The sequence below is a fragment of the Sorex fumeus genome, unplaced genomic scaffold (assembly GCF_029834395.1).
Source record: "Sorex fumeus unplaced genomic scaffold, SorFum_2.1 ptg000077l, whole genome shotgun sequence".
Taxonomy (NCBI): Eukaryota; Metazoa; Chordata; class Mammalia; order Eulipotyphla; family Soricidae; genus Sorex; species Sorex fumeus.
In genome coordinates this window covers 3,400,570-3,472,658 of record NW_026606134.1, presented here as the reverse complement: position 1 = coordinate 3,472,658, position 72,089 = coordinate 3,400,570, and positions in this window count along the sequence as shown.

The window sequence follows — 72,089 nt, the reverse complement described above, 5'->3', positions numbered from 1 at the left end:
CTGAATGGCTAAAAGGTACATGAGAAAATGCTCTCCATCACTAATCATCAGGGAGATGCAGATCAAAACAACAATGAGATATCATCTCACAACACAGAGACTGGCCCACATTCTAAAGAACAAAAGCAACCGGTGTTGACGCAGATGTGGCGAGAAAGGGACCCTCCTCCACTGCTGGTGGGAATGCTGACTGGTTCAGCCCTTTTGGAAAACAGTATGGACAATTCTGTTTAAACAATTAGAAATAGAGCTCCCATTTGACCCAGCAATACCACACTGGGAATATATCCTGGAGAGGGAAAAAAGTATTGCAAAATGACATCTGCACTTCTATGTTCATTGCTGCACTGTTCACAATAGCCAAAATCTGGGAAAAAACTGAGTGCCCGAGGACAGATAACTGGTTAAAGAAACTTTGGTATATCTACACAATGGAGTACTATGCAGCTATTAGACAAGATGAAGTCATGAATTTTACATACAAGTGGTACTACATGGAAAGTTTCATGCTAAGTGAAATGAGTCAAAAAGAGAGGGACAAATGTATGAAGATTTCATTCATCTGTGGAATATAAAGTAACAAATTAGGAGACTAACACCCAAGAATAGTCGAGATAAGTATCAGGAGTTTGCTCTATGGCCTGGAGACCAGCTACACATGCTGGGGGGAAAAGGCAGCTTAGATAGAGAAGGGAGCACCAATTACAGGGTGTTCGGATGATCCTCTCAGGATGGGAGATACATGCTGAAAGTACACTATAGACCGAACATGACTGCCACTCAATGCCTCTTTTGCAAGGTATAGCATCCAATAGGAGAGAGAGAACAAAAGGGAATGGCCTGCCACAGATGCGGGGAGGGATGGGGGGTTTGGGGGGCTTGGAGGGATACTGGGATCATTGGTGGTGGAGAATGGGCACTGGTGGAGGGATGGATACTTGATCATTGTATAACTGAAACCCATTCACAAAAATTTGTATGTCTATAACTGTACTTCATGGTGTTTCACTAATAAAAATTTAAAAGAGATCAAATTTCTCTTGCAAAATATAAAATAAAATATATATGGGGCCTTAAAATATATTAATAATCTCCTCAGACCATTACATATAATTAGTCTTTTTTTGTTTCTTTATCTTATTCAACAGTTGACTCTCTCTCTCTCTCTCTCTCTCTGTGTCTCTTTGTATCTGTCTCTTTGTCTCTCTTTCTATCTCTGTCTCTTCTCTGTCTGTCATTGTCTCTGTCTCTTTCTCTGTGTTTTTTGGTCATACCTGACTGTTCTCAAGACTTATTCCCAATTCTGTGCTCAGGGTGACTCCTGCCTGTGCCCAAGGGGGACATATGTGTTGGGACTGAATCTGCTAAAAGGGAAGTGCCTTATCCTCTGTACTATCTCTTGAGCCCCAACAAATTGTATCTTCTTTTAAGGTATTTGGGGGTTGCATCCAGCAATGCTAGAGATTACTCTTGGTTCTGTGCTTAGTGGTCACTCCAGGAAGGGCTCAGGGAATGTTATGGAGTACCAGGATTTGAGCCAGGTCTCGGTGTGCAAAGCAAGTACCCTATGTGCTGTACAATTGCTTTGGTATAAAGTGTTAATTTTCTTAGAGTAGTTTCAAAAGAGCATCTGAACCCATATTAATAAGTAATTTATGTTTATTTATATTTAAAATAGCATCTATCTTTAATGAATCTTTATACCTTGCATGATTTTAAAACAGTTTATGTGCTCATTTATAAAATATAAGTTCACTGGCAAACTGTCCATAGTAGTTATAACTTTTGCAGAGTTTCATTTTTTAAAATTTGAATGTTCTTATTTATTTTCTGTTTTTTTTGTTTCAGTTGTATAATATTCCAGCGTCTGTCCCTTTAGCAATGTATATTTCCCACCACCAATGTCCCATTTTCCTCCCTCCATCCCCCCAATAGAGATAATGAAAAGTTATCATGTATACCCCTTATAAGAATGTTATTTCTATTGTCAACAACTAATGCATGAGAAAAACATTTCTGCTGTTTATATCACTCCATCTATGATAGCCTGTCGCTATGAATTTGACGATTTAGATACTGTAACTGGAATTGTGCAGTGTCTATAATTTTTTCCTTTGACTTATTTCAGTTAATATAATGTTTTTCAAGTTTATCCAGGTTGCCACATATAACATAATTTTCTCTTTTTTGAAGTATGCTTAAAATTTCTTCATATCTAGATGCCTTATTTTGGCTAATCGTATTTTTAACTAGAATTTTTAAGAATAAAATTGTTTTCACTCTTCTTAACTTTGAAGATTTTGGGGGATTCATAACAGTCTCCAGGATGTTTTTATTAAGAACTGTCCCACTAAAATAATATTAAAATATTATAAGTATGTTTACTCTGCAAGTATGGAACATCATGTGCAACTAACTCCTATACTTGTTTTCAACAGACTGTTCCTTAAACTTTCATGACAATCTGATAATTTTAAGTATAATTATTTTGCTTTATTCCCATTTTACAGATTTAATGCACCATATTTAGGGTATGTAACACCATATTATGTAATGCAAAAGTAGCCTTGTGGGCTATGTGCAGAACTAAGAGAAATTTATCCATCTCTCCTGAACTAGACATCCCAGAGGAGAAAACTGAAGAAATAACTTACACATTCTTCTTATACTGTGGTTTTCAAATGAGTAGCCTGGCTTCCAGCTGTTTTACTTTATTATTAATATTTACAAAATAAATATTAATATGTTTTTTATGTATCTTATATGCCATCTGAGGTCCTAAGTAATGTTAGGAAAAATTGTGGGGAGCCTTAGCGTTCTGTATTTAGTTGTGAGATGAATGTGAACACTTCCATATCAACTCTATCTAGAAAACAAAGTAAACGTGTAAGACAATTAATAAATATTTGAAGCAAATTTTTATAAAGATTGAGCAGCTTAAAAATCATTGTGTTATATATTTCTAAAAAGTCTTGTCCTCACAGGAGCTCCTGTATGAACATAGTCAATTTGTTAAAAATGAAATTTCTAGGTTTTAATTTGTACTAAGACAGATTGAATATATAGGAGTTGGAGGTCATAAACTAATATATTTCAAAGTCTTTCTATATTATTCTTAGGAATAATATAATTTCTGATTGCAACAGTACTATAAGATATGATGACATAATATAAGAAATTTTCCATAATTTGTTATGGAGAAAACATTAAAATAAAGACTGAGAATGCAACCGTTTTATATGTATGACTATTACAATTATCCTCACTGGGAGGTTGGGAAAATTGAGGTAGTGCACTAACTTATCAATTAAAGCAAAAATCTTTGGTTGAGGGAGACAATTATAATCAGTTATGAAAATTCAAAGACAGATAAAACTTGATTATGCCCAGAGGTCCTGCTTATATTACAATAAGCAGGTGGTCATGACAAGATTACTCTGAAAGCAATTTAAATATAGAAACAGACCTTTCTTAATCTAGTAGAGATTTATTTATTCCTAGCTTGCTATGGGCTTTTATGCTTTTTCAAATAATAAAACAGTATTTCATTTATATTGAATGCTCCATGGCTATTCAGGTATTTCCCCCTACATTTATAAATATTTTATTATAATTTTCATTTGTGAATGCAGATACTGAAGCATTACCTACAGTATACTGTTTTCTAACATAAATTCAATGTTACATTTTTGGATAAAACATACCTTTCTACTTTTCTGGACCTCTTCATATTTTTCTTTAAATTTTTAAAATTCTTCTCTCCTCATTCTTGCTAAATTGTGTACTTATACTGTTTATTTTATAATAATTTTAAAATGTTTTAGCATGAGATTATCTATACTATAAATTTTAAATATAAATAGTTTTTAAAAAATTTAGAAGATTATCAACTTATCATTGATTTACACGTTTGTGGAATTTCAGGAATTTAGATTTTATTCAGCTATCTGTGTTAGGAGTCAACACCTCCATAATTAAAAGTAAAAAAGTTCTCTCTCATATGTGAGACACAAAGAAACATAATAAGGAACCAATAAATGATCCAAAGCATTAGAGCTGGAAGACTCAGTTATGGACTGGGTCCTACTTGGGGGCAAAAGGAGTCTGGGAGGTACCCTTGGGAAACAAGCACTCTGGTGATGGATGCATTATTGAATAGATGGCATTGGAACCATGTATGCATGAAACATATAACAGTATTATAAATCACAGAACTTAAATAAAAAAGGTAAAGAAAAAATAAAGGACTGCAGGGGGTATGGTGCCGCCAGCAGGTCAATCTGTACCTGTGAGGCGAGTATATCAGCAGCCTCATGTTGCCTTCAGACTTCCAGATACCCCAAAATTGCTGCTGTGCCTTTGGCCAGACCCCAAAAACTTGGGGCAAAGTTTACCAAGAAAGTAAACGGCCAAAAGGTAGGTATGTGGGAAACACACCCACAAACCACCTCCGGCTCAGCTATATAATTGGAGGCAAGGCCTCTTTGGTTCCTGATTGAACTGCTTAATGGACATGATCCCAGAGACTCAGAAACGAATCTTGGAAACCAGCAGCTTTAGGTAGAAATGCGTCTGGTTCCTGGAGTAGGTTACCGGTGCTGGGCCAACCCAGGTGGGAATAGGTTTCGTGCCTTGGCCTGTTCCCCCTGGTGGCCCAGTGGCCGCCATCCTTCAGAGGCCACTGGGCAGTCAGGTTTGAGCCCCCAGTGACGAGACACACAGGGCCTCACGGGTTGGGGGTGGAGCCGGGCTTGTCCTCCCCACCCTAACGAGACCCCAAGTCATCGCCCACAAACGGCCTCTCTGGCTCCTCATCAAGCTGCTTAATGGCTATGATCCCAGAGACTCAGAAACAAATCTCAAAATCCAGTGCTTTTGGCAGAAATGCATCCAGACTCCACAGTACGTTACTGTCACTGGGCTACCCCAGGGAGGAAAGGGTGTTGTCCCTCCACCTGCTCCCTCTTGGCGACTTGGTGGCTGTCATCCTCCAGAGGCCATTGGACAGTCAGGCTTGGGCCCGCAGTGACAAAACTTGTTGGGCCTCACGGGATGGGGGGGGGGGGGGTGGAGCCGGGCCTGTCCTCCCCACCCCAACAAGACCCCAAGTCATCGCCCACAAACGGCCTCTCTGGCTCCTCATCAAGCTGCTCAACGGCCTTGATCCCAGAGACTCAGAAACAAATCTCGAAACCCAGCGGCTTTTGGCAGAAATGTGTCCGGACCCCGCAGTACGTTACTGTCGCCAGACCACCCCAGGGAGGAAAGGGTGTTGTCCCTCCACCTGCTCCCTCTTGGCGACTTGGTGGCTGTCATCCTCCAGAGGCCATTGGACAGTCAGGCTTGGGCCCGCAGTGACAAAACTTGTTGGGCCTCACGGGATGGGGGGGGGGGGGGGTGGAGCCGGGCCTGTCCTCCCCACCCCAACAAGACCCCAAGTCATCGCCCACAAACGGCCTCTCTGGCTCCTCATCAAGCTGCTCAACGGCCTTGATCCCAGAGACTCAGAAACAAATCTCGAAACCCAGCGGCTTTTGGCAGAAATGTGTCCGGACCCCGCAGTACGTTACTGTCGCCAGACCACCCCAGGGGGGAATGGGTGCTGTCCCTCCGCCTGCTCCCTCTTGGCGACTTGGTGGCTGTCATCCTCCAGAGGCCATTGGACAGTCAGGCTTGGGCCTGCAGTGACGAAACTTGTTGGGCTTCACGGGATGGGCGGGGGGAGCAGGGCCTGTACTCCCCACCCCAATGAGACCCCAAGTCATCGCCCACGAACGGTCTCTCTGGCTCCTCATCAAACTGCTCAATGGCCATGATCCCAGAGACTCAGGAGCAGATCTCTAAACCCAATGGCTTTTGGCAGAAATCCCTCCAGATTTAATAGTTAAAATTTTGGAATTTCAAAAACCACATGGTCCTACTGCAGACACACGACATCATATGTTATTCATAACCAGCAATAGAACACAAATTGTCTACTGCTGCCTTTTCAGCAGATCTGAGTGTTGGGATAAAATCTCAAATAATAATGGTGGGTCTGGTGTCGAAATATTGAATGCGATCAAAGTAGAGAGAGAGTAATGTGGAAATCATCTGCCCCACAGGTAGAGGGAGGGTGTGGGATGGGGGTATACTGGAGTTTTTGGTGGTGGAGAATGGGCACTGGTGAAGGTACGGGTGTTTCATTGTATGACTGAGACTTAGACCCAAAAGCTTTGTAACTGCTCTCACGGTGATTCAATAAATAAAATTGTAAAAAATGGAAAAAAAAAGTAAGGTGGAGTTCATGCACAATTAAATCAGCTAATCAGTGGCTGAATAAATAGCAGTACTCCAACAAAAAAAAAAATAAAGATAATTACCCAAGAAAAAAAATAAAATAAATAAAAAAAAATGAAGGACTGAGTTTAGCCACTTTGGGATGCCTTGTGTACCAACACCCATGCTCCTTAAAGCCTCCTGATTTTGGCAAAATCTTCCAGGATCTTTCACTGAAGCTGATGCTACAAAATATTGTCTTAATCCAAGCATTACATCCCAAAGTGCAATTCTCCAAGCCTTATCTGTCATTTTATTTATTTATTTTACAAAGTTGCTCATGATGATTTGTTCTAGACATTCAATATTCCAGCACCAATTCCACCACCACTGCACCTTCCCACCACCATTATTTTCAATTTTCCCAAACACCCCTTAAACCTTCCACATACCAGACCCTCAATAATTTATTTTACATTGCTTGTATAAATGGGCTAAAGCGATAGCACAGCTGTAGGTCTGTGTTACACATGCACGGTCAGCCTGGCCGACCAGGGTTTGATTCTTTCGCCCCTCTCAGAGAGCCTGGCAAGCTACTGAGAGTAACTTGCCCGCACGGCAAAGCCGGGCAAGCTACCTGTGACACATTCTATATATGCTAAACACAGTAACAACAAGTCTCACAATGGAGTCGTTACTGGGCCCGTATGAACAACAGGAGGACAGTGCTACAATGCTACAGTGCTTGTATAAGTAATTTGCTAAAAGAGTGATCAAAAATGTTTTCTTAGAAGAAAGTTAGTGAAAGTTGTTGTATCTCACCATGGAACCTTTAAGTCCTTGTATAAGAGATTACTAAAATGTTACTAAAAAAATACTAAAAGCCTTCTGTGTTTATATTTTGTAAAGAGATTGGTTGGCTTCTGTAAAACATCTCACCCAATCTGGTGTGCTACTCATGGTATATCCAAATTGCAGAGTTTGACATGTTGCTCCAGGAAGACCAAAATTTTTAACTGGGTGATAGAGTTAGCATTAAATTTTAAACTCTGTGGAAGCTTTGGGGCATGTGCATAACTGCCAATATTTCCAGAAGTAGAGGGAGATGGGGGAGGTAGCCCATCCCCGATTCTGTGAAAACCTGGAGATTTTAGTCACAAAACCCACATACTTGAGTCTTTTGACAGATTAAATTCTGGATGAGGGACCTCCCGGGCAATGGAGTCTGGCCAGGAATATGGTGGTAATTGTGAATTGTAGGGGTTTTCTGCTGTAAGGACTCTGTTTGGGTGGGCTCCAGGCTCTTGGGGGCCCAGATGACTCAGCCTCCAAACTTTGTCTTTATGACTCATATTGTTGTTCTCTTTAACTTACAATTGAGTTTTATATTGTCAGCAGACAGTACGTTTATTTTATTTTATATAAGAATATTATCTGCATACTTAAAATTTTGTATTGAAGATGTTCACAAATAATCATATTGTGATTGTGTGACACTTATGCATAAACCTATCCATAGAGGTGTGTGAAAACACTTTTAAAATTTAACCCTCCTATTACAGAGAAGTAGCAAAATGAGATGAATCTAGCCAAACTACCTCCATATGCTCATAGTACATATAGTTTCTATATCTAATTTGTTATCAATGGATAATATTTGGATATTATTAATAGATTATAACAAAGCACAGAAATGCATTCTGTTGCATTTCTTGCATTTATACACCATTTATATTTTAAAATTGCATTTTTTTTTGCTTTTTGGGTCACACCCAGCAATGCACAGGGGTTACTCCTGGCTTTTCTCTCAGGAACTACTCCTGGCAGTACTCGGGGGACCTTATGGGATGCTGGGAATCGAAGTCGGGTCAGCTGCGTGCAAGGCAAATGCCCTACCTGCTGTGCTATCACTCCAGCCCCTTTAAATCGCATTTTTTATTGTCACTTAGTAACATAGAGTTAGAATACTGCTAATATTTATGGTCTTGATGTCTACATTTTCTTCCAGTGTATTTAAAAAAAATGTCTATAAGGGTATCTGAATTGAATTCAGGCACTTCATAAAATGATCTGAATTAATGATACACCTACAATTGTATAAGATCTCTGTAATATACAGAATATTGGCTCTGGGAGGTTTTACTAACAGAGGGAAAATATCCCAAGAGTCATGACCCATCATGTGGGAAAGGTAATTGCACAAATATCAGTAGAAAATTTGGCCACCTATGACCTGGAAGAGCCCGGAGGGAGACAGTAATCATGGCTATGATGAACCTTTCCACCTCTATAGTCATTCTGGTAGAGATACATGAAATGCATCCATCCCAGATCAGTTCTTAATAATGGACCCGTGGTGATTTTGCTGGGAAAGGTTACATGACCTTTACTAAGTAGAAGCATGTTAAAATGTTGAAATGCTCTGAAGGATTTGAGCTAAAGGTAAAAGAGAAAATGAGACACATGTCAAATAGTAATAATTACTATTATACTCAAGGTACTGATTTGTAAATATATGAGATCACTATAATTATTGTCAGTCTCTTCCTGGCTCTTTTCAGATCTCTGATGAGAACTTTGATTCTGCTCAAATAATAGTCAGATCAGAGGGAGTTCAAAGAAGCTGTTATTGTAGGTGCCTCTCTACTATTCTCTAATCTTCATTTAAATAAGTTATAGTAGAAGACACTGAGTATGGGGTAAAGTCCCACACAGACCCTTTGTAACCTCTCCACAATTAGGAAACCAACAGAAGTCAACAATTCTGCTCAATAATTTAAAATATCCGTATAGCCACATTTTTTATAACTAAAAATAATGATGACAGTGGCATGTACACCAACACCATGCAATCTAAGGTAAGTTTACCACTTCTAGAATCTGGGTGCCTTAGTTTATAACCAGTATCTTCTATTGACTAAATATTTGGACTTAAGAAGTCACTTAACCTGTCTGGGTTTCAGTTTCCACATCTGAAAAGATCTAGATAATAAGATTGTTCATCTCTTCATAAGGTTGTGGTGAGAGTCAAATTAATTGATACTTGCAAAGTTCTAAAATGGTACTTGCCATGTAACAATGCTTATGTATTATTATAACGTCTCTACAAAGGACAAAGATTTCAAACTGATGCTACAGGATACATGAAAGCAAGAGAGAGAAGCAGTTACTAGAGAACTCAACTGTAACACTCTCCACACAATACCTTGGTACAAAAATGCAAGCACTTGCCCATTTGTGTATCTCAAAGATGCTGTGATAATTAAATCAAATAATTCTTAGGAAGAATTTAAACAATTGATGGTGAGTGATGCTTACAGAATTGATCAGTATATTAAAATTTATTCAGAAGAAGCCTCAAAGTAAGTAGATCTTTTTTGTTTGTTTGTTTTGGGGACACACACAGCTATGCTCAGGGTTGATTCCTGACTCTGTGCTTGGGCATCTCCTGTTACGCTGAGGTGGAGGTAGGGCGGGGTGGGGAACATTTGGAGTGCTGGAGATCAAACTCATGTTCATCAGCGAGCAAATCAAGTACACTGTCCACTGTATTATTGCTCCAGCCCAAAAGTAAGTGAATCTTAATGGGAGCAAGGTAAAGAATTTTCTTTTGCAAGTAGATATACCCAATCATGTAGCCTGTAGCATCAGTTTGAAATCTTTATCCTTTGTAGAGATGTTATAATAATGAAACATAAGCATTGTTACATGTCAAATACCATTTTAGAGCTTTACATATACCAATTAATTTAATTCTCACTACAACCTTATGAGGTAAACAAGTTTATGTCTGTGGAAGACGGACATTCACCTTTTCATCATAATTTACTTTTTAATGGAGAAACAGAGAGAACACAAAGATGAAAAAGGCAGAGGGGAAGGAGGGGAAGAGAGAGAGAGAAAGAGAGAGAGAGAGAGATATTCAACTATGAAGTGAAAATTGATTTCTCTTATTCTGGTGCCAGCAACTAGGATATGAAACTGTCATCTGCTAGATTACTGAGCCACCAATCAAATCCCTTAGGATGGTGGTACCTTGTTCTTCATTTCATTAGTGGCTCTGAGTGTTGTAGTATAATATGTCATCTTTACAATAATCTAGTCAACATGTTCTCCCTTCCTTCCCCTCCTGAAATATCTCAAATCCCAAAAGAAAATACTTTGATGTAAGTAGACATGGAGCATAGATATTTTCATCCATATCACATGATCATCATTATTATGTTTTTGTTTGAAACATAATTTTCATAGTTTCTTTTGGTGTTATATTTTATTTCCCATACATATACTTTATGCACCTGGGTTGGTGTTTTTTTTGGTGTGTGTGTGCCGCCCCATTTCTTTTTTGTTAATTTTTTGCCTTTCCATCCTTAATGAAAAGCATTATTAGTGCTATCTTGTACCTCAGAATTCAATAACAGACATAAGGAATTACTATGAAAGCCTGAGTTGAGAGGATTTAAATTTTTTTTATAACTTCCTTTGTGCTGATTTATCTTCACAGGAATTAGATCCATTGTGTGTAGTAAGTTCTGTAGTGATCTCAAAGTTCTCTTGACTCTTTGAGAAGAACTTTCGGAATGCTATACAGATGCATGCTGCTCTCTGTTCTATAGTCAATTTCTAAATCAAGTCACAGAGAGAGAAACAGAGAGAGAAACAAAGAATCAGAGAGAGAAAGACAGACAGAGAGACAGAGAGGGAAAGAGGCTGATTTTTGAAGCTTTTAACAACTAGGCAGGGAGTCAACTTTTCCTAGAGAAGGAACTATTCCACAGATGAGGCCGGATCCCCAGGAGGTGAAATCTGTTGATGAATAGACTGTGTTCTGGAAGTTTTAGACAGCTGACTTGAGACGCAGAAACATGTTCTTTAGCTTGAAGCCCTCTCTCTGTCTTTGTTCTCACTAACCATGGGTTTCCCAATCTTGAACCGCAGTAATAAAGGAGACTGACATCCCAGAGAGGTTCTGAGGTTCACTGAGGAAATGGATGTCAAAATTTCTTCTAAATTCCAAAATTGCTTGAAAGCAAACTTGACTTTCCCGGGTAAAAAAAGGCATCAGAAAACCAAACTGCACTGCCTGTACTGGTGGTAGGAAATTGTGTGTGGCAAGTCTCACGTGGTGAGGAACCAGATGTCCACAGAGGTTAAACTCTCCATCACCGGCAATATGAAAGATGCAGTTCCAACACAATGGGGGCTCAAGTTTATGCCGAAGTCTCCTGTAAGAACCTCTTGCTGATTTTAAAATACCTTACCTTTGGGTGTTTGTATATTTTCTCACTTTGGTCTAGGATGATTTTTTACCCTATCATATCTGCTCCTTAAGGAAATATATAAAGTTGAAAAATATATGCTTTGCCAACGTTTTATTGGCTTTATTCTGATGGTCACTGAGGGCATATAAACTATTCGAAATTGAGTTTGTCATGTAACTCAGAATTCAATAACAGGCACATGCTTATAGAGATCTATAAAAATTTGCATATATATTATTTCAAATAATAGTATTTTACTATTCAGACTTATAATCAGCTTTACCAAATGTCAAACATGTTTAAGAAAATATTCTTTCCTTTCATGTGCTATTATAGTTTCAATCACAATCTATGCCCCTTTCTGTGTTTGCTTCAATCCTTATATTTAACATCCTTAAGCCTGAAATGTCTCTTTAAACCCTGAAACATTGCGTTATATATTTTACTCTATAATATTCTCAGGAAGACTGAATAAAGTCTGGCAGAGTGCATAAAGTGAGGAGAAAAAATTCAGAATGATCTTGTGACATTCAATTAAAGTCTCTTTAATATTCTAGCTTGTGTAAGTTATTTTTCTAAATATGTGAATAACTATAAGATGTGTGTCTTTGCCTTTATGCATATTTTATCCAAATTTTATTACATTTCCTCTAAATATTTGATACTAAGGTGAATGGAAGATTAAATATATTTGATATATAAAATAAGTTAGTGTAAAAATAAAATTAAAACAATTAGGTACTCTGCTTTACATAGACAAAGTGAGTGCCCATTTGTCAGCATGAAGAAGTTATAAAAAGCAGACTTTCGCCATATGACCTTTTAAGGTGTAAGAGGCAAAATCTCTAGGTAAGGAAACGTTGTAGGCAGATAAGTAAAGGGATCCTGGCAACACATTGGGAAATATTAAAACTTAGGAGATTTATGGACTTTGAAATAGTCCCAAGACATGAAGATCACATCGTTTTACACATGCAAATTCCAAGCTCTTTGGAGAAACTGAGGTATCACCCAGACACAGAAGTCTAGGACCCACCCAGAGAAAAGTAGACCCTAAGAAAAGGAGAAGCTCCAGAAGAATCTGTGAGATTTTGAGAAGACCATCAACAGTAGAAGGCTGTCCTGTGACAATGCCTAGATTAATTCTTATATATGCAAGACTACAGAAAAACCCATTTGGAAGAGCAGTATAAAAGCTCCTTCTGCAAGTCATCTGTGGCTTGCTCTTCAAGTTCTTGTTCTCCCTTGAACACTTTTGTTTGTTACTTGTTTCAATGATGCCATGCTTGCATCCTTCCACTCAGGAGAAGTCAGTGTTCCCTCTTGAACATGTACTTCTTTCTCTGTCGCCCCTTATATTCATATCTTTCTAAATAAATTTCAATAAAAACTTTCTTGCTTTACACTCACACAAATACACATGCACACACATACACACACAATGGTGTCCCCAAATGCTTAAAATAAATATAAAAAAAACTTTAGAGATGGACATTAGAATAATACACCAATAATACCAGATTGGTGTATTAAAGGGTAGATTACCCTTCAAGTCAATGGCGAACAGAATACCATGGTGGGTCATTAAAATCACATTTGTCTCATCTATCTCCCTTCCTTTTAAGTAATTTACATAGAAAACCACACACACATTGTTAATGAAGAAAGAATCTGAAGTCCATTTGCTCTCTGTCTCCTGATGAAATGAATAAGCACGAAATGACACTTTACCATGCCAGGAATTAGCACGTGTGTTGTTGTCAATGTGGCTCTTTGAAACTCATTTTGCCACTGGGAGGATGCATTGGCTGCTGCTGATGACAAAAGTGATTTCCAATAAATGAGATGCCTGTTGTAGGAGGAATTGATATCATGGACAGGTGGGTTCTTAAGGTCTCCGAGGGGAAGCTGTTAGCTGACTTCCAAAATTACTTCTGCATTTTACAGTTATTCAACAAATCTCTTCTCACAATAAATAGATCCCCTGGGCCGCTTAACAATGCCACGCAGTCACTTCATTCCATTTCATGGCCGAGGAGCAGCTTGTTGATTAGATGTAAAAGAAGTTAGCCTTGCAATAGCTTTTTACCCTCCATTTATAAGGTGATGGGAAATTTCACAGTAATGATCTCCTTGTGCGTTTTTCCTGATAGTACATCTAAAGTCTACTGAGAAGCTACTTTGTTCCCTTGTTCCCCCCCTTAAGGAATTTAATTTGGAGTGGTTTACTTTATATCAATTTGGAGGGGGTTGTTTACTATACATCAAATATGTTTTGTTTGAAATTTACTACAAATGAGATCTCACTAATTTATTTTCTTTTCTCTCTTTTTTCTTTTCCTATTATTATTATTATTATTATTATTATTATTATTGTCATTAACATTATGGTGCCTTTGGTGGTTTGCCTACATTAAGTGCTTTCAACTCCCTAATGTACTTTTAGTTCTAATTAATTACCATTGGAGCTCTCTGTTATCCTGAAACTATCAGGAAAACCCCAACAAGAAAATTTTCTTTTATCTATCTTCTCGTAGTCTCTAGAGCCATGTATTTGCATGCCTGTGAGAGTTGGGGAGAGAAAAGAAGGTAATGGGCATGTGTGGAGGGGATGGGAACTTTAACCCCATTTTGAAAAGAAATTCAAGGTCATGCTTCAGAGAAAATCCTTGATGCGTATGTGTGGTTTAGAGAGAAAACAGTCTGCATCTCAAGAACAGTTTACCCCCAGATAAAGATGCTGTCTTGTCATCCCATAGCTCTTAAAGATGCTGTCTTGTCATCCCATGGCTAAGCACTCATGGCTGTGCTCAGGTCAGCCGAGAACACTGACCTTACATCAATAGTTCACTTGATACGGCTCATTCCTTAGCTGACCTGATGTGACTGTTAATAGTAGCCTAACACATCTATGATGTCACAGATTCAACCAGGATAATGGGGGGTGGGGGAGGCGGAACCTAACACTTCTTATCTCTTCATGTAAGGATATCAGGAATGGAATTGGATGAAATTTCCTAAAACTATCCAACTTTTTTAAAAAACACACATTTAACCTGTATACCTGGTACTTTTCTACACATAAGAACAATCCTCTTCACATTGGTTCTTATAAAAGTTCTTGCACTATCAACATATTTCTTCTTTACATTCTATACAACACATTAAGTTTAATGCAAAGAAAAGAGTGAATGCATTTTAAGCACAAGAAATTGACTTTGCCATCTTTTCCTTTTGATAGGACATTTATACCCACCCCTCATATAAGTGAAGCCTATTTTATATACAACATAGCATTGCTATTTATTAAAAAATATGCTAATGGACTTAAAAATTATGAAGATAAATCACATTTACACATTTTTTATAAATTCTTGGAAGTTCCTACAAGTAATTATATTTGGGTTGATAAAAATTACCGACCAATAGAAATTGATATTCTATAGTATAGCTTTACATGCTGTACTTAATTTTTTTAAATTTTTATTAGTGAAACACCTTGAGGTACAGTTGTAGACTTACAAATTTTTGTGCTTGTGTTTCTGTTATACAATGATCAAATACCCATCTCTCCATCAGTCCTGTTCTTCACTACCAATGATCCCAGTATCCCTCCCACCCACCATCCCCCCCATCCCACCCTACCTCTGTGGCAGGGTATTCACTTTTGTTATCTCTCTTATTTTGGGTGCTGTAGTTTGCAAAAGAGGCATTGAGTGGCAATCATGTTTGGTCTATAGTCTACTTTCAGCATGTGTCTCCCAACCTGGGAGGATCCTCCCAACACCCTTTATTTGGTGCTCCCTCCTCTACCTGAGCTGCCTTTTCCCCTAGCGTGTGCGGCTGGCCTCCAAGCCATGGAGTAAACTTCCTGGTACTTATCTCAGCTATTCTTGGGTGTTAGTCTCCTATTTTGTTACTTTATGTTCCCCAGATGAATGCAATCTTTCTATGTCTGTTCCTCTCTTTCTGACTCATTTTGCTTAGCATGATACTTTCCATGTAGTACCACTTGTATTGAAAGAATCCATATTAGGGCATCAAATTTTTGTGTACTTCAGCTAACTTGCAACATTGCTTTCTGTAAAACTGCTTGACTGCTTTGCACCTGGGGGAGAGGGGACTTGGAAAGTGAACAGGGCATAACTTCTTTCTAAACCAAGTGTGACAGGATTCAGGTGTATTTACTGTTCCTGAAATGTATTGTCTCAGTAAAGCACCCTGCAGATTTGGGTAAAGGATAACTCAGGATGCGGGTGGTTGGGGGAAATTGCCCTTTCCTGGAATGTATTGTCTCACTAAAGCACCCTGCAGACTTGGGTAACTCAAAATGTGGATGGTCAAGGGAGATTACCTAAGGCTTAATGATTCCAGCTATAACCTTGCTTGTGCTGACAATGGATGTACGTAAATGCTGATCTTTGAGTCTATAGGCTAAGGAGTGAGGTACTTTTAAATGGATTGGTTAAGAAAGTATATGTTGTTACAAATCTATTGGCTATGAAATGTGCGGGCCATGGGGTAACGGCCAGTGAAGGCCTATATAAGATCCCCTTTGAAGAGGCTCGGGGCTCTCAGCCACTGCCCGTTTTGGGGGTATGTTGCGGAGCCCCAGCATGCTGGTCTAAATAAACCCCGTTTTTACTCCTGCAGGAATTGTGTCTATCTGGTCTCTCCGCGCCTCCCAGGGCTAGAGAACTCCCGATCCCAACAGTATGTAAATTTCATGACTTCATTTTTTTTTAACAGCTACCTAGTACTCCATTGTGTAGATGTACCAGAGTTTCTTTAATCAGTCATCTGTTCTCGGGCACTCAGTTTTTTTCCATATTCTAGCTATTGTAAACAGTGCTGCAATGAACAAACAAGTGCAGATGTCACTTTGGCTATACTTTTTTTTTGCCTCTCTGGGATATATTCCCAGGAGTGGTATTGCTGGATCAAAGGGAAGCTCAATTTCTAATTTTTTGAGAATCGTCCATACTGTTTTCCAAAAGGGCTGAACCAGTCGGCATTCCCACCAGCAATACCTTCCTTCATGTACCTTCCTTTTGACCACAACTTTCTAGTCAAGGTACAATGTTGTCTTCCCTTAGAATCTGTTACTTTGGATTGGTCCTGTAAGCACAGACTAACACCAATGGAATAGTAAGTAGCTGTTTTTATTTATAATTCTACATTTTGGGGAAAGATGCTTTGAGATATTGTAATCATAAATTTTCAAACTTTACTTTATGAATTTCTTTGCATGTTCACAGTAACTGTTGAAAACCCAATGGGAAATTATAAAGTTTTTGGTTAAATTATCAATAGAAACTCATTTGTTTTCAACTTCTCCCTCACTAATAGGCCTGCTGCTGCCATGGTTACTTGGAGGAAAGCTGCTTCCAAACCTCCTGGCTTTTTCCTTGCAAAGGAAACTTCAAATACAAATCCCTCCTCTCAAATAATTTTAATTAGTAGACTATGCGGTGCATCTTGAAATGCCTATTTTGGTCCCTGCCAGGAAGATTCCATCAACTTCTATCTGTGTCACTTACCCTCCCTCCTCTGTTGACTTAGCATTTCCTGAAATACAGACTTCACTGACCTACTACTCCAGGAAACACCAATTTAGCATGGTAAATTACCGTTTTCACTGCTTTGTCAGCATTTCCGCATTTCCAGCAGTGGAGGCTATTTTCCCCTCTTAGTTCCTTTGTCAGAAAGCTATGGTTTCGAGGTGCATTTGGAAGTTGAGGACTATTACAGAACATAATGACAGGATGCCCTCAAGTGGTGATGTTTTCTCTCCCTAGAAAGCTCTAAATAGTTTACAACGTGCACCTAAAGACCAGCCTGGGGCCCTCTGGAGCAGAGATGAAGACCACTCAATAAATGGGGTAGCAGACAAAATCTGGAAGAAACAGAGAAGGTATGAAATAAACGTCATGATAAGAGAGATAGTAATGCAAGTAAGTCCTGCCTGGCATACAATTGTATCAGGTTCAATGATCCGTACCCCATGTGGTTCACCAGCTGACAGGAGTAATCCCTGAGCACAAAGTCAGGAGTAAGCTTTGAGTACTTTCAGGTGTGAGCCAGCAGTGTTTTTAATTAATTTTCAAAGAGATAATATGTATTTAAAAAACATATATGCAGCTCACAATCATCATCACTAAAAGTATTGAAATTCTTCCAATCTAGTACTGGAAATGAATATCAAATGGATTATGGGCATTATTTTGATTTATTTACTAGGATTAATGACTTAAACGATGATGCGTTTCATAAAGACTTAGGTTATACTACTTATTCTAAATGATCTTTTTACTTATGCATAAAATGATGATATAATTGATGTGCCAGGTTAAAATAATCGGATGAATACAATGAAGAATGGTTTCTGACATAAAGGACTCAAGAAAGTAACACTTAAGTCCTGTTTCACTTTCCAAATTTTTCTCTGTCAATGATAACAAAAGAAGAGTAGCTCAGAATTGAGATACAATAATGCACATTTGGAAAGGGCCACTGAGCCTGGAATGATGGACTGATACTGACGTGATGACATGTGTAAATCCCTTAGAACCTCAGGCGAAACATTTTCCAAACTCAACAGGTTGCTTGTTTTTGGATTCCAAAATCTTCCTTTTATAGTGAAATCTGTATTTTACTTTGCTAAGTAGAACTATTTTATTTAAAACATTCAGTTACTAGAGTTTGCAATTTCTGAGACATCCTCAATGATTTTTCTGTTTTCTTTTCTTTTTTTTCCCCCCCTTTAGAGGGAGGTCCATAACGGAGGATACTCGGGTATGACTTTTGGCTCTGCTTAGGGATCACTCCCAGAGGTGCTCAGGGAAGAACAGAAGGTGGCTGAGATTAAACCCAGGTTTACCACATGCAATGCAAGTGTCCTGTCTTCTGGACTATCTCTCTGGTCCCCGTCTGTTTTATTTCTACTCCATTTTTTGTTTTTCTGAATACTTCTTTAACAATTAACCTTCCTTTTACTGCCATTATGTCACTCTTCTTTCATTTGGGGTGAACAGTGGAATCTGGCCACACCCAACAGCTCTCAGAGGCTATTCTGTCTCTGTGATTACAAGTGACTACCAGAGCTTCTTGAAGGATCACATGCAATGTCAGGGATTAAAGTAGGGCTGGATCCACACATGCTAGGGGAAAAGGCAGCTCAGATAGAGAAGAGAGCACCAAATAAAGGGTGTTGGCAGGATCCTCCCAGGATGGGAGAAGCATGCTGAAAGTAGACTATAGACCAAACATGATTGCCACTCAGTGCCTCTTTTGCAAATCACAACACCCAAAAGGAGAGAGAGAACAGAGGGGAATGCCCTGTCACAGAGGCAGGGTAGGATGGAGGGGGATGGGGGCTGAGAGGGATACTGGGATCCGTGGTGGTGGGAAATGAGCACTGGTGGAGGGATGGGTATTTGATCATTGTATAATTGAAACCCAAGCACAAAATTTGTAAGTGTACAACTGTGCCTAATGGTGTCTCACTAATAAAAATTTTTAAAAAATCTTCACAACTGAAAAGAAAACTGTAGCATTTTACATTAAAAAAAGAAAGAAAGAGAGAGAGTAAGAAAGAAAGAAAGAAAGAAAGAAAGAAAGAAAGAAAGAAAGAAAGAAAGAAAGAAAGAAAGAAGGGCTGGATGCTTGCGGGGCAAGAGCCTTCGTTCTACTCCAGTACTGTGTCTCTCGGTAGCTCTAGGCCTAATCCTTTGGTTCTTGTTCCCAGAGTTTTTCAGCTATTTGTTCTTTCTAGCACCAGCCTCTTTGTTGTTGTTGTTGTCCTTGTTTTTCTGCGAATGCTATAATCATTTTTCAAATTAAAAATATGGTAATTTTCTCTGGCTATAATTAGTCAATATGTTTTTATTTCTAGCAAAAAAAAAAAAGTACATTCCTGGGGGCTGGAGCAATAGCACAGCAGGTAGGGAATTTGCCTTGCACACAGCCGACCCAGGTTCGATTCCCAGCATCCCATATGGTCCCCTGAGCACTGCCATGGGTAATTCCTGAGTGGAGAGCCAGGAGTAAACCCTGTTGCCGGGTGTGACCAAAAAACAAGCAAGCAAGCAAACAAACAAACAAAAAAGTACATTCCTTTGATTCTCAAGTTTGAAATAGATTCTCCACTTGGCTTTTTATGTTTGCTTGTTTTGTTTTTTTTCTCATTTTCCATCTTTTATAGCTTGTAAATCTTTTTTATCTCTATGTTCCTTGAGTAAATTGTTTACCCTTTATATATCCACCAACTCCAATTTAGCCACTTCTAAACCTTATGCATTTTGGGGGTAGTGCTCAGGGCTAACTTCTGACTCTGTATTCAGGAATCACGTCCAGTGGACTCAGGGGACCATATGAGTTAATGGGGATCAAACCCAGCACAATTCTATACAATGCAAACACCCTATCTACTGTGCTATCTTCTGGGCCCTCATAAGCCTTATGGATTTTTTCACTATCTCATTCCAAGTCTGCGCCAATATTTAAATGAACATTTCTCCAGTTATGTTTCTTTCTTTCTTTCTATTTCCTATTCCCACAATGTTTGTAGTTTCAATGAACCTTGCAATTCTTAGGGTTAAGCATTCAACATCAAGATGTTACCAGAGTCCTACTCACTCAGGAGGACCTAGCAAGACCATGGACAGCATATTCCTGACCTTCATGACTATAATTAGTGAATCTAGAATGAGTATATAAAAATTTCTATACTAGTTTTTAAATTATATAAAATAATAGGAGACAGAATATTAAACAGAATTAGGTGATAAAAATATTGTCACAATATCTCCTTGGGAATTCCTGCCACAGTGAGTGAGATTTGACTTATCCTAGTATAAAAGAGTTACCAAGTGTCACAGTCCTCATGTTTCCGACTTCAGCATTCCCATCCTTCTAGTCATAACCAATTCTGTCTTTTCTAAGCAATTTTAACCCTCTTGTCTCAAGAACACCCATTCTGACCAAAAATTTTATAAGAACTAAATAGGTCTTTGGGAACTTACTACAATCTGTGTGCATGAGTTCAGTTGTAAAACAGTCTAGAAACATAATTCTTCTCATGTTCTTTTATTCTGTATGAGTGAAAAGCTATCTTGATTTATTCATCTATAAAAATAAAACAGGCCAGAAAGATTGTACAGGAGGTAAGTGTTTGGTCTGGCACACAGCCAGCTCTGGTTTGATCCCTGGCATTATCTATGACTCCCTGAGCACTGCTATGGGTCACACCTGAGCACATAGCCAGGAATAGACCACAGATAGCACCAGATATGAACCCCAAACAAAAATAAATTAACTAAGTAAATAAACAAGGGACTCTGACCTATAAGACTCATCTTTATAACTAAAGAAATCTACCTACTTATTTCTATACTCATTTCCTATGCTAACTAGCCACTCATATGAACTGACTACTTCTAAGACTATTTTGGTCTGAATTTTCAATACACCAAATATTTTACTAAACTATACAAAACCAGAGTTGGTCAATTAATGTTGGACTACACTATTTTTGTTGTTTTCATTAAATGGGATTTCTCTCATTGTTATATGCCACTAGCCTAATGTTTTTTCTGAAGATGGCCCCATAACATGAAATACCTTCAGTTAATTTCAGGTCAACTGCTTACTCTCATTCCATGTGTCTCATAAACCCACATGAACTTTCAGAAATCTATTCAGGGTAAAGCAGTGCATAACAAATATATAGTGTTTACCAAACTTTGTTTTTAGTGAGTGATACTCTGTGGGCACATATAAAGTTTGGGGGTATGGGAACTAAATAAATATGAAGAGTAAGGTACCATACATTAAACAAGTATAAGAGGTGGCACACATTAAGGCTTCTTTAATGTGTTTTAATGGACTATAGAATTATAGCAATGATCAGAAACCTAATGTCTCCTCAAATGTTAAATCACATCTGTTGACAGTGACTGCTGACAGAGTTGTAATGGGAGATATTTTGTGCCTCTCATGGACTTGGTTAAATAGAATCATTCATAAGATCTTTCAGAATGTCAAAGATTTGGTCACAAAAATACCGCATTTTTTAACTTCCTACTTCTGCTTTCAGTCTTTGCACAGAAATAAGAGTAGGTTGTCTTTAATGAAAGTATCTTCAAAACACAGACTGTAAGGTACCAATCCTATGTCATCTCTGTCTCTTTTTAATTGCTGAAAGAAAAGGTATCAGGATTATTAGGGTTTTTTAATCTAGGCCAAACACTATGCTTAAGACATCAGTAACCTGAGGCCAGTGACAGGACAGCAGTTAAGAAATTTCATTTGCTTTCAGTCAACCTGGTTTGATCCATGGCAAAGCATAAAGTTCCCCAAGCCTGTCCTCCTGTTGTTCATCGATTTGTTTGATGTGGGCCCAGTAATGTCTCCATTGTGAGACTTCTTGTTACTGTGTTTGGCATATTGAATACTATCGGCAGCTTGCCCGACTCTCCAAGAGGGGCGGAGGAATCGAACCCAGCTCGGCTGGGCTGGCTGCGTGCAAGGCAAATGGCCTACTGCTGTGCTATTTCTCCAGCCTAGCTAGGAGTAATTGCTGAACCTAGAGTCAGGAAGAAACCCTGAGGATAGCCAGCTATGGTCTAAATACCTCCTCCAAAAATTATAATAATAAGGAAGGACCTATTCTAGGTTTTCCTGTTAGCTTCTCTTTGCCTTATGGCTTGTGACAATCAACAGGATATTCTTCTTTGATATATTTCTTTGCCACAATGTCCCAAGTCTTATTGATAAAGTCGAATTTGAGTCCCATGTCTGTGATCCTGAATATAGATTCAGGAGAAAGCCCTGCATTTTCGGGAGTGTCCCATCAAACAAACAAAAATGATGTTAATAAACTTCAATGTACATTTTTACAAAGTCCTTTGAATTAATGATTAGACCAACATTATAGGAGAGGATTAAAAAAAGTTAGACATGTTAAATTCTTTTCCTTTAGTCTTCAACTAATTAACAAAGGAAATTGACCCTATATGAAAAAGAACCAGCCTGCACTTTACCATGGTCCTGTGATGGTTTGCATACATGAGTAGATTTTGAGTAAAGAGTCTTCACAATATGTCTGTGTCTGATCGTATGAGTTAAACAAGACCTAACTAGAACAAAAGGATGACTTCCTTTGGGCAAGAGGGAATTCTGCCAGTAGACAGTCTTTGCATATTCTCTGCAGGATAAGCTCTTATTGTTTTGCCAGCAACTGTCTTTGAACTGAACTACAACTCTGCCCTGAGTCTCCAGCCTATCAGCTTCCTGTATTAGATTAATCAGCAAGCTCATACGTTTATGGAAGCCAAGTACTAGAATAAATTTTACACACCTGTGCATGTGAGCATGCATGCACACACATCCCACTGGTTTTGCATCTCTAGAAAATCCTCATATCCTTAATACAGGTGGGCATTTTCTGGTAATTGAATAATTAAATGACTCTTTAACTCTGTTCTCATTTCAGACACTTCGTGTAATCACAGATCATTAAATTTGCGATCCTATGAGAAATGAAAGAAAACAAACAAGAGACACACTTGTTCTACTATATCTATTTCTGTGTAACAACACATTAGTGACTTAAGACAACAGTCATTATTAGATTATCTTTCATTTCTGTCTTGTAATTTGGGACTCAGGAGATGGGGTAAAACTCAGCTCTGCTTATCTGTTTGAATTCTCTCTTGCAATTTCATTCAAAATAGACTGGAGCTGGAAAAGTTGTGGATACCTGAAAATGTGTATGCATGTGTATATGCATATGTTTATGTATGTGTGTATGTTTAATCTGTGTATGTATGAACACATGTGTGAATGTGTTTGTGTGTGCATGTATGTGTATGTGTGTGGTCTCCCTAGGTCTCCCCAAGGGGTTACTTTTTGCTTCCTCACAGTACGACAGCCCTAAAAGCTGTCTAGATGTTCCCATAGCACCTAAAGTTTTCAAGAGTTGAGTATTTCAATTACCAATGCTAAAGCAACATCACATTTTATAATCTAACTTCACAAGTCATATAACATCATTTCCTGTTGAACTCTATTCATCAAAACAGTCAGATAAGTTACCAAAAAAAAAAAAAAGAACCCAATTTCTAGGAGAGGATCCCTAGATCCCTACCTCAATGAGAGAAGTGTCAGAAAGTTTGAAAGAGGTATTATCAGCTTCATGCTGCTCCGTACACCATTTACTTCATTCTTGTCATTAAATATGTAACCAAGGCCTACTCTCAAGCTACTAACAAAAGCACAATCCCTTGCCCAGTAAGCCATAATTACTTCATTAGCATGTAGTAGTTATAGTATGATCCAGTCAGGAGATGAAAGTTCTTTCAGTCAGAGAAATAGTACATGGTACAGCATGCAGCCAACTAAGATCCGATCTTGCACATCTCATACTGTCCCCAAGCCCCACTAGGAGTGATCTCTGAGCACAGAACCAAGTGGAAACAATTACTACTTCTGGGTGTGACATTTAAGCCAACATAAAAAAAAAAAGCTGTTTCAGCACTGTCTAAGTTACATAGATGAAAAGAATGGGAAAACAGCAAAAGTTACTTTCTCGGGGGTCTCAAAACTTACCGTTTATTTTTTTTTAAATATCACCTGTATTCCTGGATCCTCAGATAGTTTTGAAATAATTCATAGGCCTAGGTAGCCTGTGGTTAATGGGATACTATGTTCCTGATTCTATACTGAATTCATTTCCCGAAACAGAACCCCCCAAATTTCTGTCTATAGTTTTAGTGATCTATCTTAAATGTTAAAGACTGAGCTGACGTTAACCCTGAAACATATAACAATTACTGGACTTTCTACTCAATGAATGACATTGCCTAGAAGTAAATTTAGCAAAATTAAAATTCAATCACACAACTGAATGGCAAAAAATACTCTGAGTATTTAGTTTTATTTTTACAGTAATTTCAGCTCAAATAAGCTATACTTGTTTGCAGTGGGGTATGAAAAATAAATTATGCAATGATTAAAAACATTAAATTATCTTTGTCTCTAATAAAAAAGGAAGTTGTCTTCTACTCAGCTGCTAAAATCAGTGAATTTACACATTTTCCTTCTTCTGGTTTCCATAAACTAGAAATTATCAAATGTAGTCACCAATGTCACTAATGTATTAAAGACTGTTTATATCCTTTTAGGAATAATTTGGCTGGGAAAAAGTAGTTCATAACTTGAACTACTTAAAATAGTTTCAATAGATTATAGATTCATCAGTAATTAAAATATTAATTATTTTAATTATTGATAAATTTTATTTATATTTCTTCTGCTTTTTATCAGGCATTGGGCTGGAGCGATAGCACAGCGGATAGGGCATTTGCCTTGCATGCAGCCAACATGGCCGACCCGAGTTCGATTCCTCCGCCCCTCTCGGAGAGCCCAGCAAGCTCCCCGTGACGTATTCGATATGCCAGACACAGTAACAACAAAGTCTCCAACGGAGACGTTACTGGGCCCGCTCGAGCAAATCGATGATCAACGGGAGGGCCTTTACCTTTACCTTTACCTTTTATCAGGCATTATGATTAAATTCATTTAAAAAAACTTATTAATCTTTAGAGATCACTAGATCATTGGGAAGTGCCAATCCCCCATAAATAGGAATATAGAATTTATAAAAGTAAATCTCCTTCAGTCTAATTGAGTAGAGTTGAACAAGGCACATTTAAGAAGCACAATTATTTCCTCGAAGGGCAAATTCATGTATTGTGAAATGTGAACCTATTTTCCAGAGGTGCCTCCATAACAAATTCCCTCATCCCCCAATGAAAATATATTGTAACTGGGTTTTAGACTGAGTACTTTCAAATCAGAGCAGCAGAAAGGGTCCTGCGATGGTAACACATTAGAATGTCTCTTTATGCAGCTCTGCCCAGTGCATTGCTTGAAGGAGCATATAGTAAAACCCCCTCAGTGTTCCTATAAGAAAAGCTGAAAATATAATGAGAAGGTTGGGGACTCCAGAGGATCACAGCGAAAGTGAGGGAGACCCCAACAAAAGCTGCCGATTTTACAAACCTTTGAGAAAATTCTAGACTATCGATGAAGACTCTGAAAGGATAAAGAATGAAACAGTGAGGTACAGTTTTAGGAGTGCTCCAAGCCCACTTAACTGCCCCACAGTTCTCAATGTCCAGAGTCTAGAAAGATTACCTAATGTCTGCCAGATGGAGGGATCAAACATTCTTCACGGACTTCTGAAAATTAAAGAACAGCCTTCACTGGAGTCATATTTGTCTGGATAAAGGTTTGTTCTCAGTCTAGGCCCTGTTGGTCTTCCTCTATCACCAAAGAGAAAAATGTTTCATAAATAACACCAGGACAATCACCCAGCAGTCTTAGACACAAGCCAATTAGAGGATTCAACTTAATCTTATGATTACAGAATGCATCTCCTCCCCTGGCACCTTCCCAATATGGAGAGACTCCAGTAATGGTGGGTTGCAAGTGAATAGGCTTCAGGCTTCTATTTAAGAAGTTTTTAGCAAAAACTTCAAGGGGAAAAAAATGAAAATTGGCCTGGAAAGAGAGTACAAAAAATAACAAATTTACCTTCCATGCAGCCAACACTGGTTTAATCTTTGGCATCACATATGTTCCTCTGAGCACTGCCAGAAGTGATCCCTGAGCACAGAGCCAAGAGTAAGCCTTGAGCACAGCCAGGTGTGGCACCAAATAGAAAGAATAATGATCAATCAAGGAGAAGAAACTAAAGCATTTGGTTCCTATAGGACCGACATCCCTTAAACACCATTCAACTTCCACCAAATAAACATACTTCCCCCTCATTTCTATTTATTCACCTCACTTTCTATAACCATTATGTCATATAAGCTTTCAACACAGGGTCTGGGGAATGATCTGTGGCAAAAATGGCCTGTCTTAAAAACAAAAATATTTGATCCCCAGTACCATCCATATGTACTAAACATAGTCCCAGCTGCTCTTCTATTTGTGAACCCTAGCAACTCAAGATGTGTGGGCATGAAGGCCCAGAGTGAGAGCCCCCGAGCAAACACATCTGTGGAAACTACAATGACCCAAATGGAGAACAGGCTAGTGCTCAACTCCCAGCAAAACTAAATGTTAGCACTGCAGCTAAGTGTGTCTCCTGCAGAGAAATACAGCCACTGAGCGATACATCAAGGGTGTCATATACTCCCCTGCACCACAACCAAGTGTGTACATGATCCCTCGTCACTGAAAACAGCAAAGGGAAGGAAAAGAGAAGAGAACACTTAAAAATTAAGTGATGAAAATACCCAACTTTCACCAAACTGCTGCTCCCAGATCCTCCCTTACTCTTAAGAGACAAAGCGTAATCACTCAATCTGAGAAGGACATTATTGTTTATCAGATAAGGAACATAAAAGACATGTAATTCATATACAAGGACCCCAATAACAAAACACTGCAAGAACAGGTGTGTGTTTCTAGGCAAAAGAAAGATAGACGGAACGAATCAAACAGAACTAAAGGAGACTCAAAGGATCAGCACAAACAAAAGTCTCGGGGGGCTCATAGAGAGATGGCATGAGGGAAGAGCAAGTATTTTTAAAGCAGGTAAATTCAATCTTATGGATTGAAATCAGAAAAAAATGAGAATGAAAGACATCTATGAATCACGGGACCATCTCACATGGTGGGAGATAGGTATCAATGAAATAGCACAGAGAGGGAATGGAATAGGAGAAATAATGGAAGCAATAATGATCAATGAAATCCTGTGTCCTCCCGTTGTTCATCGATTTGCTCAAGCGGGCCCAGTAACATCTCCATTGGAGACTTTGTTGTTAGTGTGTTTGGCATATTGAATATATCACGGGTAGCTTGCCAGGCTCTGCCGTGCGGGCTCAATACTCTTGGTAGCTTGCCGGACTCTCCGAGAGGGGCGGAGGAATCGAACTCGGGTTGGCCATGTTGACTGCGTGCAAGGTAAATGCCCTACCGCTGTGCTATCGCTCCAGCTAAAACCAATAACCAATATTAAAACAATATCCCATAGTCTCAGAGAACAGCAGAAGAAATACCACCATCTTCTATCACGCATAATTAAACAATAACAAAAATTTTCGTTGTGTGTGTGTGTGTGTGTGTGTGTGTGCAAGCATGCACACTCAACCAGCAAAAAACTGAAAAGCAAAGGCAGAAAACACATGGAAATTAATCAGAGAGGAGGTAGCAAATTACCTAGAGCCCAGGGTGCCTCCTGGACCACTTTGGAAAAGCTGCTATCAGCCAACAATGGTAAGAATTACAGTAGGCTTCTCAGGAAGCATGCAAATCAGATAGCAACACAAAGGATGTAAGGACATGCAAGGAAGAAAACAGTACTTTGACTTTTACAAACATATAAATTGTCTCTCTAAAACCCAGGAGAAATAAAAACACCTTTTGTTTGTTAGTTTGTTGGTTTTGGTGCCACACCTGGTGATGCTTGGCTCTGCATTCAGGAAGTACTCCAGGAGGGGTTGGGGGGCCATTTGGAATGTGGCTGATCAAACCTGGGGCAGGTGTGTGCAAAGCAAGCGCCTTGCCTGCTGTACTATCATTCATGGTGACAAAGACACGCCTTGACAAACAAAAACAGAGGCTTTATTAAACATGCTACCAGCAGACCTGTTCTGAAGAGAATGTTAACAGAAGCTCATCACACAGGGAAAAAAAAATGTCCCAAACTTGGATTTACAAAAGACAAGGAAGGTCAAGGATGCAGGAATTAATGGAAGGAATATAAAAACTTGTTTAAAATTTGATAACCACTTAAAGTAAGGATAAAAACCTGTATTTTATTATGGTATCACCTGAAGAAATGATGCAAATTATAGGGATGTTATAAGGTACAAGAGGGAAGAATGATATATACTCTGTCCTAAGGTTCCTGAATTACCCGTGAAGTGCTATAGTATTATGCAATATTATTGCAATTAGTTAAAATGCCTATCTGTATCCCGTGGACTGTATTTATATAATTTGGCTATACTGAGCTTGCAGTGCTTAGATGTTATCATGACTTAGTACTCAGAAATCACTCTCCACAATGCTCAGGGGAATATACAGTACCAGAGATCAGAGTCATGCTTCCCACAGACAAAGCATATGTTCTGGCCATTGAGCTATCTCTCTGGCCCTCACTATTTAATTAGGTTTTGTCATCTTGGCTCTGTGCTCAGGGATTAGCCCTTGCTCTCTTAGGGGTATCATATGCATTGCTCGGAACCAAACCTTGATGGCCCATGCAAAGCAAGCCCTTTAACTCTTGTACTATTTCTTCAATCTCTCTTGTATTTTTTAAAGAAATGTGGTAAGAGAATTGATGTATATATAGGAATCATTCAAATTCATAACAAAGCGAAAGACAAGGGGAACGTATCCCTTTAGATATTATTCCAGTTTGTTCCCTCCTGTTAGTTTGAACATAATTCATTTTGAACACAGTGATACTGCTTCATTTACACATTGCCTACTGAAAATGCCAACTGGGATGATTGTAGCAGAAGTCACATGGTCTGTACAATCTAAAATATTTGCTTTCTTTCCAGGTCTACCTAGTAAAAGATGGTTGGCCTCAGATAAAGTACTATATTTTATATTCAGATGCACTAACTTCCCTAATAAAATTCTTGATGAGTATTTATACCAAGATTCAATGCAGAACCTTTCACTGATTTAGTTTTCATATTCTTAAGCCTCCTCTAATATTCTTCTTAATCTTGACAGTTTTTAACAGTAAACCAGGCACTTTGTACAATTCCCTTCAATTTGAGTTCAAATTCCTGCATGCATTTGGGGGGAAATATCAAAAGTGATAAATCCTTCTCAGCTCATCTCATATGCTTTTGGCTTTTCCAATATTGTAGATTTCAAGTTTTCTACTATAAAGCTACTTTTCTATCTAATTAGATAATTTATAAAATCCTGATATTATTTAATATCTTTTAATTTATCAGACATTTACCCATAAGTTTTAGCATTCGGTAATAACTTACTAATCTTGCCTTAAAAATAAGTATATGCTACTTTAAGTGAAAACTTTGCTCTCTCCTTGGTGATTGATATAGATATAGACCTAAATCTTTCTATTTTATTCAGTGACAGGATATATTTTTGTGATTATTTATCTTACATCTCAGTTTTTCTGTTTAAATTCAGGTTTCCATAAGCTGGGTTCTTTTCAGGGTATTTCATTATTCCTTAAAGCACTTTCTTAATTCATTCTCTTTTACTGCTCAAGATATCTTGCTCCAATTTTAAATTTAGTTTTTTCCTCAATTTTTTACAATCCCAGTTAGTTGAAGGTATTTGAACTTAGATGTGAAGTCAGTTAAACTAAGATGTGACCCATACACTTTGTACTTTGTTAATGAGCTGTCATTGGCTTGCGTGCTCAATATATCAAGGTGGGTAACACAAATGCAAGCATATGAATATAGGCACATATAGAAGGACCCTTGACTATTTTGCTGTATAAATACCCGGTGCATTTCTATTTGTATATGTAAAGACATATATGTGTATATTCATAGGTATAGTTACATACGTAGGATGTATATGTGTTTACAAAATATGAGTATTCATCTGAGAAGTTCAATTCCATAGTTTTAACTTTCTTTTATATAGAAAACTTCTTTAACAAAGTGCAATAATCTTTGGTTTTGGATTTGGGGCTGTACCCAGTGGTACCCAGATTTCCCCCTGGCTCTGAACTCTGGGTTCATTACAGACAAGGCTTGGGAGACCTTCTGGGTTGACCATGTGCAAGACAAGTAGCCTCCCTACTGTACTATCTCTCCAATACTTCCTTTAGCATTGGTTTATTTACTCATATCAAGTAAAAACACATAACAGTTACCAAACTGACTTCTATCCTTGTAAAAAGAAGATATACTATCTAGTGTTCAAAATGTTTTTATAGTTGTTTATATGAGGAAGTTTAATTTGTATATAAAACTTACCAATATTATAGTCTTTATATGTTAATGTGATATGTACAAATACTCAGTGCACCATTAGAAAAGTATTTATATATATATTTAATACATATACATATATATATATATCGGTCACAGTCACGATCCTCCCGTTGTTCGTCGATTTGCTCAAGCGGGCCAGTAACATCTCCATTGGAGACTTTGTTGTTACTGTGTTTGGCATATCGAATACATCACGGGTAGCTTGCCAGGCTCTGCCGTGTGGGCAAGATATTCTCAGTATCTTGCCAGGCTCTGGGAGAGGGGCGGAGGAATCGAACTCGGGTTGGCCATGTTGGCTGCGTGCAAGGCAAATGCCTTACCGCTGTGCTATTGCTCCAGCCCCATATATTATATATATATATATATATATATATATATATATATACACACACATATAGGGGCCAGTGAATCCTATGTCACATAATAGGTCATTTCCATCTCCCAAAGCAGATACTTTGCAGTAACAACCCCTCCAAGCATATTTCTACTCTTTTTCTTTCAATCCTAGACTTTCTGGTATTAGAATTCTATACAAATTTAAATATTCAAGATTTATGGGAGCATGTGTCAGTAGTTTACATTTGACTACTCAATATATGTTTTCAGTGGCGAGGGCAGGCAGCATACCCAGTGGTACTCCAAGGTTACTCCTGGCTTTGTGCTCAGGGGTCACTCCTGGTAGTGCTGGGAGGTGGGGGGGGGGCATATTTAGTACTGACAATCTAATTGTCAATCTAATCTAACATGTGCAAGACAATTTTATTAAGCCCTGTACAGACTCTGGTTCTTCCCCATATTCTATTAAATATAAGTGCTAAAAGCTATATGTTCTCCTTGGAATAAGAAGTGAGTGGCTGCCATTACAAGTTTGTTATCTGAGCACACTCAAAGAGTAGACTCAATTTCTTTACTACTTGGCCTGCTTTTTTTTTCTTGGACCATCCAAGAGTGTATGAACAAGGGACAAGGAAAATATATTTTGGTCACCTCTGTATTTCATTCTTATTTTGTAGCACCTGTTACTGACTTCCTGTCTTTTCTAGTCTAAACCCCGTTATCAGCCCAGAAAAGATTGCTAACACACACTGAAAAAAATGGATGTTTCCAGAAAAAGCAATTTGTTGTTCATAAAAATCACAGGAACTCACTTAGCTCAGCACTGGATTAAATCTTTGAACATTCTCTTCTAAGCATGCCTTGTCAACATTGTTGCTTTTCAACTTGTAGGGAGAATAAACACCATCTCTTGCAAGAAGGTTTAACATTGTGTTAAATAATGGTAAACAGGTTAAAGCTATTTACATTTTCAATGCACAGTTTGTCTAGAATTTTTGTGTGCTGATGAATTATGAATTATGAATCTCTATGGAGGACTGTGGCAAGTTTCCACAGCACTATCAAAGCTTATTTAAATATAAAACTATATTTATTATAAACAGGAGAAAGATGCGTTGTTTTCCTAAGACAATCTTATGCTCAAGCCTGTTGTTTCATATCTTCCTTCATTCAAGAATTGTTATTGGTTAATTATCCTTATCCCTTTGCGACAAAGATTACTTTCTGATTTTGCCCGGGCTAATGTTCACCTGGTCCCTATTCTTTTCTTTACTTAGATAGGGGTCAGGCATCACTAAGTCAGCTGGCATCAAATTCTGAAATTAACTCGTTGAAATTATCTCTTCACTGATGTCATAGCCAGAGATGATCATCTGCTGATTTAGTCAAATATCCCTATCATCAGTTCTTACAATTTTCCACTCTACCCCAATCCCAGTCTTCATAGTTTCTTTGTTCTTTTTCCTTTCAATGTCTTTTTTACTGAGACTCCCTCTTGTTCACTACGTGGCAATTCAGATGTCCATTGAAGTTATTTTACTTTTAGAATTTTAAATAAAATTATATTGTGACATCACCCCAGGAAATGTGGAAAATCTGATTTTCTTCCCCAAGATTTCTTTGAATGTCTAGTGACTGAATTTCCTGTTTCTGCTCTGTTCCAGATCTTACTTCTGCTTCACTTTTTAAATCTCTGGTCTGTTCATAAAGACAGAAATATGTATCAGATGCTTTCCTTTGGTTTGTCTAAGGTATAGTTTATATTCTTTGGGCTCCAACACTTTCCAATTCAGTGAGTTTATTAGACACTAATGATTAAGACAATGATTTAATGACTCATTACTGACTTAAGATTTGTCTACATTTTTACGTTTACCACTTATCTTCTACATTTGAATGTAAAATTTAAAAATATGTCATAGAAATTCAGATTTATGGCAATTCATGTTCAAAAATTCAAGTTCAATTGTGTTAAATACATGGTTTTCCACACACTATTACTATGATGATATAACTGCTTCTTCTAAAGTATTAACATACAAACTTTCTTTCAATTTTATTTATGAACCAGAGATGAAGTATATTTAATTTATGCTATTATAATTAAATAGTATTATGCATAATTAGAATAAATACGATAAGGGATTATTAAAATTAGAATGATAAATACCATTCAAATAACTGTTTTTCTCAGTGACATTAACAAGAAGAAAAATAACAATTTCAAATAGTATTCCCTTTTATAACATCTATTTGCTTCATGCATTTTCTTTGTGGCCTAAAATTGAAGCATGAAGCAGTCATTTAATAGAGTATCATGGTTAAATTATGATTTAGAAAGGCTCTTACTCACACAGTGGTTTTTATGAGTATCTTAATTGTGGAGCTAATGCAAGCTATAGATTTATGCTGATTAAATCCAGATGGCTCACTCTCTTGCTTCTTAAAAATCCAAATTGTCAGTTACTGCTTCTCCTTTCCTACTGTGTATTCTTAGTAACAATATCTCTCTTTCTTATTTTGAAAAAATATTACACTCTGCATCACATTTGCTCTAAATTTTCTGCATGTTAATATTTAAGTTAATGATTTTTTAAGACTCATACAGAAAGCAGAGTTGGATATTTTAAATATCCTATATCACCCTGAATACCAAATGTTCTTATATTTTCAGAAAGTAAGATTGATTCCTTTTGTTATGGTTCAAATTCTTTAATTTGAACAATAAGAAGATCAACTTGACAACAATCCAACTTTCTCTGTCTTCATGTTGACACTAAATAAAATTGTCTGACATTATTTTCACAACGTATACTCTCACAGTCCGTTTGATTTTGAAAGATATGTGTGTTAGAAAAGACTCTCTTGTTCCTGGCCATGAAGAAACAAAAGAAAAGAATAGAATAGAAAAGAAAAATTAGAAAACCAGTAGTCAGAAATGGACTTTGTGGCTGTAACTGCTAAGCTATTATTCAGCTAAGTTATTATTGAATAGCACCACCATGGTGATATGTTGAACTCTGAGAAAGACAATGATGAGAGGTCAGATTTACAATGTTTCTCTAGTCACTAGTAAAATCTCTATAGTCAGTATGTCATTGTCATTGTCCTCCCATTGTTCATTGATTTGCTCCAGAAATAAAATAAAATAAAATGTGGCACTCTATTGTCAGCTTAGCTTATATAAAAATGGAAAAATATTAAATACTGAATAGCATGAAATTTTGGAGAAAATAAATGTTACCTTCTTCAGTTTGAATACCCATTGGAGACATGTACTTAATGATAGTTAAGAATGTTCACTTGATCACTTAACATCCTGTTACTCATTGATTTGCTCGAGCAGGTGCCAGTAACATCTCCATTCATCCCTGTCTTGTGCTAGAAGCCCAATGGCGTCTACTTGCTCCAGGAACACAAAGAGGCTCAAACCTTCAGGGTCTTGATGAAGAAGTTGACCATCTCATAGGTGGGAGACCACGCGATCTTTTGACGTCCTGTGAATCCAGTCAGTAATGACTCTAGTCCAGTGGTTGTCTCCAAATGGCATTATACGTGTCCAGCCCATCTGATTTTTGACGCCTTGACAAACGAGACAGCATCCCTGATTCTCGATCGTCGATGGAGGTCGGAATTCCAGATTCTTTCTCTCATTTGAGTGAAGCATGATACTCCAAGCATAGGTCATTCAGTTCCTCTTTGGGAGACCCAAATAGCATACTCATACTGTTTTCTTATGCCCCAGGTCTCTGAGACGTATGTTAATGCAGGAAGAATGGTGGAGTCGAAGAGAGATGCCCAGAGCCAGAGGTTCTTCGTCCTCAAGCCTCTCTCTTCCTCCTTCACAATTCAGGTGCCAGGTCATTCGTAATGTTGACTTATCGACCTAGGTACACATAACTGCTGCATTCCGAGATGTTCATTCCATTGAGAGTGAATGGAACATCAGGAACAAGTCTGTTTCTCATAAACATTGTCTTCTTGAGATTCAGCTACAGTCTGACCTTTCCACACTCATGGTCAAAGTTGGACAGCATTTGTGCTACTTGGCTAATATTTGGTGTTATTAGAATGATGTCATCAGCAAAGTGGAGGTGGTGTAGTTGCCGACCATCTATCTTCACTCCCATTCCTTCTCATTCCAGTCATCACATGACATTCTTGAGGGCGTCACTGAAGAGTTTTGGTGAAATAGTATCGCCCTGCCAAACCCCCCTCTTGACATAGATGATCGCTTCTTTGTAGAATGGTGAGATCCTGGTAGTGAATCTGTAATACAGCTCATCAAGGATCCTGATTGAACACCCTGTTTGGCTAGGGCTTTGATGACTGCTTCAGTCTCAACAGAATCAAAGGCCTTCTTTAAATCAATGAATATTAGACAGAGCAGCATCTTGAACTCCTGAGAAACCTCAGTGAGCTTGGTAACCATGTGGATATGGTCGATTATGCTGTGGGCTTGCTGAGCAGCCCAGCCACAAAGGATCAAGAGCGGTCCACTGCAAGTTAAGAATATTATACAGGTTAATTTCCTTTGTTTGGTACAGCTTTTTTTTTAAAATAATTAATTAAATGGCTGGAGCGATAGCACAGCGGGTAGGGTGTTCGCCTTACAAGCGGCCAACATGGCCGACCCGAGTTCGATTCCTCCGCCCCTCTCGGAGAGCGCGGCAAGCTACCGTGAGTATTCGATATGCTAGACACAGTAACAACAAAGTCTCCAATGGAGATGTTACTGGGCCCGCTCGAGCAAATCGACGATCAACGGGAGGGCCTTTACCTTTTTTAAAAAAAATATTTTGGTACAGCTTTAACAAATCAATAACTTCTCCCAAAATTCTTTCCTTATATCAAACTTCTCTGGTCATTTAACTTTCACGTTTTATAGTCTAAGTTTTGTACTGAAAGCTATTAGAAGTGTGGATTTTCTTTCAAGAGGAACAAAAAATTATTATATAAATTTCTATTGGTCAGCAATATAAAAATAGAAATTATTGTTTTGTGCAAGTTTAAAGTTTATATCCCATAATAAGAAAAGTTAAATGTTGATTCCAAGTATCTTTTAACAGTAACATATTGTCACTATAGATTTTTTTTTTTGGTAGGGGTACTGCTATTTATTCAGTCACTGATTAGTTGATTTAATTGTGCATGAACTCCACCTTACTTTTTTTTCCATTTTTTATAATTTTATTTATTGAATCACCGTGAGAGCAGTTACAAAGCTTTTGGGTCTAAGCCTCAGTCATACAATGAAACACCCGTACCTTCACCAGTGCCCATTCTTCACCACCAAAAATCCCAGTATACCCCATCCCACACCCTCCCCCTGCCTGTGGGGCAGATGATTTCCACATTACTCTCTCTCTACTTTGATCACATTCACTATTTCGACACCAGACCCACCATTATTTGAGATTTTACCCCAACACTCAGATCTGCTGAAAAGGCAACAATAGACAATTTGTGTTCTATTGCTGGTTATGAATAACATATGATGTCGTGTGGCTGCAGTAGGGCCATGTGGTTTTGAAATTCCGAAATTTTAACACTTAAATCTGAAGGGATTTCTGCCAAAAGCCACTGGGTTTTGAGATTTGTTTCTGTGTCTCTGGGATCATGGCCGTTAAGCAGCTTGATGAGGAGCCAGAGAGGCCATTCGTGGGCGATGACTTGGGGTCTCGTTAGGGTGGGGAGGACAAGCCCGGCTCCACCCCCATCCCGTGAGGCCCTGTGTGTCTCGTCACTGGGGGCCCAAATGTGACTATCCAGTGGCCTCAGATGGATGGCGGCCACTGGGCCACCAGGGGGAACAGGCCAAGGCACAAAACCTATTCCCACCTGGGTTGGCCCAGCACCGGTAGCCTACTGCAGAGACCAGATGCATTTCTACCTAAAGCCACTGGGTTCTGAGATTTGTTTCTGAGTCTCTGGGATCATGTCCATTAAGCAGTTCAATCAGGAACCAAAGAGGCCTTGCCTCCAATTATATAGCTGAGCCGGAGGTGGTTTTTTACTTTCTTGGTAAACTTTGCCCCAAGTTTTTGGGGCCTGGCCAAAGGCACAGAAGCAATTTTGGGGTATCTGGAAGTCCGAAGGCGCCATGAAGCTGCTGATGCACTCACCTCACAGGTACAGATTGACCTGCTGGTGGCACCATACCCCCTATAGATTATTTTTAAAATGCAAAAACCTTCTGAAATTTGAAATAACATAAAATGCATTTTCTTGTTGTTAGACATAGCTAACAATACTTGATGACTTCTTATTTTTCTTGCTTTTGGTATGTAATCAGATAGATGATCAGATGTCTATTTTTTTTGTGCTGCAAATTTTCACATAATAATGTATTTGGTTATATTCAAGTATCCTGTTTAATTTCTGAAAATACAGTTTTTCTGAAAATACAGTTTTTGATGCGTAGAAATGCTGTTTCATAGATAACATGTATTGATTTCACAGTTTTGGAACGTTTACAAAGCTTCTATTTTTACACTTTTGTGAGCAGTTTATTATCTATTAAATACTTCTAAAATTGCTTATATAAATCTTTAGTAATATAATTATGATTAAGAAGCCTAGTTTAAATTTGATAATCTGGGTTTAAATGTCATGTGATTTGGGAACTTATTATACTATCTCTATCTGGAGTTCTTGTTTGTGAAATGAGCATAATATTCAAACCTAATTTATGGGTTCATAAATGGATTTAACTAAAGCAATATATATAAAGAGTTTGGCCCACTGCTTAACATAGTGTGGCTGAAATCATAATTATTGTTACTCTTTCAAAATTGTCATTTAAGATATAACTTTCTTGACAATCACAATGCAAATCAATAAAACACAGATGCTGCAGTCTCTCAAAGCCAAGTAATTTCGGTTGTGGGGCACACCCAGCGATGCTCACACCTGACTTTGTTCTCAGGAATGACTTTGATGAACTCAGAGGGCCATCTGAGATGCCAGGGATAGAACCCAAATTAAATGTGTGCACGGCAAACATTTTACCTACTGTACTATCTCTCCAGCCCCACAAAGTCAAGTAATTTTTAAAATTAAAACAGCAAGTCTCTTTCTCATTAGCATTTACCTTTAAATAAAATTACTTATTTCTTCTCTAGATAAGATAATCTGAGGCTCTTGCCATGCCTCATCCTACTACATTTCTGCTTATATACAGACTGGTAAAAATTATCAAGTGACCTATATAAAACAGGATTGGACTTTTAAACTCTAAGGCCAGTAAGTTGTTATCAGAAGTTAAAAAGAAAGGAGATATACATTGGACCAACGGGGACAAATATATGATGGTGGATAGAACTGAACCGAAGTCTATGTAATGTTATAATGTGATGTGATTTGACAAAAATAAATAAATAAATAAGAACCAGGGAAGGAATTTATTTAACTCCAATACTTCACTATTGAGCCATAATTGGAAATTACAAGGCTCTTTCTTTTCCTTCTAACATTTCACACCTGTCTCTTTAGAGACTCAGAAATAAGAAAAGTTTTTAAAAAAATCCCTTTCTTGTTGCTGAAACATAAAAAACATATTAATACCTGGAACTCATCAAGTAGTCCCTAAAATTCATATTTTTATATGTCTTTTGCCTTTAATCAATGTAAACCCTAATTACAGTTGTTTTCCTAAAATAAAGTTTTTTCTTGGAAAGTAAAAGGTTCTTTATATTTTTGCTAGTAATAATGATAAGAACAATCGAGTATCTTAAGCAAATGATGCCTCTTCCTCTTTTTCTTTGTATTATAAATTTAATCTTTGTGCTAGGGTTTCTTCTGTGTGCAATGAGCAAGATCCCAAAAGGTCTACATTCTTAGAGCTAATATTGAGAAGTGAAGTTTCAGCCCTAGGTTATAGGAATTAGGGCCGTTCGGGGATATTTTATTTTTTCATTTGTCGTAAATCCTCTCTGACTTTTCCATATCCTTTATTCTGCTCTTCCCTACTCTGCTTATCTCAATGAACTCTGATGATGAATTTGTACTATTTCTTTAGGTTGTTTCTTGTTTCTGTGATGCTTTGTGGAGAGGAAGGAGAGAGGCGGCGAAAGCCAGAACCTCACTGCTAAGGGGTCACATCCTGGTATTCCCTCACAACCTTCTTCAACAGTCTAACATATGATAGTATTGTTCTACCTGCGCCCATTACTGAATTGCTATGAAAGTGAGCTGTCTGCTGGATTTGTTCCCACCACTCCTGTAGTCTCTCTCCTGCATTGAGCAACTAAGAGGAAGTAAATATGTTGCTGGACCCAGTAAGGTAACTGCACTCTCTTTTTGATGATCCTGCTATTTTCACTGCATTCCATTCTTCCCTCTGGGATCTGTGTCTCTGGCTACACCTCAGCTTTCCAAAGAATGCCGCCCCTGAACTACTTGAATTTGCAAGTCTGGAAGTTTTTGCAGGGCTGTCTTTTCTTTAAACTTCCTGGTGTTTCCTGTTTTCTTTCAGTTTTCAAGCAGAAATCCCTTAAATGAGGAGAAGAAATTTCTTTTGTTAAGAGATTTTCTCCTGGTTGAACTTTCTGCCAGCAGCCTAAGAGAAGTGTTGACCTATTTACTCCACTGGGAGTTAAACATTCTCATTTCTGGCCAAATGATGTTTTATAAGCTAATAAGAATTCTTTGCTATCTCTTGCCCCTTCTCTTGAAAATGCAGTCCTTTTAACTGTTATATTAATTACAAGAGGAAGCGATTCGATGGAGATAAATATAATGTCTTGGCAGACTCAGCTAATCAGAAGTTTAGCCTGTAAATACATAAAGGTTACAAAAATGAAACTGACCTGCAACTAATAGCAAAGAAGCATATGCAGAATGGTCTTGCTTTGCTTTGGCCTTTTCTTTATAAATGCCTTTCCCCAGCTTCTCTTTGCCTAACCACTTAGTATTTAGTGATGCCACACCTGTTTTTCTTTCGTTCAAATTTTCAAAGTTTTAATGTTGTAACTCTGACACCATTACTAGTCTCTGCTTTTCTTGAGCCGTCATAGAGAGCTTTGAAGTTTTGAGTATTCCCTTCCTCACCTCACTGTACCACTTTGATGCCACCCACATTCTTATGACCAGTGGTATTAACTCCTGTATTGTTTCATACAACAACTCTTATTTTGAAGGTGAGGCTATTTGTTTATTGATATATTAAGAGTATCTGTACTAATGGAAAATTTTTTGGGGGGGACAAGTTTTATTTTGTTTTTGTTTTTTCTTTTGGTGTTTTGGGATGTACGAGGTGGTGCTCAGGACCTACACCTGGCTCTGTGCTCAGGGATCACTTCTGTGGTGTTTGTTGAACCTTATGGGAGTGCTGGGGATTGAACTGTGGTCAGCCAAGTGCAAGGCACATGTCTAAACCCCTTTACTATCTCTCTGGCCCTAGAATAAATTTTATTATCTACAATATATATCCCTTAGGGTTTTACACACACACAGACACAGACACACACACACACACACACACACACACACACACACACACACACAAACACCAAGCCAGAGACAGCGCAGAATGACAGCCTAAAAAAGAGGAATATGACTAACCTAGATGGGGAAGGAATTGGAAAAGGTTGTTCCTCATAGAAAAATATGCCTGCTAGTTCACATGTTGTGAAACTTAATATCTATTTACCACATATATAATAAGCATTCCCTATAATAAGCATTTATATGATTAAATGACAGGTAGTAGCTAAGGTATCTTGTCCTTTAACATGTTAACATCATTACACGGTAAATTCCTCCCCTTCCCCTATTAAATCTCTAATCGGGCATACAATGGCTGGAAGCTTAATATATTGTTGTTAAAGAAATCAGTATGCTTTATACCTTAAAAAGTGAGAATATAAGGTCTCAAAGTGTTGTAATGCTAAGACACAGTTGGATTAAAAAAAAATTAAGTCAAAGTGGAAGACCAAGTGACTCGGGATGACTTCCAAGTTCATTTCAAGTTCTTTATAATACATCTGCATGATGAATATCACACCCACTCACAACGTAACTGTTTATAACTGTCATGGAAACCCTAAGAAGTGACCAAATATGGCTAGAATCTGGATGGAACATTGATTCTTAGAAATTTTCATCCACCCCTCCAAACCTCCTCTTCTCTGAAATGCCAAATATGTTTCACTCCTTATCATTTTGCCACATTTTTATGCCAATGTAACATAGAAAAATGGGTAGAAATGGTATGGCCATGCCCTGATTCTGAGTGTGCTCTGAATTTTAGTATAATGTTTACTTGAAAATTATGTGAGTTTCTTTAATTCATGCCTGTAATCTAATTCAATTTTTGTGTGTATCAAGTAGCCTTAAGTTTATTTAGATCTTCTAAATTTATTTAGTTTATTTTTACATCAATATTGCTTAATATTATAGCACCTTGATTTACATAGTTATTCATAGTTGAATTTAAATATACAATGCTCCATCATCAATCCTGTCACCAGTATCAACTTGCACTACCAATGTTCCCAAGTTGCTTTCCAAAGCCCAGTCTGCCATTTTGATAGGTACATTTCTGAGTTTGGTTGAGTAGTTTGGGTTTCGTGCATACAGAACTGGTGACTTATTGGTTTAGATATATCTATATAACACACTGCTATACCACCAAAGTACCGAGGGCCCCTTGACCTCTATTACCATTGCCTCCCTCAGATTTTAGTGTAATGTTAACTTAAAAGCAATGATAGTGTTGGATCCAGAGAGATAACACAGTGGCTGAGGCCCTTGCTTTGCATGAATTCAACCTGAGTTCTATTCCAGCAACTCATATTATCGGAAATGTGATACCTGAGTGTAGAACCAGGAGTAATCCCCAAATATCACCAGTTGTGGCCCTAAGAACTTAAAATAATGCTAGGCTTTTTAGGTTGTGCCTATAAGCTGTCTCTTAGGTACTAATTTATATATTTCTTTTTCTTTACACAATTTCTCTGACTCTTGATTCTTCCCTGTGACATAGTCAAGAGCTTGGATCCCTGGGGCAGAACTAACAGCTTTATCCATCACAGGGTTTATATACAACACTAGGATCAGGTAACAGTATGTTGAACAAGCCCAATTGTTTAATCATTTTGTGCTTTTATTCTCTACAAGATCATTGTAATGTGATTTTCTCCCCCCCCCACAGTTCCCTTCATCTCCTGCTCCCTTAATCTGATGTCATAAAATGTTCACTGGTACCTTTTTATCAATTACCTTCTATGTTTTCAGATTTTTCTCTCATTCTTTTTTAATATAATACTGATTAGCATTTGAATGGATAAACATTGGGGTAGGTAAAGTGTGCTAAGCAAAACACACATACAGCTTGTCATCAACAAAATTTGTAATCTAATCATTTAGACAGTTATTAGACAGACAGAAGAATACATCTACAATTAAATGCAAAAAAAGTGCAAAGAGAGAAAAGGAGTTGTCCTTAGGAGATAAAGTAAACAAAGGTGTCTAATTGGAGAGTGTTTGATCAGAAATGAGCTCAATAAGAAGACAAAATTTGAAAAGTCCAAAAGAAGAAGAATGGGTCAACTAAGCTAAAAAAAAAAAGGATATAATATATTCGAGGCCACTTGGACAACCCTCATAAAGAATGCCAGGATTGTAAAGTAAGAAAAATATTCTATTTTCAAAATATGCAAAACTCTCACTTCTAATAAGGATACTAAAAGATCTGTGTTTGCAAAGTTCACCCTCCCCTTGAGTATCCCACACACCAGAACATTCTAAATGGAAGGTTTCATGGTTCAGCCTAAAACATCCATCATCTGCTCTCCAATGTTGTTTCTTCAAAACATGCAGGTGAATAGAAGAGTGAACTGATTTGTTATTGCTTCTTAAACCCCTAAGTTAAAATATTTTCTAAGATATGCCAGAAGAAAACAAAAATTCACAACAGATCTATGTATTAAAAACTAGTGAAGAACATATGTTCAGTATGGATAAACCCTCTATCAGTCCTGTGAATGTTAATAGAAACACATAATTCTACCAAAGCCGTATGTTCCCATCTGACACAGAACAGGATGTACTCTCAAAGAAATTGGAAAAATGTTTTGCCTTTATTCTCCCCATTGTGTCTAATTGTAGAATGCAGAAAGTGTACTTGGCAGAAAATAGGATACCATTGGTAGATGGAAGGCATTCCTTAGCCTTCAACCATTGGGAAGTTGATAAACTGTGTTTGACTGAAGTTCAGTATGAGAAACTAATGTGAGCTTTAGGTTTATTGATTGGCTCTAACTACCCTTGTTTTGTGCTATTTCTTTACATTTGCATAGGGGTCACATCAACACTGTGAGTGTGACTTGAAGAATTCCTAGTGATGCTCCACCAGGTAGTGAATAAAATTGTACAGTCCAGGAACCTCTGGGAGATAATCAAGAACCATAAAGGCAGTCCCCATCAGTTCCGGAAGCTGAAGAGTAGCCCAAAGGATACCCTTTGACTCTTCTTTTAGAAGGCCAATTTTTTTTTCCCCGTTGAATCACTGTAAGGTAGACCCTTAAAAATCTGTGCATGATTAGGTTTCAGTCATACAGTGTTCCAATACCCTTCCCTCCAACAGTGTACATTTCCCAGCACCAGTGTCCCCAGGTTCCCTCCCATCACCTATCACCCCTGACTCCACCTCCACACACACCTATCTCTATGGCAGACACTTCTCTCTCTCTCTCTCTCTCTCTCTCTCTCTCTCTCTCTCTCTCTCTCTCTCTCTCTCTCCCCAGTCCCTCCTTTTGGGCATTGTGGTTTGCAATACAAAAAAGTTGTTATGTATATCCATTTAGCTACTTTTACCACTTAGTTCTTGTCCAGTGTGATCATTTCCAGCTATCATTGTCATATTGATCCCTAGAAGGTCAATCTTGTTGTACCAAAATGCCTCTACATATCACACTGAATTAGAATGCCTTATGTAATTCATTTACAGTTCTGCCTTCCTGTCTTCTTCAATTCTCAGCCCAGTTATCCCACTATATTTCCTATAACTCTCCCACTCCTTCCCTTGCTTTACTTTCTGAGTACAAGTGTTCTTTACATATCTATAAAATGTTTGTTCCTATTATATAAAAAGAGAACATTCTGCTCTGTGCTTTCATTTTGGTTATTAATAAGTATTTGATACATATTTTCTTGATAATTGAATGAAGGTCATAGAAAAAAGTCATCTTTGGACAATAAACTTGTTAGAAGCTGGCCATTTCTTCCTTGATTAGATAAAGGCTGCATATATATATATATATATATATATATATATATATATACATATATATGTATACATAAGTTCAAAAGTTTGTCCTTATTTTTAAGGACATCTATGAAAAGCATGTCTATTACTAAAACTCAGAGAAAGAGGATGATTAATGAATTTCTTTAAAAAATTATAAAATCATTGCTATTCAGAATGTTTTTCTAGATGATTTTAATAAAATGAAGGGAGAATATTAGATGATGATGTGATAAAATAATTTTAGAAGTACGAAAGATTCACTTAATATGTGAATATAATAAAATGCATACAAAAGTCAATGCAAAAGTGAAATAAATATATTTATAAACAATAAAGAAAAAATTGGAATTGTTAAAGATCAAAGCAAAGTTCATATACAGATTTATAGATTCTTGGGTCCAGAATGTTCAAAATTCCAGCAAAAAATTTAAAGAAACAATTACAGGAAAATGACATGTAATAGAGAAAATATTATGAGATGAATACTATAAATAATGAAAATTGGCATTTTTATAATGTCAAACATTGTTCTAGTTGATTTGCTTATTATTCTTAACTGTTTTGACCCATTAATAATCCTTATGGTTATAAAGTTGTAGCAATGTCCATTACACGTGAGAAAGATGATTTGTATAAGGTTACGTGATTTGTATAAGGGTCAGTGCTTTAAGGGGAAATGAGATAACCTGTAAAAATAGTGAAAGTGGTGAATTGCGTTAGCTAAACTTTTAATAAATGATATATTTGTTTAATGATAGGATCACTGAAAATATATTAAGGCCACTTAACAGAATAGTCCTTATGTTACTATGCTAGGCCTTCTAAAACTGACAAGTGGATATGAAATCATTCATAGCCTATAGTGCAGCATTTCTGTCTACATCTTCTAGCACATGACTCCCATGCTTTTGCCAGTGCTCTAATATAAACATTTTTGTCTTTCACTTGTTTCCATTTTTTTCACTTTTCTCATATATATATATATATATATATATATATATTGCTTTTTCTGGTGGGCGTCACACCTGGCGATGCTCAGGGGTTACTTCTGGCTCATGCATTCAGGAATTGCTCCTGGCGGTGCTCAGGGGACCATATGGGGTGCTGGGAATCGAACCTGTGTCGGCCATGTTGGCTGCATGCAAGGCAAATGCCCTACCCGCTGTGCTATCACTCCAGCACCCTTATTTAAAAATATATATTTTTAAAAATATATTTAAAAATTATTTAAAAATATATAATATTTTTATATTATATTTTTATATATAATTTAAAATATTTCGATAGCACAGCGGTAGGGCATTTGCCTTGCACGCAGCCAACATGGCCGACCCGAGTTCGATTCCTCCACCCCTCTAGGAGAGCCTGGCAAGCTCCCCGTGATGTATTCGATATGCCAGACACAGTAACAACAAAGTCTCCAATGGAGACGTTACTGGGCCTGCTCGAGCAAATCGACGAACAACGGGAGGGCCTTTACCTTTTACCTTTATAATATTTTTAAAAATATATAAAATATATTTAAACATATTTAAAAATATATATTTTTTAAAAATTATTTTAAGTATTTTGTGGGGAAAAAAGAGTTTAATCCAGCTCTATCCCTCAGATTTAACCCACATTTTCTTTCATTCTTTTGAAGTTTCTGACAGAAGACTAAACGCATTTTCTGTTCATTACAAAAATAATTCAACTTTTTTTTTCTTAGCAAGCATAGTCTTTCTATATTCTTTATATTAGACTTATTTAAAAACAAAAAGTACCTCCTTAGTTAGGCTGATTCTGAGGTACTTGATTTTCAGGGCACAATTGTGAACAGGATTTCTTTTTTCATGTCTCTTTCTCTGTCTATTATTTGCATATAGGAAGGCAATGGATATTTGGGTACTGATTTTCTAGGCTGCGACTTTACTGTACAAGGCTATTGTTTCTAGGAGTTTCTTGGTATATGCTTTAGGATTCTCTAGATACAGTATCTTGTCATCTGAGAATAGTGAGAGCTTGATTTCTTCCTTTCTTATCTGGATGCCCTTTATATCTTTTTCTTGCCTAACTGCTATTGCAAGTACTTCCAGTACTATATTGAACAGAAGCAGTGAGAGTCGGCATCCTTGTCTTGTCCCTGATCTTACAGGGAAGGCCCTTAGTTTTTCCCCATTGAGTATAATGCTTGCCATAGGTTTGTTGTAGATGGCTTTGACGATCTTGAGAAAAGTTTCTTCTAAGCACATTTTGGGTGAGAGCCATCATAAACAGGTGTTGGACCAAATGCTTTCTCTGCTTCTATTGATATGATTATATGGTTTTCATCTTTTCTTTTGTTGACATGATGAATTATGTTGATTGATCCTCTATAAAGAAAACTACAAAACACTACTCCACTAAATAAAAGAAGACATGAGAAAATGGAAACATAGCCCCTGCTCATGGATAGGAAGAATTAACACTGTCAAAATTGCAATACTCCCCAAGGCACTATACAGATTCAATGCAATCCCTATAAGGATACCCATGAAATTCTTCAAAGAAATGGATCAAGCACTCCTAAAATTCGTTTGCAACAACAGATGCTCACCAATAGCTAACACAATTCTTGGGAAAAAGACAATGGGAGATATCACCCTCCCCAACGTCAAACTCTTCTACATGGCAGTAACAATTAAAACAGCATGGTACTGGAACAAAGGCAGAACTGCAGACCAATGGAACAGGGTGGACTACACACAACCCTAAATGTGTGAACATAGAATCTTTGATAAGGGAGCAAGAAATGTGAAGTGGAGCAAAGAAAGCCTCTTTAACAAATGCTACTGGCATAACTGGACAACCACATGCAAAAAAAATGACCTTAGACCTAGACTTAACACCACACACAAAAGTCAGATCAAAATGGATTAAAGACTTTAACATCAGAGCAGAATCCATAAGGTACATTGAAGACAAGTTCAGCAAAACCCTCCACAATATTGAGGCTAATGATATCTTCAAAGATGACATGCCACTGACCAACCAAGTGGAAACAGAGATAAATAAATGTATGGGACCACCTTAAACTAAGAAGCTTTTGCACTGCAAAAGATACAGTGACTGAAATACAAAGACAATCTACAGAATGGGAAAGGATATTCACCCAATACCTATCCAATAAGGGGTAGATATCAAGGATATGCAAGGCACTGGTTGAACTCCACAAGAAGAAAACATTCAACCCCATCAAAAAATGGGGTGATGAAATGAACAGAAACTTTGTCAAAAAAGAAATCTGAATGGATAAAATGCACATGAGAAAATGCTCTACATCACTAATCATCAGGAAGATGCAGATCAAAACAACAATGAGATATCATCTCACAACACAGAAACTGACCCATATCCAAAAGAACAAAAGCAACCGGTGTTGGTAAGGATGAGGGGGGGAAGGGACTCTCCTTCACTGCTGGTGGGAATGCCGAATGGTTCAGCCCTTTTGCAAAACATTATGGACAATTCTAAAAAAATTAGAAATTGAGCTCCCATTTGACCCAGCAATACCTTTCCTGGGAGTCTATCTCAGAGATGCAAAAAATTATTGTCGAAATGACATCTGCACATCTATGTTCATCGCTGCACTGTTCACAATAGCCAAAATATGGAAAAAACCTGAGTGCCTGAGAACAGATGACTGGTTAAAGAAACTTTGGTACATCTACACAATGGAATGCTATGCAGCTGTTAGAAATGATGAAGTCATGAAATTTGCAAACAAATGGCTCTACATAGAAAGTATCACACTATTTGAAATGTGTCAGAAAGAGAAGGACAGACATAGAGAGACTGCACTCATCTGGGGAATATAAAGTAAAAAGAATGGGAGACAAACACCCAAGAATAGTTGACAGAACTATCAGGAGGTCTTCTCCATGGCTTGGAATCTGGCAGCATATACTGGGGGAAAAGTCAGCTCAGATAGAGAAGAGAACACCAAGTAAAGGATGTTTGGAAGGTTTGCTCGGGATGCTTGCTGAAAGTAGACTATAGACAAAACACGATGGCCACTCAATACGTCCATTGCAAACCACAACACCGTAAAAGAAAGAGAGAGCAGAAGGGAATGCCCTGCCTCAGAGATGGGGTGGGGTGGGGGAATGGGAGTGGGGGGGAGGAGGGCTACTGGGTTCATTTGTGGTGGAGAATGCCAAGAGATGGGGTGGGGTGGGGGGATGGGAGTGGGGGGGAGGGCTACTGGGTTCATTTGTGGTGGAGAATGGGCACTGGTGGAGGGGTGGATACTTGATCATTATATAACTGAAACAAAAGCACAAAAGTTAGTAAGTCTACAACGCTACCTCATGGTGTTTCACTAATAAAAATAATAAAAATAAAATAAAATAAATTAAAAATACAAAACAAAATAAAATAAAGTAATAACAAAAAGTAAATTTCAACCCTATAATGCTGCTATATACCCACAATACAGAAAGAGTATTTAATAAAGGATCTGTTGCAGGCATTGATTAACTGGGATATTGAGTTTTTTCAGAAACATTAAAACTTAAGGAGAAAATGCCCAGCCCTAAAGTAGCCCAAAGGCAAGAGGAACACATCAGTTTAGATGCAAATCCTGAGCTCTTTGGATCTGGAAGCACTGAGGCCCCACCCTGAAAATGGGTGGAGCCCTCAGGAATGCAAAGCTTGAAGGAGCATTTAATGGTTTTGATAAGAATATGAGAGGACCATCCAGACCGCCAAGTCTTGCTGTGACAAAGCTCAGCTTAACTGTTTTATGGCCATAAATATATATGTATCTCTGTGTGTGTGTGTGTGTGTGTGTGTGTGTGTGTGTGTGTGTGTGTGTGTTGGTTTCACCAAGAGAAAGACATCTTGAGAACAGCAGATGCAGCTCCTAAAACCACTGCACCACAGATTTCTTATCTCTAGAATTCCTGGAACTCACAACAAAGGTCTAACTGCATCCCTCCCTTGCCCCAGGCCTCCTTTCCTCCTAAATCTACTGGGCAGCTTCTGAGGACCATGAATTTTGCCTGGGAGCATTCCAATAAATCCATTTCAGCCTGATTCTTCTCTTGGTCTCTGCTTTTTCTTTCCTTGAGTCCATTTCCAGACTTTTCATTATATATCAATATCTATCTATCTATCTATCTATCTACCATCTATTTATCAGGCAAATTTAAATTGAGGAGGGGGAGTTATAGATCATGCATTTTACTTTTCAGGAACTAGTAAAACTGAGAAGAAATTGCCTAACCTGGAAGCAGCCCAAAGGCATATGAACAATATCCCTTAAAGATGCAAATACAGAGCTCCTTGAAGAAGGATACAATGTACTACCAGATGAGAAACTGAGGCATCACCCAGAGAATGGTGGACTAGCTTCTCAGAAAACTTGAAGTCACAGAAAAGTCTCTAGGTTATCAAAAAACCCAAGATTATTTTCTCTGTGACAAGACCCATATTAACTTTTATGTATGCAGAAAATCCAGGCCAAGACAAATTGTATATTTTGTATGTAAACTTCTTCCAAGAATGTTTCCCTTCTGGACACGCCCATGCTCTCTCTGAACATGACGTCTCTCTTTTTTTCCTACAGCATTTCTCTAAAGTCAATTTCTTGAAATAAAACTATTTCATGTCACTATTTCTCCTCTCCTGAAATTTCTCAGTGAGGGAAGGTAAATTCCTGAAATTTTTGTGCCTACGGGAGGAATGACTCTGCTTTTCCTACAGAGAGAAATCCTTCATTCCAGCCCAAATTCAAGGGTCCCCAAGAACTCCGTAGTGGAACCTATTCTTGGGTCCACAGAACAAATGGTCTTCCAGTGCGGCTTGTCCCCAGGGCTGGAGCTGGTGTCTGTGCTTTTAGCTGACTTTGTCAGTCTTTATTTACAGGCATTTCCCTTAAGTAGTTTGAGGTGGGTTTAGAAGAGTGGTGGAAACTTTTTTCTTGAGGCCACTTCTTTTGGTCCACACTATCAAGTCACCATGTTATCACAAAAGTGGATTTTCCCGTGCTGGTGAGTTCTTCAGAAGTACATGACAGCTCTACATACAAAACTCAGATGCTTAAGAAGTAAAAGTTTATTACAGTTCAGGTTGATGGGTCACGTCCCTCTCCTTTGGCCTGTGCACAATATCACCCGCCATGCCTGAGGGTTCGCAGTGGAGTTTAGGACTTCCTGTTAGGTCCCTAGGGACCCTGAGGGAGATTCCAGAGTTAAAACTCTATAAATTAGTAACTCTCCCTTTCCTGCCCTCCTTATCTGTTACCTCCCTTAAGAACTATTCCCTTATCCACCTCCGGAATGCAGGGCTGAGAATCTGAGGAAGCAAGGTGATAACCAAATGTCCAAGTTACCTGATGCCCACTAGTCACAATGCCTATGTATGTAAATGCTGATCTTTGAATCTATAGGCTAAGAAGTGATGTACCCTTAATTGGATTGGTTAAGAAAGCATATGTCGTTACAAATCTATTGGCTATGAAATGCGCGGGCTTTGCTGTAACGGCCAGTGAAGGCCTATATAAGATCCCCTTTGAAGAGGTTCGGGGTCTTGCCTCACCTAACTGACCTGCGTGTCTGTGTAGGCGGCTTGACCCTGGCTAGCCAGTCTTACAATAAACCTTGCTTGCTGTTTGCAGTCTCTGGAGTTTCTTTGTCGTTAAAGGGAGATCACGATCCGCGCCCTAACATTCCTAAGTCCTGTCCTTTGCTATCTGCTCATCGATTTCATTCTTGTGCCTATTGTACCTAGTCCATTCTCTATCCAGTGTACACTTTTCTGATCTGAAACTGTGTCACTGGATTTCTCTCGATGTGACCCCCAGTAATTCTCTCACATCTCAGAGAGAGCCTGGGCTTTCCTCAGTGTCCAGCCAACTGGATGGAGGCTTCCTTTCATCTCTTGTTATCTTCCATGCCCAGTCATTCCACCACTTATTTTGGTTGGACACCTTTTCTCTCAAACTGATTAAATTCCCCGAGTGTGCCACTTTTCCACTCCTGCTGGACCAAATGAACTTTTGTGGGAGAGAGTCAGGAGCCAGGTGACTTGCCGCATGATTTGCAAGCTACTCAGGGAATCCTACTTCTTAAGGTATATAAATATATGTAAAGAAACACTGTCTGCTGGTGTACTGGGAAGCAAACTCAGGATCTCTTAATGTAAGGCTAGTACTGAAATACAGTCCTGCTATCACCTATTTTTTTGTAAATAAAATTATACATATACTCACACACACATGCACACATATATGCACACACATATACACATAAGCAATATTGCTTTTGGTTATATATCATTAGAATTCCATACCCTCCTAGATTGTAATGCATTGTAGACAGGCCAGGTCTATCAACATCTTTCTTCTAGGATAAAATAAGACCTAATTCAAACTAAATAGGTAAACATTAAGCAAAGAAAGAAAAATTTGAGGTCTCTCAAGCCTCAGACGATGTGCATGTGTGATTGTTTTGTTTGCTCTCTCCTTTTTTTTTTTTTGCATTTTGACAAAGGGTTTTAGCTTCAAGCTATTTAATCTTAAACTCATTCAATAGCTTGAAGTAACAACAACAACAACAATAAAACTAGAAAACATAATAGATAAATATAATGTGCATGGTGGCATGGGATCTGTCTCCCCAAAGGATCAAAGAGACGTTGTTCAATATATCCAGAATGACCTCTTCCAGTAAGGCTCACCCTGAAATTTGGATTTCGGAAGAAACATTACTTAGGAATTTTATTGTTTTAGGAGCAATGAAAGCTCTAAAGGCTGAGAAGGAGCTTCAGTCCTCATCTTTGTCCTTTGCCTTTTCCCTAATAGAAGAAGCAGTCACTCCTCTAGGCCCCCTTCCCTTAGGACCTTGAAGTATGTGCCTGTATTGTTGGAGGTGGAGCTGAGAGTGGTGTGTAACATCCTGGTGCAGGTTTCCCAGTGCTCAGGTCTTTATCTGAGACTCTTATCTCTTCACTCTCAAGGATGAGGTCAACCCCTCTTTGGTTCCGGCAATCTTTGTCTCTCCTTTCCCTTGTCTCCTGACTCCAGTATGTGTCTTCTGTCCCTTATTTTCTTTTAGAATTTACAATTATGTAAATTCTCCATAAGTATATTATTAGATTTATTTTTCATTGCTGACTTCTCTGGTGCTGTTTTGATTATGATTATGGCTGAAGGCCAAGGAAACCCAAAGAGAAGGAAGATTATCCCTAGGGCCCCAACATAGTCTAGAGGATCACGATCACGATCATGATCATCCTGCTGTTCGATCACGATCATCCTGTTGTTCGTCGATTGTCTCGAGCAGGCACCAGTAACGTCTCCTTCTACCTAGCCCTGAGATTTTAAAAGAGCCATTTCAATGCTCTTTCAGGATTAGGAGGATGAGACCCATCATTGTTACTGGTATTTGGCATATTGAGTATGACACGGGAAGTTTGCCAGACTCTGCCGTGCGGGCAGGATACTTTTTGTAGCCTGCCGTCTACAAGATAATCTACAACATTTGGATAAAGACAATTAATAGGCAATATTCAAGATGTAGGAGAGTTTGTTCTGGACTCACTTTGAAATCAACTCTATGAGCTAGACAGGAAAATTATACTGGTTTTGCAACTCTTACTCAGATGGTTCAATAATTGACCCAAATGATATTAGTGGAAAAGGAAGAATTTGATCTCCTGCCCCATCCAGATAGAGTATGATGTACACAGAAATGCAGTTCTGCTAATTTTTATAGATACATTTAGGAAGATCATCTGCCAACCATTTTCAAAACTAGAACATATAGCAAAATTACTCAATGTATTCTTTCAAAAATGTTATTTTTTTTCCTGTTTTTTAATTGAAGTTATTTTGGCTTTTAGCACTATAGTCTGACTCTTTAATTACAAACAGGCATTATATGTGTTTAGTGGAACTAAATTGAGATAGATAAATTCTAGAATATATAAGATAAACACATCATATTTTAGCATTCCTGGTTCAAAACAACATTTATGATATAAATGATAGGGAAAAATATAACCAAACACAATTATTATTTTAATCATAGGAAAAACATAAATGCCATGGCCAAATAAGCATTTAGAAAGATGCAGTACTGATTCAGAAATATTTGGGTGAGGAAAATGTGTGAAGATATAGTTCAGTAAGTGTGTACCTCCATAACCCTTGTTATCAAAGTCTTCCAGGGTCTCTAAGTTCTAATTTAAATTTTGGACTCTGTAAAGTGACAATAATTCCTAGTACTCTAAGGAAACTGGGAGCTCTTTGGCTCTGTTGTGGCAACATGGGAAGATGCCGTCATTGACAGCATTGATGAGGAATACGATCGAATGATTCAGCATCTCCATGATTGTGCAAGGAATGCCAAGAGAGAGATAACCAGAAAAAACCGCCTTTCTTGGAACACTCTTGAACTTATTCACCAACGTGGCTTGGCACATGCCTCAGGCAACCACAAGCGAACATCCGAACTGGCAAAACAGTGAAGAGAAGCCATTAAGGATGACCTCAAAAACAGGAGAGCAGCAGTACTGGTAGATGCGGCAGAAGCTGGGAAAAGCATTCGTAATGCCCGCCTGTCCTTCACCAACTACAAAACCAAGATGACTGCCCTCTGACATCATGATAGATCTATCACATCTTCCAGAAGGGCAATGGAGAAGATTATTCATGACTTCTACTCAGATCTCTTTAATAGCCACGTCCACTTGCCCACATACCACATGATGGATTTGTCGTTCCCAATGTTCTCCCTTCCGAAATCCAACATACCATCTCGTCGGTAAAGAAACAAAGAGCACCTGGCCCAGACAAGATCAGACCTGAACACCTGAAGAACTTACCATCAGTACTCATCAATACATTGGCTTGGCTCTTCACATGCTACCTGTCTGAATGCAAGGTTCCATCCCAATGGAAAACCAGCAGGACTGTACTACTATACAAGAAAGGAGACAGCCACGACATTAGCAACTATCGCCCAATCTGCCTATTGTCTGTCATCTACAAACTATTCACTCGAGTAATCCTGAATAGGATTAGCAGAACACTAGATGAAGGACAACCATGTGAACAAGCTGAATTCCGAAAAGGATTCAGTACCATCGACCATATCCACATGATTACTAAGCTCATTGAGGTTTCTCGGGAGTTCAAGATGCCACTCTGTCTAACGTTCATTGATTTAAAGAAGGCCTTTGATTCTGTTGTGACGGAAGTGGTCATAGAAGCCCTAGCCAATCAGGGCGTACAAACTCAATACATCAGGATCCTTCGTGAGCTCTATTACGGATTCACTACCAAGATCTCACCATTCTACAAAAAAGTAATCATCTATATCAAGAGAGGGGTTCTGCAGGGTGATACCATTTCACCAAAACTCTTCAGTGCCACCCTCGAGAACATCATGCGACGACTAGAATGGGAAAGCATGGGAGTGAAGATAGATGGTCGGCAACTACACCACCTCCACTTTGCTGATGACATCGTTCTAATAACACCAAACATCAGCCAAGCAGCACAAATGCTGAACGACTTTGACCGTGACTGTGGAAAGGTCGGACTACAGCTGAATCTTACGAAGACAATGTTTATGAGAAACAGCCTTGTTCCTGACGCTCCATTCTCTCTCAACGGAACCACCATCTCCGAATGCAACAGTTATATATACCTAGGTCGAGAAATCAACATGATGAATGACCTGGCACCTGAGTTGCGCAGGAGGAAGGGAGCGGCTTGGAATGCCTTCAAGAGCATTGAAGAAATAACTAAAAGGACAAAGAACCTCCAGCTACGAGCACATCTCTTTAATTCCACTGTTCTTCCTGCATTAACATATGCCTCAGAGACCTGGACCCTACGAAAACGGGATGAGAACGCTATTCGGGTATCTCAAAGAGGAATCGAAAGAACTATGCTTGGAATATCACGATTCACTCAAATGAGAGATAGAATCCGGAGTTCTGATCTTCGTCAACGCTCAAGAATCGGGGACGCTGTCTCATTTGCCAAGACATCAAAAATCAGATGGGCTGGACATGTAATGAGGTTTACAGACAACCGCTGGACTAGAGCCATTACTGATTGGATTCCCCGGGACATCAAAAGATCACGTGGACGCCCACCTACAAGATGGTCAGACTTCTTTGTCAAGACCCTAAATGATCGGTTTGAGGCTCTGCATGTTCCTAAAACGAACAGATACCATTGGGCTACGCTAGCACGCAACCGGGATGAATGGAGACGTTACTGGTACCCGCTCGAATAAATCGATGAATAACGGGGATTAAGAGATTAAGAGACTCTGAGGAAAATTACACCTTTTTATTTTTATCCTTCTATCACTTATATCAGTATTTAATTTTGTCTTACACTTTTAAAGTCCATCTTCTATCATTTTTAATTACTGACCATCAGTTTCCTTATCTGCAAAATATGTTCAACAGAGCTGTGATAAAGAAGCAAAAAAGACAATCCTTGTTTTTTTTTGGAAGGGGTTTGAGTGGGGTACAGAGGCACACCCAGCAGTGTTCAGGGCTTACTTCTGGGGTCACTTCTGGTGGTCTCAGGAAACTTATGGAGTACCAGGAATGGATCTTGAGTCTGCAGAATGCAAAGTAAGCACCTACTCCCTGTACTATCACTTTGACCTCATAACAGATATTTTTATAGTACATTTGCTGCTGTTATGTAAGTTATCTACCATTCTTAGATAGCTTTTACAACAGTGCATTCCTAACTGCACTCTGATGATACTACCTTGATTTTGAAAATAAAGAAACATAAGTCATATGATTAGAAAGACCTGCGTAAGGTCACATGGGCTTGAAAAGGCAAAACCAGAACTCAAGTTGATTGGTACTTAAGAAGCTATCTTCAGGAGCAAGGAGGAAGAAAGCTCAGGGGTTCTGAGACAGACTCAGGGGAAACTCAGGGGAAGGAGTTTAGCACAGAAAAAAACCCTCGGATCTTTGTCACCAAGTTTCCTGCCTCATCCCATCCTTGTTTGTTTCTTTCTTTGTTTGTTTGTTTTAACCACAAAGGTCTGGAGAAAGAATGATGATTACTAGAATTAATAGTTCACATTTACTGAACTTTCACTGTGTAAGAAGCTCAATTCTAAGTGATCACTTTGAGTTTGTACCACCATGTTTCAAACTTAGGAAACCATCCCACAGAAGCCTGCACATAGTTTGCTTTGCTTTGGCTCTTTCTAGTCCTAGAGCATCAATGATTGGCACATAACTGGGATAACACAGAGATTTGGTGTGTGATTTAAGTACCACAGCAAAGAATCATTAAAACCCATTTTAAAAGATTGTCTGTGTATATTCCTAAAATAGAAACACACCACTGTTCTCATTTACATTGCCTACTTTTAGAATATTTTCCCAGAAATACTCTCTATTTTTTGTGTCAATGATCCTGTGTGGCCTCCATCAAAGACAACATTATACTGAGATAAAAGATTTGTCCCTGTATCATTTAGTCCTTCTTACTCTTCAACTGAGTCCCTCAATCACCTGCCTGTTCCTTGAGGGCAAGATGTGTTTGATTTTACTTTATCCTAAGTATTGAGACTCATGTTTAGTTCTCAGTAAACTATCAAACAATAGATGAATGAATTAATTATCAGAAGACTTCACATGTCTGGGTTCGTATGCTCTAACTACTCCAACATGGTGGTGTTACTAAAATTTGTATCTGTTCCCTCAGAGCCTTGTTGAATCAGGTTAGCAAAGCTCCTGCTCAGAGCTGTGAGTTGATAGAAGGGAGAGAGTGTGTAGTGCCCTGCTCTGACCCTGGCAGGGCTCATGACTGCTCACTCTGCATGAACACAGTCCTGCCACTAATTCTTAGTAAATATTATGAAAGCAGAGAATTCACAGTAAAATTCACAATCAACTCCATGGAAATGGAACATTCAGTAACTGAGAAGAGTTTCTTCTGTAGAGCATTTCCACACCTAACCATTTGGCTACATTGTTGACCCAGCCTAGTATTATCTCAATCACTAAATTTCATGCTCTAATGTATTTTTTTCAAATTACCTGAGGAACTCAACACTGGCCTGGGGAAGCTTCCTGCTCTCATCTAGAGGGAATTAAGCTAGTCACAATCAAATCTTCTCCCATCAATAACCAATTTAAACCATTATTGCAATTAAATATCATTCTGAAAGCAATCTTAATCAATCTAGACATGATAGTCTTCCTGAAAGAATTGCCTAATTAGACTCCCTGAAGAATAAAATGATTCTGTGTAGTCAACCCAGTGGTGACAGGAGACAAAGAAACAGAAGAGAATTTTTAGAGGGTAATCTAATGAAAGCACCTAACAGAATCCAAAGGCTATTTTACAAAGGTGCATAATTTCATATTTTTGGACGTTGAGGATTCTAAAAGTTGTCATTATTGCAAACAACAAGGATGTTACCCCGAGTGGACAAAATCCCAGCAATCATTTTATTATGGAAATAATAATCAATTATTTTTATAATTATTTTTATTATGAATATTTTAAAATTGTGTTTTCTTTATTTTGTAGTTTTGTTTCTCCCATAAATTTGTTCATTTGCATTTGTAAGAATTTGTAAGAACTTTTTGTAAGAATGAAGTTCTAAGCTGATGTCACATGATCTTGTTCTTAGAAACAGATCAAATTGCTTAAGTCATAGGCATAGAGATAAATGTTGCTTGGCATATATTTAAAATTCAGTGTAAAGCATTGTTTTTATTTGTTAATGACATGTGGCTGCAAAGACTTTTAAACTTTTAAAGTTGTTAGATGTCCATTTCGGTATTACAAAAATTACTTCTCCAGCGCTGAGGGCAAAGATCATTTCTTTCATTATTGTTACAGCTATTGCTGCTACTACTGAGGGTAATAGTAGTAGTGGTAGTAAGATTATTATTAGTGGGGGGGGTATGGTGCCACCCGCAGGTCAATCTGTACCTGTGAGGTGAGTGCATCAGCAGCCTCGTGGTGCCCTCAGACTTCCAGATACCCCAAAATTGCTGCTATTCCTTTGACAAGACCACAAAATCTTGGGGCAAAGTTTACCAAGAAAGTAAATGGCCAAAAGTTAGGTATGTGGGAGACACACCCACAAATAACCTCTGGCTCAGCTATATAATTAGAAGCAAGACCTCTCTGGTTCCTGATTGATCTGCTTAATGGCCATGATCTCAGAGACTCAGAGACAAATCTTGGAACCCAGCAGCTTTTGACAGAGATGCATGAAGTCCCCTCAATGGGTTACCAGTGCCGGACCACCCCAGGGATGAAAAGGTGTTGTCCCTCTGCTTGCTCCCTCTTGGCCGCTTGGTGGCTGCCATGCTCTAGAGGCCACTGGACAGTCAGATTTGGGCCCACAGTGATGACACACGCAGGGCCTCACAGGATGGGGGTGGAGCCGTCCCTTTCCTTCCCACCCCAACAAGATCCCAAATTGCTGCCCACGAATGGCCTCTCTGACTCCTGATCAAACTGCTTAACAGCCATGATCCAAGAGACTCAGGAACAAATCTCAGAACCCAGCAGGTTTTGGCAGAAATCCCTCCAGATATAATTGTTAAAATTTCAGAATTCCAAAATTGCGCTGCCACTACTATGGTCACGTTACATCATATGTTATTCATAATCAGCAATAGAAAACAAATTGTTTACTGTTGCCTTTTCGGCAGATCTGAGTGTTAGGGTAAAATCCCAAATAATAATGATGGGTCTTGTGTCAAAATATTGAATGTAATCAAAGTAGAGAGAAATGTGGAAATCATCTTCCCTACAGGTAGGGGGAGGGTGTGGGATGGGGGGTTTGCTGGGGTTTTTGGTGGTGGAATATGGGCACTGGTGAAGGGACAGGTGTTTCATTGTATGACCAAGATTTAAACCTGAAAGCTTTGTAACTGCTCCCACAGTGATTCAATAAATAAAATTATAAAAAGGAAATAAAAGATTATTAGTAGTATTATAATATAATCATAGCCCATGGCATAAAATAATGCCTCAAGAGAATTATATACAAGAGTTGACATAGACACCACAGTGTAAACTCTTCCCCCACACAGCTATACATATTTACAACTAAATCTTGGATGAGATGCAAGCTAAGAATTCAAGAGTATACTGATCTCTGTCTGGCTTAAAAACAAGAGTGGGGATAGGTCCACTCCCTACCATGCCCGAGTTCTGGCAGTTGCATCCAGACCACACAGCTGCCACTACGGCAATAGTACAACTCTTCTGTCATGGCTAATCTCTGCAGAGACAATAAACTGATGAAAACTCCATGTCCACCAGATTTTCACCCTGATAACTCTGAGTTCTTCTCAAAGTTCTGCCAAGGCAGCATGCCATTCTACTTCCCAAAGCCCAGGAAGCCACACCCACATCCCATAGCTGCCGCCATGCAAACTCATCCACTGCTGCTCACAACCATCCTCCAAATTCCACAAAACTGACATCCCAGTAGGAATACACCCGATTACCTGGGAAAGTAATATAGAAGCCAACTAAGTTCAATAGCAAAAACAGTAACACAGAGTTCTCAACTGGCAATTTAAAGCTTAGTAAACCAGGACTAAATGGCCACATAGTGAAGTATAATTTTCACAATTTTTTTTCTTATATTTTTATGATTCTATTAGTCCTTTAGGTGTAATGATCAATGTAAAATAAATTATTGTGTGACTGCTAAGGAGGCAGGTTTAAGAGGTGGTTGGGAAAATAAAAACAGTGGTGAAGGGAAGATAACAGTGGTCATGTTGGAACACCGAATGTCTGTAATAACAGTCACACTGTCACACTGTCACTCTGTCATCGATTTGCTCAAGCGGGCCCAGTAATGTCTCCATTTTGAGACTTGTTGTTACTGTGTTTGGCATATTAAATACATCACGGGTAGCTTGCCAGGATTTGCCTTGCGGGCGAGGTACACTCGGTAGTTTGCTGGGCTCTCCGAGAGGGGCGGAGGAATCAAACTCGGCTTGGCCAGGCTGGCTGAGTGCAAGGCAAACACCCTACAGCTGTGCTATCGCTCCAGCCTCCTCATCATTGATCAGGAAAATGCAAAACAAAAAACACAATGAATTATAATATCCCACTAGACCAAATAGATATTATTTTTTTTTAAATGTAGGGTGTAACAAGAGAGAAAGATAGAAAAAATAGAAAAGGACTAAATTTTGTTGGGTATTTATATGGAATATTAGGAGTTTACATAACTTTTTTTTAATTGCTTCAAATATGGCTGGAGAGATAGCACAGCGGTAGGGCATTTGCCTTGCACGCAGCCAACATGGCCGACCTGAGTTCGATTCCTCCACCCCTCTCGGAGAGCCCGGCAAGCCACCGAGACCATCCCGCCCTCATGGCAAAACCTGGCAAGCTACCCATGACATATTGGATAAGCCAAACACAGTAACAATTGTCACAATGGAGACGTTACTGGGCCCGCTCAAGCAAATCAATGAACAACGGGAGGACCATAGTGGGTGAGTGATAGTAGAGGAGATAGGATGTTTGCCTTGTACTGGCCTACCTGGGTTCAATCCCCAGCATCCCATATGGCCCCCCAAGCACCACCAAGAAATAATTTCTGAGTGCAGAGCCAGGAGTAACCTCTGACCAACACTGGGTCTGAGCCAAAAAATCAAAAAAAAAAAAAAAAACAAGAATTGGTGAAAATCTCCAAAATGCAAAATGGTGGATCCTGTATACTGTTATCAGTACTGACATACCCACTGTGGTAAAACAGCACAAAATTAAAAATAGAGAGACAGTATGGTTGGGTGTTAAGGTGCTTTTCTTACTTGTGATTGACCATAATTTAATCCCTGTCACTGTATTTGTTTCCACCGAGCACCTCTAGTAGTGAGTCCTGAGACGGAGCTAGAAGTAGCCCCTGAATACTGCTGGGTGTGGCCCAAACTCCCTCACAACAAAACAATGAAGAATAGCAATACCATTAGATCCAGCTACTCCACATTCATGATTTAACCAAAGAATACCATTTTTTTTCTTTTGGGGTCACACCCAGTGATGCTCAGGGGTTACTCCTGGCTCAGAGTTCAGGAATGACTCCTGATCGTTTTTGGGGAACCATATGGGATGCCAGGGATTGAATTCGGGTCGATCACATGCAAGGCCAATGCCCTAGTAGCTGTACTATCACTCTGGCCCCAACATATGCACTTTTATATTCCTTAAAACACTATTTACAATGGTCAAAACTTAAACCAATATCCAAAAGCCTACTTCTAGAACATAATAACATGATCTATCTGTATTTAGAATAAAAATCTCTTTAGTATGGGAAAACTATTAACATTGACATTTACAACAGCATGAGTGGATCTAGAGGGTATTGTGGCAAGTCAAATTAGTTTGGAGGAAAGAGAAAAGTTTATCTTTCATATGCATGTGAAAGATAGAGATGACAAATGAACAAACCCAATGAATCAATACTTAGAGAACAAATGTGTGGTTATCAGAAGTGAAGGGAGATGGGGATTGGGGAAAACAGGTGTAGTAGGTGTTCAATAAAATCTAGTGAATAAAGCATAGATTTGTTTTTGTGATTTAATGCCATTAACTTGCTTATGCGATTGTATTAACCAATGATACTACATTCAAAAAAAAATCTCAGAAATAAGTATATCTTATTTTATGAAACACAGTACTCTGGTAAATCTTTGAAAGAAATTAATTGCATTTTGATATATTATATGTATGATTAATTTAAATATTAATAGGTTGTAAAACCAGAACATGGGCATGGTAGCCTAAACATGTTGACACAAAATTAGCTATAACTCATGCTATGCCCCTTTCACTTTTCTGTGTTCTGGTTTTCTTGTCTGTTAAAACGGGTCTTCTTAATATGGTCTAGTGGTGATTACAATGTTAGTACATGCAAAACCCTTGAGCACAAAGCTCAAGGTCCTTAAAGCTAGGTTTTTATTGAGTTTTACATGGCTAGAGCTATTGGAAACTACTTTCTGTCCTTTTCTTTCATAGGCAGACAAGTCTGTCAAGCCATTCCTTGTTTGTGTGTCTCCATTTTCTCAAAGATGAGTTTAAGTTATTGATAGATTTGTTATGTTGATTACAAATTGTCGATATAAAAAGTTAACCAAAATATATGGCACCCTGGGTTTGCTGCAAGCACTTAATGCGTAATTAAATGAAAGATAGCTCTTGATGTCAATGTTTTAGCATGATGGTTCAAAGCATTTCTCCCTCCTATTTTTAAGTGCATGTATTATCCTGGGAAATGGAGATTTAGGAAATTCTTTCTGACAGGAAGCATTAAATTTAAAGCCCAGGAGAAAGATTCAGTGGGAAATAGAAGAAACAGAAGCAGTTTCAGAATAAAATAAAAGCAAAAATAGACAAATCCCAGGCCTCAATCATTTGTTCTTCATAGAGCTGTGCAATTTAATGTGGAGTGTCTTTATCCCATCAACCATACATCAAGTACCGGAGAAAAAGTGGGGACATAGCAGCAAAGTCTGTCACATGCATTTTGTCAGTCACTGTATTCTGCTGCTCTCTCTTCTTCAAAACTGCCTGCTTCTGCTCTTTCCTCTGAATCATCTCTTAATATTTATACAAATCCCCAGCCAGGCAGTGGAGCAAAGAGTATTGTTTTTGCTGGATCTCCACTGCCTCTGGTGGTAAAGCCACCTGCAAGTACTTTAGCCCTTCCTGAACAGAAACCAAGACTTGGCTGGTTGTAGATTTAACATGGGAAGGAAAAGATGATGGCACAAAGAAACACCATGAGATGAACTTCTGTCTTACCAGGCCTGTGACATCCTTAGCTTCTTCAAGCTGGAGACCTGCATGGTTTTCTCGAAAGGATTCATATTCTGAGAAATTCCCCTGTGCTGACCATGATGTGAACAGAACACTATGAACCTCAGAGGAGGCAAAAGGGAATAGGAGTGTCGTGTTTGCTTTGGCCAACTTTTTCCATTGTAACCATCCCATTTATGTTATGTTTGGGATGAATCCACTCTGGGTTTGTATGCAATTAATATTAAAGTGTGTTTTCTTCGTACAACTCCTGGCTTGTCTTAGTTTTATCTCTAAAAGGCTTGTTACAAAGATACAGTACATTTCTAAGAGAAAGCAAGAGGAATTTGAAAACACTCAACTGTCTCTGTTTTTCAAAATGACTTCGTGTTCTCTGTTCTCTTCTGTATTAACCATATGCTTCTAAAAATCTGCCTTCTAAAACCCCAGAAGATTTCCTGATTGTGTTTCTCACCATAGAGTGAGAAGACAAAATCTGGATTTTCTCACTCAGATGGTCATTTACCCTTCACTACCATCTCCCCCCCATCAGAATATATAACTTTTTAAAGGTTAAGTAGAGAACTTTAGGAAAGAGAGGGAATAAACTCTTATATTCAATACCTTGAGTTTAAATGTAGGTGTATATTCTTTGTGTAGAAAGGTTTAGAAGATTTTTCTATACTAAAAATATAGATAGTCCACAGAAATGAAAGAGTCAGTGCTTTTGAGTTTGAGTTATATTAAAACCTTAAAGGAGAGTGCCAAGTCTAACATTTTATGAGGAAAATTTTTCCTTCAACAAGAAAATAGCTAAGCCTACTCTTATCATGCCATGTTATAAAATTGAAGAATTTGTTGAGTTTTCATTAGACATAAAAGTTTTCATAATATTTTCTTAAGTGAACTACAGCCCATTTTGATCTCCAATCAAACTATTATAATGTTTGCTATAAAATGTACCATGTGAAAAAATCCATCTTTGATGCTGCACATCTATTCTTATTTATTATAGAGAATACATCTTTTTTATATTCTTTGGGGCTTCTTTATAGTCTTTGTATCCAATTCATGTATTATAGTCCATAAAATATGAATGCATGTGATACTATAGTGCAGCTGTTAATTCCCTTTTCTACTATCTTGTTCCATACTTACCTACCACATAAAACACAAGAAGAATCAGGCTAAAAGCAGGGTGAGTAGCAAAATGTCTAGAAAGCTCTCCAAAGAGGTCAATCCACACCATTTTGAGATTAGAATCTGTTTTGGTTAGTGTTGAGTTCCCATTATTTCTTACCAAGTCTTCATCAGTAAGTCATAAATATCACAATGAGTAGGAAATGCAATATGTACATCACATCCTCTTACATGAGATGCGACCTTGTAGAATAAAATAAAGGACAGAAATGGTGTACATTTCTAGTATAATAATTTTCATTATGCAAGTGCAAAGCTTACCCTGTGCAGTTCAGAGGATTTTCATAACCTATGCAAAATGTAGCATAGTGTTTCAGATTTATGTATGGAACGAGGATTTGCTATTATCTTTTAATATTTTAGATAACTATAAAACATCAGGAGGAATATATAAGATGGTAAATTGAGGAATCAATTCTATGTTTATTTCACAACAACAATAAAAACATGATTAATTTCTTCCCGTGTGTTGTTGCTGTGTTAAGCACTTCATATACATCATTACCTTCATTCTGAAAACTGCTGTAGAAAGTAGGCAATATATTGTTATTCTCACTTTATGAATGAAGAAACTTCAACTGGGAGGGATGAAAAGGGAAAGGTATCTCATATCCCGAATGTTTTTAATCATTTGACATCTACATAGAAATTTTAATAGATGCAGAAATGAGAATCCTAGAGTGGGAAGACAGAGACTGGTGATCAGGAAATCTCCCAGTGAGAAAAAGGACATGGAACACTAGGATGCTCTACAATATTTGTGATTTAAAAAATCAAATTATCATTTATCCCCAAACTCATCTAAAACAACATTTTAGTCAGAAAGTGATTTATGATTTCCCAACTGTCTGCTTTTTATCTTCTGCTAAATGGCATGCCACACATGTATTATTTTTATTATATACTCATCCTATAACTGATTACTAATTTTAAACAATATATTTAACCTATGAAAATATAGCTGCAGATCACTGTTTTCACTGCAACTTTAAATGTCAATTGTAAGATACAACCATGCTTAATTTATTTCAAAATTTGCATTTCATTGTCAAAATATGTTAATTCACCATGAAACTGTATGTGCACACCACCAAATAACTGATTTCAGTTTTAAATTATACGTGTGACTTCTGTCGCTATTTTTTAAACAATGTTAGTAGAAACTTTTCTGGAACTGTTGTTTGGAAATAAGAAAGATTATATACTCCATACAGAGATCCACCTTGTTCTTCAAAGTTACCAACATTTCTGAGGTATTTGTTATTCTAGTATGCCTGAATTTATATTTTTGTTTCTTCCTGACTCTTCATTTTTTCACTACTTAGTTATTCACCAGTAACTCATAAAACAAAATCATACCAAAGATCTATTTCAAAATAGGCCTTAATAACATGTGATCAAAGTGACAGTAAACCTAAAAGTACAATGAATCCTTGCCTACTAGTTTCTTGTATTTTTCACCTTCATTAAATTACAATGTGGACACTATCTTGCAACAAGCTGTCCAAATGTCCATTTCTTAAATCAAATAATAAGTTATTTGAAATAAGTCACTGGAGATGTGATCCCAACTCTGTAGAATGGAAGAGATATCATTAACTGTAAAAGAATCAATGTGTCCATGGAAAAAACAAACAAACAAAAATTAACTTTGGGGCACCAATACTCTTTAATGTAGTAGGAAAAATATTCTGCCCACGATAATATTGACATTTTTCATAAAACTCATACAACAACCACCTCCATTCTTTGCTTTCAATTTTTCCATACTTTACTTACTGTCAAAGAAATAGTCCTAATCCACTTCTTTATATACCACTCAACACAGAAATTTTTCAGGGTACTGTCTCTACTAGTATTGTCTGTAGCCTGACCTGAGACAGGGCACTTCCCTACCTCAACTATATCTCTAGGTGTAATATCAGTTTTCACAACACTGCAGCTCTAATTCACCTTGGCTCTGTTTGTTTACCCAATAATGTATTCCTATTGTCTTGGTAGAGAACTTAGTACATGTATTCTACCTTTATTATTCTGTCACTGTCTTTGTCCTCCCGTTGCTCATCAATTTGCTCGAGCAGACCCAGTAACATTGTGAGACTTGTTGTTACTGTGTTTGGCATATCGAATACGTCACGGGGAGCTTGCCAGGCTTTGCCGTATGGGCGAGATACTCTCGGTAGTTTGCTAGGCTCTCCAAGAGGGGCAGAGAAATCAAACTCAGGCCGGCTGCATGCAAGGCAAACACCCTACCCTCTGTGCTATTGCTCCAGCCCTTATTTTCTTTATACTTCTTTTGATATCACCTTTCCTTTTGAGTCTATTTCAAATTATGCTATGTTGACTTAAAATGTAAAGGAACAAAAGACTCAGACCAATATGAAAACAGTTGCAGTTCCTTATCAAAACTCAGCATTCCTCACTTCTTGTACATAGGTTGGCATCAGATCCATTTCTGAACAATGTTTTTCCACCTACTCACTGGCAACATTGACAGTGCTAGGATAATTAAACCTTACCTTCTTCATCTGAGTATAATAATCCTTCTTCCTAGAAATACTCTAAAAATAAAGTAGTATACTGTAGCACTGTAGCACTGTCCTCCTGTTATTCAATGATTTGCTTGAGTGGGCACCAGTAACATTTTGAGACTTGTTGTTACTGCTTTTGGCATATCAAATATGCCATGGGGAGCTTGCCAGGCTCTGCCATGCGGGCAGGACACTCTTGGTAGCTTGCCGGGGTCTCTGAGAGGGACGGAGGAATTGAACCCAGGTCGACCGTGTACAAGGTAAACGCCCTACCTGCTGTGCTAATTACTTTCTTAAATAATGTAATGGAAGAACAGTTTGTTAGAAGAAAGTATATATATATATACGTTAAAGAGATAACATTGTATATCACATATGTATATGTTAAGGAGATAACATTGACATATGTAAGAAATTTCTATAATTCAAAAGAAAATAACAAAAGAATCTGATTTTAAAACCTCAGAAGATTTGAATGCCACTTTTTATTAAGATCAGAAGCTCTAAATACCATTTTTTTCCCAATGAATAACTTCAAGAGTTCAATGTCATTAATCATCAGATTAGTCAAAACTGTAATGAAATATCACTGCACACCTGGTAGAGAAATTAAAATTAAAATAGAAAAGAAATACCACATTTTGGTGAGTACATGGAGAAAAGAAAACTGTGAGCATGTTGGGCAGCTATACAAATTGTGAAGCCACTATGGAAATAGTGTGAAAGTTTCTCAAAAAATTCGAAGAGAACAATTGTCTCTAGTTTCCACTTCTGGTATTCTATCACAAAATTACCACTACAAAGAGATATCTGTACCTGTGTGTTCATTATAGCATTATTTCTAATAGTCAAAACATGAAGACAATGGAAGTTTTCATCAACAGATAAATACATTAAAATTTTATTACATATAATGGGATATTATTATTGCACTTAAAGGAATTTCTGCCAATTGCACCTATACAAATGGGATTTGAAGGCTTTATATATACTACATAAAAAGTTGATCAGAGAATTTTATTATCCCACTGATGTGTAAATTCTTAAAACAAACCAAAAACTTTTTTTTTTCTGTAAGATTTTTTTTTTAATTTATTTATTGAATCACTGTGGGAAAAGTTACAAAGCTTTCAGGTTTAGGTCTCGGTCATGGAAATATCAAACACATTTCCCTTTACTAATACTTATTTTTCACCATGAAGAACCCCAATAAACCCCCACCCCCTCCACAAAACAAAAACTATTAAATTAAATTCATAAAACAAAGATCAGATTTCTCACTGTCAGAGGCATATGGCTGAAAAAAAAGAGAAATTAGTAAAGGTGTTCAAAGGCATTAATTTCCAATTTTTAGGTAAATAATATTTGAAAGTACATTATATATTAAGGTTTTATATGCAATAATACCATATTTGAAAGTTTGTAAGAAAATAGATCATAAAATATTTCTTCACAAGTAACATGTGACTATGTGACATAATGGATGTTAACTAAAGTTTCTGTGACAACAATATTGTAATGAATACATTAAAAAATAACTATGTTCCGTACATGAAACCAAAGGAATATTATGTCTACTATATTTCAATCAACCATAGGACAGGAAATACCTTGTATCTGGTTTCCATTGTCAAAGCTTAGTTATCTTTAATATATATCCTGAATCTCCCAATGTTTAAGTGTCTCTACTCCAGGAAATGAACTTAAAGTAGTAACATTCTGCTATTAGAGTAAACTATTTTTTCTCAATAATTATTGCCACACTAAATTTGTTTTGGTATAGCTAGACATATGATTAAAATATTTAAATGTTATATGTGGAGATAATAATTTTCATTTATGAGATCGAATATTTCTATCATAAAATTATGTGTTCAAAGGTTTTCTCTAATGGTGTTAGAAAACTTGAATGGTAACTAGATATGTCTGGAGAATTTCCAAAATTTTCTGAATTAATCCCATAGATCTCTTAATGGTATGACCCCACATGCCAAGAGAGACAGGGAGAAATAAAATAAAGTCCTACAAATGTAAGAAGAAAAATAGGATTGAATGTGATTATGTTTTAGACTATTTACGTAACCTTTCAAGAATTCGGTATGTTTGAATAAAACACCATCACTTGCTTTCCTAAGATGACAGTTTCATTAAAAATTTCTTCTCCTGAAACCTGGAATGTATTGCCTGTATAAGTAGGTCAGAGTTCACAGTTGAAACTGCTCATGAAAATATGCTCAAAATCACCAGAAAAAAAAAATGTGTGTCTGTGTGTGGTGGGGGGGAGAGTGGGGGGATGGGTGTGTGTGTGGGGTGGGTGTGTGGTGTGCATATGCATGCATTTTACATCAGAGTAAACATGACCATAGGCAGGAGCAAAGGGAAGATGAGGATGTGAAGTTGAGATTTACATGAGAATTTCACACATTTCTAACTATTCTGGCATCGATAAGACAGTGCCAAATACAAAGCGTTGATGGCAGTGAAGGGAGGTACTCTTTGACAAGAGAGAAAAACAAACCACATTTATCTCTGATGATTTATCAGATTCATAACCATAAAGCTCATACCAGATGGCTCAGAACATTCCTTTATGTTTTGGTCTTGAAGCCCTTTAGCTTCACTACCTGTCCTGCATCTCCCCACCAGAATCAACGATCTGTTATTCAGGGTCCTGAATCCTCTGTGTGGATTAGAAGCATCGCAGTGGATTTGTGCAAAGAACTTGTTTGTCAGCTAGAATGTCTGGCTTCCTCCACTCTCTGCAAATGGAATGCTGGCCATGATGAATGGGACTCTAAGTTATGGCCTTGTTAGCACTGGTCATCTGACAAAGTAATGTCAGAATGCCTTACAAGAGGAATTCTATGCAAGAATATTTTTTCATTGTTTCCCTTCATTCCTTCTCTCCATTGTTTTCCAATCACTGAACAACACACCCAAGACTGAAGAATTTTTATGCTGCACATTTGTTAAATGTTTTATTCAGTCCACTTTTATTGGCATGCACTACTTTGGTAGATGAAATACATAAAACAGCTATTCTCATGGAGTTGAAGTCTTCCGCAGAAAATATTTCATAAATTTGAATTTTATTCCTGTGGTAAAAAAGAAAAAGAGACAAACACAAGAATCGATAAAGAAGAAAGAAGAGGTGATACATATTTTTAGGCAGTCAGTATAGAAATCTGTGTGTGGAGAGATTTGGTCTGAGATTTGAAAAAAAAAAGAGGAGGCAGCAAGATGTCATTTGGGTTCAAGTGTTTCAGTAGAGGAAACAGCAATTGCCAAGTCCCTGATTGAGAAGCTTGTCCTACTAGGGTAAAAGAAAGTGTGAAAACTGCAAGTTTGGTATCAGCAGACTCCCATTAAAGTTCCTTAAAGGATGTTAAAGTCAAAATAATACTGCTGCATCAGAATGAGAGAGAAATGAACAAGTAGAGGAGGGTGACCTGCAGTTATAATCAGAGTATGTCAGGAAAACTTGGAAAGGTGGGATAGTTTGGATTTCATTTAGCCATACGTGAGTTAGAGAGTAGAGGAAGGAAGGAAGGAAGGAAGGAAGGAAGGAAGGAAGGAAGGAAGGAAGGAAGGAAGGAAGGAAGGAAGGAAGGAAGGGAGGGAGGGAGGGAAGTTAACTTTGCATCATAATAAAGGACATGTAAGTCTAAACAGTCTAAACGTAGTTTTGTATTTTTATGTTAGTATTCAGCTCTTATTATTATGATTGCAAGCAATCTGATCTAGCTTCAGCTTTCTGTTTGAAAAGCTAGAATAATAAAAAGGAATAGAGTAGAGTATAAGCCATGTCAAACTGGTTTCTTTTTTAAATCAGGAAAACAGCAGTCGGATGACATGTCCCTTCCTGTATGTAGCATTCTACTTATATCTAATACCATAACAGAAATCGCTATTAGCTTTGAGAATTCTTGTGTATAAGTCATTTGCTCCTGCAATTCATTAAAATTTTTTTTCACTGTGCATTCAAAAGTAATCCACACTCCCCCAAAGACGTATGTATAAAAAGGACACCATTTAACGTTGTTTTTAACAGTAAGAATATGCAATGCAATTTGTTCCCAGATTTCAAGACCATCAACAACAACCCTATCATTAAGGGTCCACTCTTCCAGAACCAGTATGGAATATGATAGGTTTATGATATATAGCCCACCACTAGCCTGGGTGTATTTATAAATGAGGAGAAGAATGGATATCTGATATGAAACTAGCGAAGTCCAGACAGAAATTACAGATAAAGGGAATCGGACCCTAGCGACCCACATAGGATGAGACTATGTCAGGAATGAACCAAAATGATGAAGCTTTGTCTGCTCATGAAAAGAGAGCTAATAAGCAGAGTAGGAATGGGAAACCCCACCCTGAGCTCAGATTGATTCTGAGCAGACTTATATGTTCAGAACTCATGTACCGTTCAGTGAGACTGCACAGGACTTGTTTCTGGAAATTTATTTTCAGTATTACCCTCGCCCCCCCTTTAAAATCCATGTTCTGCTAAAGGGCAGCAACTAGCAACTACAGCACAAAATGTTTCAGTGAGGAAAACTCAGGTGAAAATTTAACCCCAAAATTCAAATCCAGTTTGATTCTATGAGTCAGCCAAGAAAGGTTTGCTGTTTGGGGATTTGTTTTGGGGAACAAGCTCCAAATTCCTGGTTAATAAAACAACAGTAGCACTGCTTAGACATTTTAAGAGATGTTACTGCACACAATTGGTTAATTTGGGCATAGTGCTTCCAGTTGCAGGGAAAATTGAGCACATTCCATGGTAGGGCTGGCTTCCTTCCCTGGCTGTGATTATGTATCTTTGAATAATAAATGGCATTCTCTTTGGGTGGTATGAAGCAAGTAGTTCTACATTTACAAATGGAGAAAGGGGAATGGATTTGGTTATGAGAAAGAAGATGCCTTCCAGTCACGGCTTTGTGTGAGAAAGTACATTTACAAAAAGGAAAAATAAAAAAATCCCTATCTCTATTTCTGTCTCTGCTTCGATCTATCTATCTATATGTAATTCTCCCTAGGAAACGCAACATATTTTGATATGTTTCACTTTTTAAATGCAAGAAAACACATTGGTAGTATTTTACAATATTTTTGGTGGTTTTCAGTATGATAATTGATTGACTGATTGATTAATTTTGCAGTGCTGGACCCCAGGCCTCACAGAGAAGCAAGTGTTATGCTGCAGAGCCTGGCCTTAATTCCTGTTTGTTTGTTTTTGCTGGTTTGTGTTTATTTAACATCCTTAATCTTCTGAGGCTAAACCCTACAGAGCCCAGATCTGTTACATTATAAAGTGTAGTGCGATAAGAAACAAATCTTGTGCATTGAGATTTGTGAAATTAGAAATGTGAAGGTATATTCTTGAAACACATATAATATTAGGGCTAGAGATAGTGCATTTTCCTT